We start from the raw sequence: 60,948 nt of genomic DNA, 5'->3' as shown, positions 1-60,948 counted from the left end.
TTGTGAAGGGAGTTGAACATCCTTGTTTCCCAGCAATAGCGCCAAAGCATCACAACTTTTGAGAAGATCTGCATGGTGGAATGGACCAAAATATCAGCAACAGTGCAAACCAGGTGAAGAACGACAAGAAACAATTGATGTCTGACAATGGCAACCAGAGTTACATTAAAAATATTAAGAAGGACTTTTATTAATGAACACGTTTTTATTTACTGCACCATTTTACAAATAAATTATTTAAAAATGATACATTGAAATTATCTGGATTCTTTGTAACATTCTATCTTGCAGTTAAAGTCTATCTATGATGATTATTACAGACCTTTCTCATCTTTCAAAGAGGGACAACTTGCAGAATCAGTGACTGCCAAAAACTTCTTTTTGCCACGTCTCTGGAAAACAAGGAACAAATGGCGGACCTCAAGGTCTGGGGTTGGCCCAAACAGCAATGGCTGAAAGGCGATTTTAATGAGGACTGCAGAAAAATATTTAGTAGTACTGCATAAAAAGATATTTTCACTTTGCTGTACATAAGTAACAAATGGACAAGTTTGCTGGAGAAAGTTAAAGCTAGCTTGGCCACGATACATTAATTCACTATCAAATTGCTTTTCCATGCTTGAATGGACATTGCCAAGATGGACAGGAAGGAAAAGAAATGTCTTCAACAGACAGTTATTTTGCCATTGTTAATTATGAGAAAAGTGTTTGGCTGTCAAAGCTTGCTGTCAGTTAAAGGTTATATAAAACTTTATCTTCCCAGTTTGCTCTATGCTTTTTCTTTTTGTGACAAATTCATTGAGCTGTGGGCCAATAAAGCTTGCTGGCATGTTCTTCCTCACTGTAAGTCTTTGGGAACATAATACATTTGTCGTTACACAAAAACAATCTATATGGCCGTGACCCAAACAGCCCCAAAGAGTCTCATGGATTTGTCTTTGGCCTGGAGGATTTTGAAAATAAAATATTCTCCAAAGAATTTAGAAAGCATGTTTTTACACCTCTTTTGTCCTAGTATGGCCTTGGCGCAACACAATTCCAATGGAATCCAGATAAAGGGCAAGAATGTACGACTGTGCAAGTATGTGTTTTGTCTGTCTTCCATTTGAATGTACTTTGCTATCTGCGTACATAGTCTGCTGTGCCGCAAAAGTGCATTTGGTCAAGGCCAGCCTCGGTCTGCCAAACAACTGAGCGGCGGCATCTATACATACCCTGTGGGTTAATACTCTCTGACCGCTGCGATCTTTATGAACTGACAGCAAACTAAATGACTTCTACTGTAATGGACGTTCAGTAAGAATTACTTATCACGTATAATGACCACAAGGCCAGTTCCCCATGTTAAAAAGAGAATTTAAAAAACTGCAGTCAAAGGTGGTAAAGGAATAATGATCAAAGCCCTTTTAACACGCCTATGTGGGAGTTCATGATATAATACTAAGAACATTTTACATAAAACAAAGTTGTTCTTTGCCCTATTATCTCTTCATGTAGCTGAACCCATTTAATGAGTTTGAATTGGTCTCAGTTTTGTGTAACATTGCTGAAACATAAAAGGTGAAAAGTCTACAAAGCGGATGGAAATATTCAGACAGCCTTTTATTTGGTGTTAGATTAAGCTAGATCAAGGAGAAATTTCCCATTATGAAAGGAGGAACTCGAATGGTCTTATAAAAAACCATACAGTTCGTTTCACCTTTTCAGTCAAAAACAAATGGCAGCTTCAGGTAACATCGATCCGCCTATCTGAAGGTCATTTGAAAGCATTTACTGAGATAAATGCGCAAACAGGTTACTGTTCTAAAATATTGTTGGTTAGAGATTTATTTTCTTATATTCCTGGGCAATCTGAGAGGACATTTTTGAAATACAGCATAAAGTATCAGAAAAGCACACTAAAACAGACTCTCTGGTGATCCTTTGCTGGAGATGTTATGTCAAAAAAGTGATTTCATTCAGGTGCATTCTTACACACTTTTTTTTGTACATTTTTTTTTAATAAAACGTAAAGTATCACAATGAAAAAAAAGGAGAAAGTATGTTGGCTCAGAACACCAATGGGGGACCTTTCTCTGTGGAGTTTGCATGTACTTGCTGTGCATGCATGGGTTCTCTCCGGTAACTCCCAAAAACATGCTTCATAGGTTAATCGCTTCCTCTAAATTGTCCATAGGTGTGAATGTAAGTGTGCATGGGTGTGTGATTGTGGCCCTGCGTCAGACTGGCGATCTGTCCAGGATGTCCCCTGCCTTCGCCCACAAGTGGCGGGGATAGGCTCCGGCAGCCAGAAATCCAAACAACCAAAACAGAATTCCAAAAACATGAAATGAAATTTATAAAAGACATTACGTAAAACAATAGTAGCTTATTTTCCAGAAATCAAATGTTAAAAATGACACACAATAAGAAACCGGAAAAGGTAGGTGTGATGAGACGTTACTGATTGGAGGATGATATCCAGTATTACTTTATGTCATCATTCAATCAGCAATATCCCAAAGTACCTAATTTTCCAGTTTCTTTCTGTCTTTAATTTTTTAACATTTCATGCGGGCTACCTGCATGCCCATTCTTCTCCCACAGACATCCAGTATCCACCTGTAAGGGCAGTTATGAAAAAGGCAGAAGACCCACCTGCAGAGACTTGACATGAGACTCGACCTCAATGACCTAAAACTTTAGACTTCAGGTCCCAGGCTTGTGCAGAGAGTTCATTTGTTTATTCTTTTCTTCTTCTTTTTTTCTTGAGGACATTGCTGTTAGGACCAAAAAATACAAGTTCTCTTTACAATGCTTTTGCATTAGAAAAACAGAAGTATAAACTGATTGATATTATGTCCCCGAAAGTTGCTTAAAAGTCGGTTATTGGCACTTTGTGACGATAACATATTCATATTAACTATAAGATTGTTTTTCTTTTTACTTCACTGATTTACAAAACAGGACTTGTGAACATATTTCGTTCAATTAGTCCCTTTTCACTCCATTTGAACAACAACAAGGAAAAAAAAAACTACCACAAACATGAGTTTTTGTAACACATTTATTTAAAAAAATGACCTGTTGAACTTTACAGTTAATAGATTTTTAAAATAAAAGTGATGGTTGTACGATTTCTTTAAAAAAGTGAGGTTGCTTCATTACCTTTAATGTTTTTTTAAAAAGCTAATGGGTCACTTAACATTAAGGAATAATTGCAGTCACCAGTTGTAAAGTTGTTGCTCCCATGAATAAAACCAACTGGCTGGATTTTTCTGACTTGTGGGTATCTAAGAACCACCCTCCACAAGCACTCACACGCTCCCTCATAAAGATACACAGAAGGCACAAGAGGTCAAAGTCTGTTGATAGTCCATCAGAATTGGAATGTCAGGTGTAGAAACGACAGATCAAACAGACCAGGCCGGGAGAGGTGTTGTTTGGTGTCCACGGGTTTGCTTTCCTCTCGTCTCAAATGCCAGCTCTGCTATGCATGCTTTAAAACTGCAAATGTTGGGAATGTCAAGGGGTTGAGGAGGCCAAAGGAGAAAGGAGGGGTAGGTATGCCTGCCTGCTCCCAGGAGGGGTTGTGAGGTCAGAGAGTTGGCTTCCCTCCCTTCTTGTCTGTTCTTTTCACTCTTTTCTCTGGAACTCTAGTCTGCAGTTCAAATTCATTGTCAAAATGAATGAAAGAATTAATGGGGGGTGGGGGAGGAGCATGAGAAAGTGTGGTAAATGGACATAATCCCTATTTCCTATCCATATTCCTCACACAGTGTCCTAAATGAGAGTAAATACATTTTTCAAGAAGTTGTAGTTTTTTTTTTTTTTTTTTTTTTAATTTAGCCACTACAATGACAGGGCAACTGTATGACTGTGATGTCTTTGTGACTTGCACTTCAAGGGTAGCTCTTTCTTCAAGTTGTGAGATTCTACATGGTAAAGAGAAAACTAAATCAGCACAAAGCTGCGGAAAAAAAGCAGATTTTTCAATGACTAGAAGAAGGAAAAGCTGCATTCAGTAACTGTACAACATGTGCTCTGACCTCCCAGTGTATGGACGACTACAGCACCAGCAGTTGATGCTCCAGGGTCATGGAGGGCCTCTCTCTGATCTCTGACCCCTAGAAAAAGAGGCCTCTCAGCCAGGCCAGACCAGTGGAAAATCCCAGGGGCCCGGGTTGTATAAAAGGATGTCCAAATGAGACACAGATTATCGATACATGTGTGAAAGCGTCTGAAGAAACATGCCGTTCTTGTGTAACCAAGTTCAGGACACACAATCTCCAGCACATACAAGGGTTGAGGAGGTTAATTGCAGCTGCACCGATGAGTGGGCTGGCTTAGCTTTGTCAGAATACCTGGAGTGTGTGTGTGTGTGTGTGTGTGTGTGTGTGAGACAGATATGGGACACTGTGTGAACTCAAGATGTACTGGGAAGAGATACTGACACACGTGGATGTGCGTTAGGTTGTTATGTCTAGAGTTTGTGAGCATAAACTTCAGTGTCTGTTCTCCGAGTCCATAAGCTTGTTCCAACACATTCACTCCCATTCTGCCTTTTAATCTCTTCCACCCTTTTTCCTGTGGCATGTTCATAAGTGAGTGTGTGAAAGGTCAAAGTTCAACCTGTGGGTTCAAGGCTGAGGTTTCAGATGACTAAACACCTTTGTTGCTGGCTGCAGGGGGAAGGCTAAATGTGATTGCGTGTGTGTGTGCGCAGTGAGGCAAAGGAGGTGTGTTTGGTATGTTGTGTCTAGTTGAGAGCCAGGGGGACTCACTATTGCCCAAAGCCCAGCGCCCCCCCCCCACACGCACACACAGACACTTTTAGGTCCCAGGTTTGATGTCTGCTGAATCTCATGTGATTGCACAGAAACGTGTGATCTCACACGGACACAGTTGATCTAAATTGCTTAGATTTAGCTGCACAGGGAATCTGTTGTTAAGTAATGCAGCAAAACTAGACTCATCTCCACTTATTGGACTTTTATAAAAAGAACGGCTCAAAAAGCTGTCGCAACTTGTACAAACGATGGCAATAACAGGCAACTTTATTTTTCCTTCAGGACTGCCTTAAGCCTTGGTAGCATAGATTCATCAAAGTATTGGAAACATGCCAATCTCCCGTTCCACTACATCAGAAAGGTGATCTTTTGGGTTGACATCTGGTGACTGCGGAGGCTGTTTAAGACCAGTGAACTCATTGTCATTTTCAAGAAACCAGTCTGAGATGTTTTCAGCCTTCTCACATGGCGACTTAACCTGCTGGAAGTAGCCATCAGAAGATGGATACGCTGTAGTCAGAAAAGGATGGACATGGTCAGCAACACCATTCAGGTAGGCTGTGGCATTGGAACCATGCTCAATTGATACTGAGGGATCCAATTCCCCTACCATTATACCACCACCACCAGCCTGAACCGTTGATACAAGGCAGGATGGATCCATGCTTTCATTTTATTGACGGCAAATCCTGACCCTACTATCCAAATGTCATAGCAGAAATGGAGACTCATCAGACCAGACAATGTATTTCCCAATCTTTTATTGTCCAGTTTTGGTGAGCCTGTGTGAATTATAGCCTCAGTTACCTGTTCTTAGTTGACAGGAGTGGCACCCGGTGTGGTTTTCTTCTGCTGCAGTAGCCCATCTGCCTCAAGGATGGACGTGTTGTGCATTCAGAGATGTTCTTCTGCAGACCTCGATTGTAACCAGTGATTAGTGATGAGTGATTAGATGGGCTACTGTTGCCTTTCTATCAGCTGGAACTAGTCTGACCATTCTCTTCTGACTTTTGGCATCAACTAGGCATTTCCACCCACAGAACTGCAGCTCATTGGATATTTTCTCTTTTTCACAACATTCTCTGTATACCCCAGAGATGGTTGTGGGTGAAAATCCCGGTAGATCAGCAGTTTCAGAAATACTCAGACCAGCCCTTCTAGCACCAACAACCATACCACGTTCCAAGTCCCTTCAATCACCTTTCTTCCCTAGTCTGATGGTTGGTTTGAATTGCAGCAGAACACCTTGCCCATGTCTACATGCCTAAATTTATTGAGTTGCTGCCATGTGATTGGCTGAATAGAAATTTGCGTCAATGAGCAGTTGGACATGTGTGCCTAATAAAGTGGCCAGTAAGTGTATGTTCTGTCCTCCATCCTGTTCGCAGGAGAAATGAGGCCAAACCAGCTCCTGAAAAGTACTAACCTTAAAGGGAGTTGCAGTGATTCTTCCTCTTGTACACACATGGTCCTTCCCTCTCAAACTATTTTTGACTTCCAGGTGGAGGGTGCACCTGATGAGGTGGCACTTTCCTTTTCTGGCTCACACAGGAGAAACATAAAAAATGGGGAGTGAGTTAGAAAGATGCACTCTGTTAAAAAGGTCATTCTTATTAAAACATTTGCAAGTTCAGATTTGTATTCTATTCTGAGTGTCCCTGCACACAAAACATCAATTAAATCACTGAAATATTTTGAACAGAACCTTAAATAGCGTTTTCAACATCTGCATATTTTTTTCCAGTTTCACTTCTCTATAAAGTGAGCCAAAAGTCTAAACTAAACTTATAGTCTGAGGTGACAGGAATTTCATTTCTTGTTTTAATACGAGAAAGCTGAAGTCTTTTAGGGCCACCTGTTAGTCGAACCTTAGTCTCAGTAGAAAGCCAGTAACAAGTGTGCATTTGTCCATTTTCTTTATTGTGTTCAGGATTGCTGGAGGGCTGGAGTCCACCCCAGCTGTCATTAGGCGAAAGGTCAGGTACACTCTGGACAGCACCTCCATCCATCACACTGATAGAGACAAAGTACACAAAGCTACATTCTCATAGAGCGATATAGTTCAGTTTGGGACAAAATGAATGATGAATGAACAATTTATTCTGAAATGATTTTTGCTCTGATATGTAGCAAAAATGAAGTTACACCTTGGTAACACTGACACTGATGAGTTAATAAAAAAAAGAAAAATGTAGGATACAGTGTTCCCTCGTCTTTTTCAGGGGTTACGTTCTAAAAATAACCCCCCATAGATGAAAACCCTAAAGATGTTTAAATTCTGTAAAACCCTTTACAACACATTTATACTCTTTTCTCAGACTTTCTTCAGACATGTTTTCTCTCTTACTAAAACTCTCAAATTTCAATCTATCATGGAAAACAAGTTAATTTAAGAGATTTATGTAGGTTGGTCACTGAACATATTCTGTCTAGGAGACACGTGACACAGAGGAGATTGATTGACAAATTTTCCAGCCAACCAGGACTCAGAACATAGTGGACTGTTAAAAAAAATAAAATCATAAAAAAGTGGAACATAGCAGGGAAACAATGTATACTATTTTGAAATATTTTAAATATTTTGCCTGTTGGTAGGACATATAGAAAAAAACTATTTTCTAAATTCTGAATCAGCCTCCAATCATAACGGTAATAGTCTTCAGCTACTTTCGCACCTCCCTCAGCAATGTGCATTCCATCGACCACTTCTATTGAAAATGTTAAGTCTATGTAAATGTGCATGAGTTTTGAATAAAACTCTGCACACGTTTTCAGGGGCTATGTACAAAATGCGTGGCTGGCCAATCGACATGTGCTGGAAGTTATACCAGGTTGAACTTTGACCAATCATGGAATTGGATTTGGTAGTGACGTATGGATGGCATCTTCCTTAATTCATTGAAGTACCAACAGTTGGAAATTTGATCTTAAAGGAGAAATTAATAATTGCAGTTTGTGCCCGAATTATATGGAATTATATGACACCATGCTTTTGATACTTTGGAATAAAGTTATAGAAATGCATGAAACATGTAGAGGTTGAATTGAGTTTTGATTAATCTGCTTATTTAGTTGTAGAAATAATAATTGTTTCTTTGAGCTTTTTTAAAACTCCTTTATCTGTTTTCCGAAATGTAGCTATTTATGTGACATAGACAGATGATCATTAAAGAGATTTCTTTCAGTCTCATGAACTTTCCATCCATTTGTCTGTCTGTCTGGATCCATCCATACATCCATCCATCCATCCATCCATCTTTTAAACCTACTTATTTCCCCTTTGGGGTCACGGCACAGTTGTAGCCTTAGTTACTGTTGGGTGAATGCGGGTAGTGGTACATCCTGGACAGGTTTCCAGTCTGTCACAGGGCCATTAAACCGCACACTCCCACCTAGGGAAAATTTAGAATCATCAATTAGCCCATGAAGCATGTTTTTGGACTTTAGGAGAAAGCCAGAGTTCCCAGAGAAAACCCACACATACACAAGGAGAGCGTGCAAACTGAGCAAAGAACCTAGCTGGGGATTCAAACCAGTGTTCTCTCACTGTGCACCCTTCCATAGACTTCTACTTGGAATAATAAATCTTAAATCAACTGTCATGATTTGTATGATGGGCAGACCCAGATGCTGGAACCCGGATGAAAACTCAAACGAAGAAAGAATATCAAAGTTTTTATTTTTCCGGCTGGAAAAATCAGTGGTCTTTGGAGTTCGTTTCCTTTCGGTTGGTGATCAGAAAAGGCAGTGACCTTGCTGTAGTTGAGTTCTCTTCGTGGCTGTGGCAAGAGTTGTGGCGTGGCTGGAGCGGAGCATGGCAGGAAACGAGGTAAGGCAGCGGTAGATCTTGGAGAGGATTGTTCCAGGTGGATACTTGTGGAGATGGACCTGAGAGCGAGACAACAAGGCGAGGTAAGTCACGAAAAAACGTAGCAGGCATGACAAGACTAGGTGACCAGACTAAGCACCGTGAAGGGCAATGAACTGGCAATGAATACTGGGCTGGATCTCCTTAAGAAGGTGGTGAGCAGATGAGGTGAGTGTCCACAGCAGCTTCAAATCATCAGAGAAGAGAAGGGAGGGGGAGGAGATACTGCCAGAGGCACCATGACATCAACAGCCTTATATAATGTTTAATCACAATACTCTCTGATGCCTTATAGAAATTTCCTCACAACCAAGCCAATAGGTCATTAGTATTTCCAGAAACGCAGAGATGTAATGTTGTGATCGAGTGTGATCGAATATTGGTATGACAAAAACTTTTTAACTTTAGAGAATTGAAATAGTTGCGTGTGATGACGTTAACAATAATAAAAAGACTGTACTAGTAAGAACTTTTGATCAAAACCAAGTATTTTCATACAGCAACAGCATGTTTGTTGTGCTTTGGAGCTCTGTGTTCCTTCAGACTGTCACAGGACACACAACAACACTAGCCCTGAGCGTTGGTTTTATGATTGACCAGTTCTACAAGCTTATGCCTTTGAACACACCATGTCACGTGGCTGTCATAAGCCATGCCCAATGAGGAGCAACAAGTCGAGTGAATCTGCAATAATACAGCAAACACACACATATACGCCACATAAATGAATCCTTTTAACATCCACAGCTCACCTCATCATTACAGTCAGTCAAGAGCATTCAGGCATTATTGTCATTCCTGCCTGTTGTAGTTAGCAGCTGCCATCAGGCTTCAAATGATTGATGGTTTTTAACACTGCTGAGGCTCCATGTATTGGAACTTATCATTAGCAAACTCATGACAGAATTGTTCAGTCTCACACATTTTCACTAGACATTGGTCAGCTTGATTTTTAACAAACAAACAACAAAAACAAAAAAAAACTAAAATTGCTTGAATACATAGTGACGGTAATTCACTGTAACTAATGCCCACCACTTAAGTGGGTAATGATTCAAATCGTATCATAAAATGTGGTTGACGGTCCGATTCATAGTCAAAACAGGCTCATTTTTGAACAATCTGATTCACTCTGATCTCATGACAAAAAATTGATCTAGGACATCTTTAGCAAAAATTTAAGGGATTTTATAATGGTACAGGTCAATCCGATTAACAATTTGTCTCAGACAGATTGATCTGGTTGGATCGTAGGAATATAAATTGATTCATCAATTAAGGTGGTTAATTGTTTAAACCCCTACAACTAAAGAGAGATGAAGATGAAGAACAGATTTTTCATTGATTCTTGTCCCACAAATGTTATGCAAAAGGTCAAAAATCTAAAGAGCTTTTTCTTTCACAGCTCCATTCCTTTAAATGAAAGACTTGGTATCGTTGTCATGAATTGGTGTTGAAGGACCCAAAATGCAAGAAACCTGGCTTGGTGGCAGAAACGTTCACATTTAATAAATGAACTTGAACAAGACAAAACCCATGGATAGACAAAAAGGTGACAACAGTACAAATGACCTGACATGATGATGATCTGAAAGTCAGATACTTATAGAGGCTGAGGGCAATTAACTGAAATGAAGACAGCTGTGGATCATGATTAACCTGAAACTGGTGAAACTGACGTAGGACAACTCAGAACATGACCAAAAGGAGCATATAGACTAAACAACAGAACCCCTACAGTCATATAATTCCAGCCGGGCACAAGTTGCAATTATTAATTTCACTTTCATGACCAATTTTGCAAATGGTTGGTACTTCTGTGAATTAAAAGCGGCGCCATCGAAAGTCCGAGTACCTGATTGCTTAAAGTTTTACCTGATTTAACTTTCAGAGCCAGTTCAGTGGTCCCACATGTGCACGTAGAAACTCACGTAGAGTTTTGTAAGCGGAAGCCCGAAACGCGCATTAACACTCGTTCACATAAACTTTTTATTGAAAGTGGTTGCTCAAACACCCGTTGCAGTGGGCTGTGTGAAGATAACCTTACGGGAAAGAAGAAAGTCATTTTTATTGGCAGCAACTTTAAAGCTACCATCTTTACTGTGCTGCAAGCTAACCAGTATTTGTGCCACAAACGATTAATTCCTTCAAAAACAATGTTTTTTAAAAATCTTTTATATTTTTTTTATGCTTGATTACGCAATCAATGCATTTCCTTTACAGTTTTTTGTTTTGCCCTTTAAGCACACAAGTAATGAAATGCAGGCAAGTGCCAGCTTTAGTAAATATATAGGTAAGTAAAAATGATAACATCTGAAGTCACCACCAGGTCACCTCTTCAGACCCTGAAATGTCACTCCATTTCAGAGGGTGCTGTCAGTAGACAAGCTGTCCTTGGAATTCTCCCAGTGATCAGTAAACTAAATTCCAGCTTTGTGAGAAAAGTTGATTAAAGCACTGACTAATCTTTTCCTGTTGACCAGAGATATTGGCTTTACAAGGCAACAATAAGCAATAAAAACATTTTTTTTTTTTTTGCTAACAAGCCTCTTTACTTCTGAAAGAAACATGCAAACAGGGTTTTAAAGGAGGTACAAGGAGGTGGAGGAAGATACTTCTGGACTCAGTTTGCACCACTTATCAATCATTTTGCTGGATTACAATTCCCCCCCCCCCCCCCCCCCCCATTAGCCTCTACTGCTGGTTTAAAAGGATCATCTGGAAGCGTCTTGGATGAGTTTGGAGACAGAACTTTGGACCAACTTAGAAATTCAGATAAAGGTTTGTGTGCACATGTGTGTATGTGTGACTGTCTGTCAGCAACAGAGTGGGGGAAGTGTGTATGTTCAGGCTTGGTCCCATGCATCCTTAGGGCTGGGGAAGCTTGAATGTCAGTTTCTCTAATAACGGGAATCGGTGAAAAGGTCAGTCCCAGTCGCCTGACCACACCGATGTGAGACTGTGTGTGCGCGGGTGCAAATTTGTGTGTGTGCGTTTGGGTGCCATTGTGGGATTCCTATTTGCGTTATGACAAAGTATGTGTCTGTGTATGTGTGTGTGGCAGTAAAACAAAGGGTGTGGACCATGCCCACGGCAGAAATTGATTCTCTGGCAAAGCGGAGGAAATGAAGAGAAAAAGAAAAATGGCAGAAGGTCATGTGGAGTGGGAAGAGCAGGAAAACGGAAAGAAATGGAGAAGTAAAGGAAAAAGTCGACATGAAGGTGAAAAAGGGGATCACAAGAGCATCATAAAAATGATGAAAGAGTGCTAAGAAAACCAAAAAGTGGCAGAAGAAAAAAGCAGGGAATTACAAACATGAGTTTGTTAGGAAGGAGAAAGGAAAAAGACATAGATAAAGGCAAAGAAATATTGTAATACAAGCAGGGATTACAAGGGTCAACTCAACTGAGAAGTAAAACTTGCATTTTAAAGGAATAGTTTATGATAACCTGATTTAGAGAAAATTGAAAGAAAATTTAAATTTTTACAGAGAAAAACTTCAATTTTAACTGTGTCGAGTCACATTTTTGGACTTCAGCAAATGACGATAAGTAAAAAGACCCTTGTTTCATGAAAACTTGTCTTATTTTCTGTCTTGCAAGAAAATTAATTTTATTTATTTATTTTTTTTTTTTAATTTTTTTTTTTTTTTTTTTTTTTAACTTGTCCTTTTCAACAGCTAGGCAGGCAGATGAGAGCTGAGGGCCTCTTGTGTTGGACATATTTTACTTTAACAAGACGGGTTATTAATCTTCAGACAAACCAAAGGTATGACTGAATAAACCCCTTTTGTAATTGAGGCCAAACTTTTATTCATTTCAACCATGATTGAAAATGTTTGGTGTTGGACCGGACGGAAAAGGAAAGAAGGGAAGAAGAGGGAGGGATGTCAGAAGGGGGGGGGGTGATAGTGAGAGGGGGGGTAAGACCATGAAGCAGCATAAAGCAGACAGGTTTACTGGTTGTTTATCATTACGGTACAGTTCAAATGTAGTACAAAAAGGGCGGGGCCTATTCACACACACTCAAATATTATCAACACACCTGCTAGCTGCAAAAAATGTTCACATGTCAACATGTACACAAAACAGATAGTGTTGACGAACGCATACCTATGCCTTTAAACCAACTAGTGTGTATTTCAGTCATTCAATCATGCAAACTCTAAGTGCAAAGTGAGCTAACACCTGTGCTCAGGTGAGTGTTTATGTTCTTCTAAAATGGATGGTGGAATGTGAAAAGAAGGAGGAGGAGCTCCCAGCCACCAAGAAAATTAATTTTAGCAAGAAAAGTTTTTCAATAGTAAAATAATTGTAAAATATGTCTTGGTGACTGGATTTTGTTCTTAAAATAAGAATTCTTGTCCCAATTCTTTTTGCTTATTTAAAGAAAATCTGCCAATAGGGTAAGAATTTTTTACTTATTTCTAAGCAGCCTGTTATTGAAGTGTATATACTGACAATAAACTGTTGAGCTGAAAAGCTATCCAGTTGTCAAACTGTGATGGTCCCTGGTTTGAATGGCTGACATGAAGGTGATAAAAGAAACCGGTTTGGTTTGTTTCCACACACAGTTGTCTCTAAAAAGCAGATGAAAGACCAAAGTGAACCATGCTTAAAAAAATGGCTCTTGGCTGCTCACCATGAGGCAGTATTTCCCCAAACAAGCTTTGACAAGAGAAGCAAAGGCTACAATAAGAAAATTGGTCTAATCCTGTTATCTTCACAATAGGAGCCTTCCACTCTTCAAAATTGTTATTATTTTGTACTTAGACATAAACCATCAATTTATTTTTATAGTAATCACAATAAGTAAGTACAGTGTTACCTGACTAGATTACGAGTCACCTTTTGCGGTCTCACCATTTTGCTGATTTTTTTTTTCAGTGTAAAATTGCACTTTTCTTTATTTATTAATTTTTTTAGACAGCGCACTGTGTTCTGCATCCTGATTGGCTGTAGACCTTGTCAATCAATCTCTTCCATGCTCACATAAATCTTCGATCATGATAACAAGTTACTTGTGAGATCATTGGCCTTACAAGTACTTGATGATACACTTACTACACGCAAGACAATCGTGAGTAGCAAAAACAACAAGCTTCAATGGAAATGCAAGACGCATCTCAGCTTCCCTTAAAATGTGCCTTAAACCAGTTGCTCCAGTCTATGAACCTCAGTGGTCCTGGACAACCCAGAAAATGGCAGCACCCATACAAGTCAACCAATTCATGTGTTTAAAAAAAAAAAAGGATTTTGTCATGGGAGAATGGTAATACCAAAAATGTCATGGGTTCTTTTGTCACATTGATAAACTCCAGGAAAAACTGGTGATAGATCTGGTGATCTTCACTTATCGCCAAATGGCTGTTTCACAATTTGTAGTGTCTGTGTTTTACAAGTTTTGTGAAATCCTCTGTTACAAGAGATAAATGTGTCACCACTCAGGATTGAAATTATGGAAAATTCAAAAATTGAATGAATCATCCAGTCCTTACTTGAAGTCATGGGGTTGACAGGCCGAACTGGTAGTTTGATTATTGCACCATTAAACATAAGAACACTTATTTTTAATGATCCAAATCAGGAGTGTCCCATCACTTAAAGAAGGAGCAAAAGAAAAGTTGTCAATAAAAAAGTGGGACAACACAGGGACTCGAGGTCAGGGATTCAACACCTCTGTTCTAATTGTAACAGTGATAGAATTGATGGCATTCCTAACACTATGTCGTTTAAGCTATAAGTACACACCTGGGATGTGATACACATTACAGAATGCGCTACACATTCCTAAATGCAGTTTTACCATATGGTATTCACACTGGAGTGTGATTACCCGATACTAGCACATATACTTAGAAGATGCTTGGAGTGAACTGTTAAATCTCTATTCTGAATCTCTATTCTGATATATGAAAGACTTGGTCTCAAAGAATTCCGGCCGGACACGAACCACAATTATTTATTTATTCTTCATTATCACTTTTTCCCCGGTTGTCACTTCAGTGTTTTGAAAATGACGCCATCCATATGTCACCACCAATTCCGAGCCCTTGACTGGTCAAAGTTCAGTTGGTTTAACTTTTAACACGCGCTCAATAGTCGCACGTGTTGAATATAGAGCACAAAAACTTCCTTAAAACACATGTAACAATGCGTGAAAGCAAAAGTTTTTAGTACAGAAGCCCGAAATGCACATTTACATAGACTTCTCAGTGGAAATGGTTGCTGAAAGCGCATTTCCTCACCCGGTATGAAAGTAGCATCAGGGCACCCATGATGGTGGCTTCATCTGTGATGTGCAGAATACTTAAAGGCAGGAAACTGAGTTAATATTTGAAATAATGAAGTCATGTGGTCATTAGGCTGGTCTCATCTGCTTCCATAGCAATACATTAAGCCAGGACAAGCGTCATGTATTTTACATGGTCCTGTCAGATGATGAGAAATGAATCCTGCAGTGTAATGCTGCTCTCTTAAAACATGCCTTACCCACTTCCCATGTGGGGAATATTTTTATAAAACCCTCTTCATGGCATGCTCAAAGATAAACTGGCAACTTTCAAAGAATTGTATGTGAAGGAGAATTTAAACGCTGAAATTCGACCCCAGGAAGAAGAGGCTACCAATGTGTCAAAAAAGGAAAAGAGGAGTAAAAAGGTCAGTGAGTTTGGGCACAAACGTGTACATGAATCAGGCACCTGGCCTGACCTGATTTGTTTTCTTAAAGGCTCAGAGTTATTCAACAAAGTGTCCATGCATTGTTCTCAACACACACACACCATTGGAGAGATTTTTGCCCAAATCCCCAAGAAGCATTTTCTCAGACTAAGCCATGTGTGAAAATAGGTCCATCCTGGATTGCTAACGCTATACAGAGTGTTAGTTTTATGTGACTGATGATGTACAGGGAGTTCAGGTTACCACCAGGTGTTCTACACAACGGCAACATACAGTATCTAGAGTGAAATAGCAGAGCAAGTAAATTTGGATAAAATTTTGCTAAATTGGAAAGATGGAATGTTCCCCTTTCATAACAGCTATATAATTTCTGTAAAATTGTCTGTTATAATCTATGACTGTTTATGAATATTGGACTGAGTGAATGTGACATCAACCATAGAAAATGGCTTGCTAACGGTTCCAACTATATGAGCTCAATTCAGTAGCCAATTTTTTTGCAATACAGACGCCACCAAGTTGGAACCAAAAAATTTCAGTGAACAGTAAGTAAGTTGGTCTGCATCATCATTTCAATGGCAACCACTCTCGCCAATCTGAGCTTGTTGGAAGACCACTCCCCTACTTGAAAGTGGGCCGTTGGAGAATCTGTCATTCAAACATTTCAACATCCATGGCAAATATGTCACACTAAACTGAAACGTATGAATGCAAAATAAAAGATAGAGGAAAAGCAAGATGAGACACAATGCATGTAAAAACATTTGAGTTAAAAAAGGAAAAAATGATTTTGAAAGCAAATGTTTAATATTGATATTTGCTACTTAGAATGTTTTGTTTGCAATGTGGAGGCATGAATATCACTTGATAAAATTTGTCTGTATTTTTGGTTAAATTCAATATTTATAATCATCAATTTTAGGCTTACCGATGACCTTGTGGGTTCTCTGTAATTAGAGAAGACTGGCTAAAAATTGTGGGGGGCGGGAATAAAATATATGATAGAGGATAAAAGAAAGGGCTTTGTTCTGTTTAAAAGAATAAGAAAACATTTTCAACCAAGCCTGGGCAATAATAATTTTCATGTTTAACAGTTGTGATGTCATAAATCCTTAGATTTATGATGTCACAAGTCCCATTTAACACTTTAAATCAATGAAATAAATGTAGCCCACTCTAAGATTGTAGTTGGACACATTGGTGTTTTGTTTGTCCTAGAGGGTTTTTCAGACAACAAACAAGAGTTGTTATCACTTTGGTGCAGCTTTAATGCATATCAGATAATAGCCGATGCATGTTTTATAGCCAAATCCCAGAATCAAAAATAAAGCATGGAGGAAAATTTGGCCAGATGGTAAAAGGAAAAGGAGATCATTAAGGCTTCTTGCAGCAGCCTTAAAACACGATTTACATGATTTGTGGGTGATGTGATCTTTTTGGTGAAGATGTTTCCCTTGATTTGTTTTTTTATTTTAAAAGAAAAAAAGTAATATCAGTTTGCTCAATGCATGCATCACAAAAACTGTGTAACATGCATAGACAGAGAAAGCCTGAAGTTTTCAAAAAAGCCCCAAAACACCTACATTGTTCTGGCAAATACTACCAGAAAGGCAGATAACTGTTCTTCGGTGTGTTTCTCAGACATAAACGTTTCTTTATAGTTGGTGTCAACTTTTTATTGTTCATATAATAATAATAATAATAATAATGGATTTGATTTATCTACGCTTTTTCTTGGTGCTCAAAGTGCTTACAATTTGTCCATTATTCATTCACTCCTCATTCATACTTGGTGATGGTAACTACTAATGTAGCCCCAGCTGCCTTGGGGCAGTCTGGTGTCAAGTGCCACCAAAGTCCCTAACATGGGAGACAGCTTTACACCTGAGATGCCAATAAAATCAATTTAGCTGATGTCAAAGCTACTTAGTTTTTACCAAAAACTAACAATTAATATACATGTTGTGACACAGCCACATAAATGTATCATATTTTCTGTTTTTTAACCCTGTGGGGTGAAGAGGTCCTATGTTTTCCTTTTATTTTAGTGTATGTGGGTAATTTGTGTACCGGGGATGCCGCTGACGTCACCCCTCACAGCTGATGCGAGCAGCTGTGGAGCGTTAACTCACGGCATGGCTTCGGGGTTAAAAAGGGACAGACAAGGTGGGCTGGAGCCCTAAGGAGAGTGACAAACTCTAACAAGAGCGAAAGGGAGACTAAGAGGGCCCTTCCAAGGAGCAAGCATGCACGGAATACCCCGGAAACCGACCATCGGGAGTTATTCATGGAGTGTGACTGGGTTAAATGAAATTATGATGGATAAAGAGCAGATCTTGATTTAATTGGTTGTTTATTTGTTCATTTGTGTTCAATAGTCAACCCACGACAATTATCGTAAGACTCTCAATGAACTGTTGAGTGTTACAATGTAAAGTAAAAGAAAAAACTGATGTAAAGAAAGGGGAGCATGCCATTAAATCTACCTCAGTTTGATTGTAATTTGAAAAGATTTTGTAGAAATTTACACAATTAACAAGAGTAAAATACAATCACAATTTCTTTCAGAACTTTAAAATTTTAGACTTTAAAACTCAAATTAATAACTATCCGACACAAACCATTCCATTGCTTTGATGACCAAACTCTTCTAATTTTCAGCCTGCCGCACAAACTTGGCCCGTTTCCATAAGAAAGGGCTTTGTTAATGGGATTGCTGTGGTTTAGGGCCTGTACTGATCTTCGCCTTGAGTAAAAATGAGGTCCGATTGTTGGGGCTACATCTTGAGTGGAGGTCGCACGGCTAGATAGACAGATGTACAGACTGGCAGACAGTGGTGAATGAGTGGCATTGTGCCAAACCCAATAAACGATGGGAGTTGTGGGGGATGGGGGACCCTCATGTTTTATTTATACTTATTTAAATGATCCCCGCACACTTGACTGTGATTACTGGGTGAGTACTTACAGAAAATAAAAAGTAATAGGTTGTGACTTTTCTTCCAAATGCAGGTTGTCAGAGCAAGTTAAAAGAAAATGATCAGAACAATTTTACCTTCAACAGGGTCTTCTGAAGCTTTCGGACCAAAAGTATTTTTTTTTTTTGCATTCTTTTTTGGATTTCAGATTAACAAGTTTTTTCATTAATACGCAAACCTAAATTTGTGTTAGAACATTATAGTTTGGAAAAAGCTTAAGGATGTAAAAAAATTTAAAGTGCTGATTTAACTCCTGAGTTATCAGACATGTTTTACATGGGTTGGTCATTTGCTCGACAGCACATGACCCTGAGAGTCCTTCTGAATCTTGCATCTTCTTGGCTCTCATGACACTCCAGCAGGAATGTGCCAGAATATAGGATAGTATTGAAATGTTCCTAATTTATTGTTCTTGGAAATGCAGACCATGGTCTCTATCACTCTGCAAATGCTGAATTTATGCAGGTCTCCTGGCCGTCACCATTGCTAGAGTTTAAGTACTTCTACCCCAAACAGTTGGAAAATGGAAGCGCAGTGGTCCAAATATCTGTCCAAAGTAGTCTACTGTAATGTGTCAAACCCAAACAAGACTGAATTCCTGTTTGAGCTTATGCTCTACAAACCATCAGGCAGGAATTAAAGTCCTTTTGAAAAAAAGACCTTTCTTCCTCAAATGAAACTAGGTTTCAACCTCAGCAGGCTGTCATGACCACATTTGCTTTTAAACCATTGTCAAAGAGAATTAACCCAAAGATTGATTGATACATTTAATTTTACAAGAATGTTAAATCTGCTGTGTCTATCTGTGTGGGTCTACGGGCATGTTTTAGTGTCTGTTCTCAATACGAGTGAGTGACCTTTAATAACTTAAGGGGATCCCAGAACGGCTTTCCCAGACACACTGACCTTTCAGCCCAGACAGGGCAGAGGGGAGGAGCTATTTTTCGTGTGTGAGTGCTCTTCTGTTGTGATTTTTCTTAAAGCTTAGAGCCAGATTGATTTATTAAGTTTTTTAAATTACCAATTGATTACTCTATATTGTGCTGTAAACAGTAGGAACTATGAACAGTTATTCTTTACCCACAGGATTGTCTACCAAAGTTCCCTGCTCTGTTCTTGACTGCACCCCAACTAACCACACTATCTTCTTCATCAAGTGTGAAGATGGTAGCACAGAAGTGGGGCTCTTTAAGCTTATAAGGGTGTTGGTGAATGAAGAATAACTTACTTGTACACACCTTAACATTTTAGGAAGCTGATAATAGACTACATGAAGAAAAAGTTAACTATTAAGGGGATTGTGTTAAGAGCTGTTGATTTTTTCTTTTACACAGTTTTTGTGTTTCCTTGAGAAGAACCCAACCTAAAGTGTTAAAGACCCACTTCAATCATCTTTTGATCTATTTTCAAAGGATTCCGAGTGGTCTTTTAATTATGATTATGCCGTTTTTAGCCAAAATCAAAAGTTGTGTCATATGACTTGCTCATCCTCTAAAAGAAGTCCTCTGTGTATGATACTTCAAAACACTCAGTTGATCCTCATATCTGTGCGAGTCAATACCAAATTTTTGGGACAGTCCATCATCTTTTTGAAAATATGGTAAATGGCGTCACAGGCCCATTTACACACTGATGGCAGCTCCGCTGCCGAACACTGGCACCAACGTCCCACCAGGTGCAAGGTGGTGTGCGGTGTCTTGCCCAAGGACCCAATGACACATGGGTGGGCAAGAAATGAACCTGCAATCTTCCAATCAGAGGTCGACTGCCCCAATATTTGTAATCCTTTCACACAACAGATCATGCACAGCTTCTAGTTGCAAGTTCTTAGGTATGTCTACTTGTGTATGAAAAGGGTTTTTCATGAGCTACATGAGCTAAACCACAAAGAAGGTGCTCCAAAGGGTCATTGATATGGCACAGGAGATCATCAGCTCCATCCTCTTTATTCTGATGATTACCCACTTCCTCCCATATCTAAAAAGTTCTGAACATTATGAAGGACATTTCAAAGGCTGGTCATCTCCTGCATGAACTTTTACCGCCAGGCAGATGGCACAGATCAATGAAAACAAGGACAGATTCAGACACAGCTTTTACTCTACAGCAAGCATAAAATAACACACTTTAATGACACAAGAGACTGTAGTGGAAAGAATGGATGGATTGGCTTGTTTTTCTTTTTTTGTACTTTTATACTTTAAGGTAGTTTTTTGCATTAACCATGTTGAACATTTTTTTTTATATTTATTTTATATGATGAGAGTGAAGGTAAAAAGTAGCCATATTGCCGAGAAAAAAAACAGAAACAAATGTCATGGTTATGTTTGCTCACATTTCAGCTCTGGAATATGATTTTGACAACACTGTTTAAAAACTCCAGCCAAAAGTTTTATAAAAGAGATGTTAACTTTGGGTCAGCCAATGCACATGCACTGAATACACAAGAGTGTATTCAGAATGGAAAAGGTCATAAGTCAGGACCAAGTTTCCCTAATTTGGTCTGGATCAAGCCCTGAACCTTTCGTGTGGTCTGTGTCACACTGCTGTCAACCAGACATTTATGTTTTGAACCAAAGCATGACTGAAGACCTTTTTAGTCGCCCAAAAATGTTTCTAACTCTTGCAATCAACTTTGGAATCAACTTTGGTTCACTTTTAGGCAACCAAATGTATCGAGTCTGAATGCACCCTGAGTGTTACATCAGACTCCTTCAACACTTTCAGCTGCTATAAAATTCAATTAAATAAATGTTTTCTTTGTCAAAATGTCATTTTTTTAAATCTACCTAGTCACATATTAATGAACTGTTAATGATAAAGCATCCTTGGCTCATGTACCTAAATGAGTTTAAATAAGTCTTTTGCAAAGTATTCAAAGCTAATCACTTGTTTTTACTGCATCTCATTTAATATTTGACTATACAGAGTCACTTAAGACACTATGGATCAAGACTTTTGACCGCTGAGAAAAAAGCCTTTTGGTGAATGCTGTCAATGCTCATATAAGGCACTGGTAGCTTCTGAGAAAATTTTTGCCCATATTTTCCGTACGATAAGACACACTTGAAAGTCTTCATTTTTTTACATTGGAAAAAAAGAAAAAAGAAAGTTATATTTTAAAAAGTCCTTTATCACATATTTTAGAAGTTTTTATGGAAAAGGATTTAGCAAATATTAGCTTTTAATGAACCTTGTAAATACTACTTTAATGATTCTGTCTGGGTAAAAATCCTAAAGTAGCTGTTTATAGCTGTAATGACAGTTCTACTACAATTCTGCAAAATAAAGTTACGATTCGAATGAGTAACTAATTATTATTTAGTAAAATCTTGGTCATTTTAATTTTCAGTGGGATATAAAAGCCTCTAAATAGCACCTACTGATTTGTTCATTATCTACTCACACCTCGTGCTGTCCTAGTCTGTCCTTTAGCTGACATGAAGCCAGAGGGTGCTCCCTGGGCAGTTTGCAGTCCATCACAGACCACTATGACATCAAATGTGATATCGATCTAGATATTCAAAAATAGGCATTGCATCACTGCCTAGTCGCTATGCATTCGCTTTGCAAGTCTAAATGCTTTTGGCCTCCACCCTCTTGTCTTAAAATGAGTTGGGAGAGGGCCAGCTTCTGCAATCAACCTCTCTGTCACCCTCCCTCCTCTGTCTCTTTTCTTCTTCTGTGAAACGCCTGCAGCATTCACGGTGCTGAACTGTCTCTAATCGATTTGTCTGTGAAGGCAAAAGCGTCACCCTCAGAGAACCACAATACAATTCTCTCTCTAAGTGAAATCACACCCCCCAACCCTGAAGACCATAGAAGTCCTGAATGATGTTCAAAGACTTTACTTCTGGTATTAAGAATATTGAGATACGTCTCAACTCTGCAACACCCACATGATTAGACTGTTAACTACAGATATTATTAAATACATTATCAATAGGGACAGTGTTGATATTTCATCTCTATTTTATCTTGTCAAAGACTGATGATTGGCAGATTTCTAAATGATAAATTGTATAATAATTAATATATAGTAAGCAGCAATTATCTGCATTTGCAGGCTTGTTTTTTAGACAATTACTTTGCATCTTTTGAAGTCTATGAAATGACACAATCCTAGTCTTATAAACTATAGAGATTGCTTACCAAGTTTTAGACCTACTAAAAAATATTTTTATTGCCTTGTGAGTAAATATTTAACTAATGGCCATATATGGAGATAATTTGATATCTTTATCAATTGACTCGCCACATTTTTTACATGAAATTACTCTACTTTAGTACCATAGTAAAATACTTACTTGAAATCAAAAAAAGAGTTGTATTCTAACACACATCCATTTGGTTATCCCGTACATTGTTAAAAAAAAAGTCTCAATTTGGAACCAAAAATGTCACAGTTCAACAAAACTGTGCACAAATGCATTTTATAGAATGTGCAAACACCAAAAGTAAACATCTGTAAATGCTGTTCAAGTGATCAATAGGTATTACGTGTGGACAACATTCTGCTTCCATGACACCAGGCATGTACACACATTGGGCCCTAAGGGTGATTGAGCACCTGGCCTTTTTCTCCCATATTAAAAAGTGCCCTAATGCCCTCTTTTTTTTGTTAAAATGAATGCATTTCTGTTTGAGATACAAGAAATAAAATGTGGCTACAGAATCCCCCAGTTTTCTCACAGAAACATAAATATCTAAAAAATAAACCGACAAAAATTGTAGAGAAAGAAAAAAGTAGATAAAACAGATGACCTGAAAAGATGCCAAACTAACCCACGGAATCCTCAAAGCAACAGTATGATATCATTAAATATTATTAAAAATTGTAGCATTCTGGTGTTTAAAGCATTATCATTTGTGTTAAACTTGATTCATGTCGATTATGCCTGCAGCAGATTGTGCCAATATAAATACCGTCCAGTGTTTTATCGCTTTGATGTCTTCTAAGTCTATGAAAAAGTGAACAAATTCATGTTGACAACAATTTGTTTTAAATAGAAAATAGCTAAAAAAAAAAAAAAAAAAGCACAAGAGACTTCAATTTTGGATAGTAGAAACTAAAAAAGTCAGTTGAGTTAAACAAAATGTAAAATCTTTTTGTTTTAGTTGTGTGTCCTTAAGAGTGGGTTAAGGTCAACGAGGAGGCACAATGCCCATGTGCTAGCAATTTTACAAAGTGTTGCCCTGACACACTGGTGCTAATCTATGTTGGTCCCATGCTGAGTTACACAAAGCTAACACTGACCCGCTGTGTACAGCCTGACCCAGCATCTGTACGATTGTGTTTGTGGCCACCTGCTGTGTGTGCATGTGGAAAAGCGCATGTGGGTTTTTTCTGAATGTCTCCAGCAAAGCGATGAGCTACACACCCTGTTTCTGGGACAGGGTTGAGCATGCATGCTCGCATTTGACCACATAACTGACTTATTTTACTAAAAGATTGACATATAGATGTTCTTGGAAAGGCTATCTTTCTTCAGAAACCGCATTTCAAGAAAATGAAAAGAGCTTTGTTTCAAGAAGAAAGTCGTACTTTCTGTCTTGCAAGAAAAACAATTTAGATAAGTTCATTTTTTCCCCCTTTGGCAGATTTTTTTTTATTGCCTATTTAAAGAAGATCTGCCATTGGACTAAGAATTTTTGACTAATTTCTAAGTCAAAGCATGGGTCAGACCCTGTTTTTTACTTAATAATAAAGTTGCAATATAGAAGAGGCTGAAAAGTCAAGTCTGTACCTTTTATAATGTAGCTATTTACGCACCTTCACTGCCAAAGCAGCTACTGCCCTCACTCTACCTTTCTGCCCCTTCCACCCTGATCAGAGCTGCATGTGACAAGTTAATAAAAAAAAACACTTTTTTTAAAAAGTGCTTTTTTAAAATCAGTTTTCTCTCCACAGCAGCCATTTCATGTTTTGGGGGTGACACACAGGTAACTTTTAAAGGAATTTGCAAAAGCAAATGAATATCCTTGGCAACTGAGGTTTTTTGTTAACCACGCCCACATTTCTAATATGTTCTTATGACATATTAGTTTGGTTCATCTTGAACCAAGGATTAATGTATTACATTTTCAGAAAAATCAGGTAAAAAAATGTGGAAGCAACAGATGAACCCAACTTTTGCAAGCTCGCCCTGCTAATGCCACTCAAAATCTACTAAATTAGAAACCAATGTTTTTTCCCAGCTTCCTAATGATATTCGAGGACTTAGGAAATCAAGATAGATCAAAACCCCTTGGAGTTTAAATTACTAGGTGGGCGTAAAGGTGACTTATATTTACCTAATTTCAACTTGGCACCCTCTTCCCGAGGTCAAAGGTCAATGAAACGTTGGTTGTAGACCTATAGGCTGGCAGAATGTGTGTACAATTTCATGAAAATAGTTCGAAAAAAAGTTTTCTTTTTCCACATTAAGCAAAAATGTGAAAAAAAAACAATTATGAACTTTGCCACAAAATGGCCACCAAGCTGCAGGTCCTGTGGCATAACATAAGACTTTCAAATCTTCCTTTGGATATTCCTGAATTTTTGGTTTTAACAGACAGTTTTAGATTTTTTATTTTTTTGAGCCCCCACAGAGATTTTGGCCCCATTCATTTTTTTGGACGTTTTCTGTGATGTCATCCTTTTAGGGGGGGAGCATTGACTTTGCCCAAAATTCATTTTTATCGGGTCCTAGGTACGTGCAAATTTTGGTGGGTTTTTGAGTAAGTGACATTTTCGATCAAACGCATGGTAAAAAAGAAGAATTGCAAAAACAAAGCGATCCAGGGCTGATGTTGGATGTAAAATGGGCTTCAAAGTGTGACAGATAAAATGGTCACTGGCCTTTGGAGGGGCAGTTGTTAAAGAAGAAGGAATAAAAGGGATGGGAGCGAGCAGGAGGGTCTTTAATTGCTTGGCAAAAGCATGACAATTGAGTGGGGAGGGAAGGAGGGAGGATCATCTTCAGTAGTATTGATCAGTCCAGGTCCTCTATTTCAGCTGAATCCAACCCCCCTCCTGTAACTACCCCCCTCCCCACCCAATTTGCACCTGTAATTCAGATTGGAATGTGTTTGCGTGGAAGTTGAGGTCATTTTGCGCAGTGTTTGTCCTTCACTGTGTGCCTACATCTCCTTTGTATTCATTTACCTGTTAAAGTGCCTGTCCATCAAGTGTCGACGCAGAGCAACAAAGAAGCAGCGAAAGAAACACTTGTTTTTCTATGCGGAGGAAGACGGCGTGTACATTAGAGGCAGAATTGTGATAAATTGTGTTAAATGATTGTGTGTGTATCAAGATGTTTGAGCATGTGTCAAAGTGATGAAGGGGATGTTTTTTTTGTTTTGTTTGTGTAGCAGGTGCTTGGAGCAGAGGAGGTGGCAGTTGGGGGTATCCTATCCTGTCCTCCCGGACCTAATGAGACACAGCTTTAAAGGACCGACACAAGAGACAACACACCAACAGAAACAGTATAAAAATGATAGAAAAAAAAGCATTGAATGCATTTTTCATCATATGAAAATATAAATCTCAGTCCTTTTTTAAACTCTGACTTGACTAATAAATAAGTTTCAAAGTAGACTTGCAGACAGGTTCACTTAAACAGCCAGTACCTCAGCTTGGGGAACATCGTCTAGGGTACGACCTCCCACCCCTTTCTAAGTCCCAGACTGAATCAATTCCTAACCAGACAGACTCTCACACCAGCCCACCACCATCACCCTCTCCCCAAACACTATGACTAAAGCCCTGCTGGTTCTTCAGACAAAAGGAGGGACCTCTACAAGAAAGAAGCTGAAGACTGTCAGTGACAAAAGTAAAATAAATAAAAATAACAATTGGTGAAAGGAAGTACAGCTGACAGTAAAACATTAGCCAGAGCAAACCCACCAGAGCTGTTTGGGCAAAGCTCCTGTGTTTAATTCTGGTCTACTCTTTAGGTTGGACAACATGTGGTTTGACACTCTTTTTTTTGCCGACAGGGCAGCATGAAAGCGTATATCTGTACAAAAGTAAAGTTCTCTTAAGTGGCAAAAGACATTTTCTTTCTCGCTGGAACCAAAATTACTGCTTTTTAAGTCCTGTTTTGTCACAATACTTGCCTAGTCACAGCACTGCACCCCATCCATGTCATTCTATAGCACATTTGACCCCAGCTACTTTTCATTTGGTCTGTGTAATCACTCTGTGTCTGTTTTCAGGTGCAAAACGCTTGGCCTGCTTGCTCAGGTGTGCCACACCTGGACTGGAACAGGACGTCTGTGCTGTTAATGCTTAATTTATTCCAGGTAGAGATGGTGTTTAAATGTAGCATGTCAATTGTGACACATTTGGACCAACACCTGGGACTGCTTTTAGTGAAGTAAAAACGTATAATGCCTTTCAAAAATATTAATCTACCATGGACAAAACAATTTTTAAAAAAATGAACTGTCATAGCAATTTGGAAAACAATTTCAGAACTTGAACTGCATTTAGTTTTTCTGTGCACTTTGGAGTTCTTTAACCCTTTAACACCAGAACTGAAGCTCCAGTGTTGTCATTATTTGATCACAGTTATTCTTTAACCATTGACGCAATGATCATAATTCCAGAAGATTCTGAATTGGAGAAAAGCGGTTTTTCGCTGTTATGCAACCCTTTACAATTCAATTCAATTCAATTCAATTTTATTTGTATAGCCCAAAATCACAACAACAGTCGTCTCGATGGGCTTCGAAGTAAAACATGAATTCAAAAGGATCATGAATACAAAGAGTTCAATAGGAAAATACTAAAATGAACTAACAAACTGACTAAGCTATACTGGCATCCCTGCCCTTAGACCCCCCTTCGCGGTAAGGAAAAACTCCCAAAAAAAACGGATTCCGGAAAAAACGAAGAAACCTCAGGGGTGCCCACATGAAGGAGGGATCCTCCCCCAGGACGGACAGGCGATTTACCAGAACTCTTAGAGAAGAATTAACTTATCTAAATCTACAACTACATATATAAAAGTCCAGCAGACGAGCTTCATCCAGCCGTGGTTGGGGGGACAGTCAAAGGCGCGAGTCGAGCCGGAGACAGGAACCACAGCCAGGTGTAGGAGCAGGAGCAGAGACTATGTTCTCGGTCAGGAACAGAGCAGAGACGAGCCAGAGATGAGCCAGAGGCAGGATCCACAGCCATGTGTAGGAGCGGGAGCAATGGCGAGGTAAACAGTCATGAACAGGAGCACGGATGAACCAACTGGAGTCTGGAAGCACTCCCACTCCCCAGGAGGGGAGAGGAAAAGAGGGACAATACATGAATCGCACTGTACCAAACAGAGGCATGGAGAACTAAATGATGAATTATGATCAAGAATAGAGGAGAGGAAGCGTAGAAGTAGAAAAGAAAAGAGGACAGAACCCCAGTGCACCATAGTTACCCCAGCTTCAACATCTAGCAGCCTTTTAAAAGAAATAGTTATTAAGTTTAATTTAAAAAAATTAACATTAAGTTAAATAATCTCTGAATACTAACTAGTCTGACAATAAGCCTGTCCAAAGAGGAATGTTTTAAGTCTAACTTTGAATGTAGAAACTGAGTCGGCCTCTCTTACATGAGCTGGGAGCTTATTCCATAAAACAGGGGGTTGGTGGCTAAACGCTCTACCTCCAATCGTACTTTTACTAATTCTAGGAACCACAAGCAGTCCTGCATTTTGCGAGCGAAGTGTTCTCATTGGATGGTAAGGGACTATGAGGTCCTTAATATAGGACGGGGCCATTCCATGTAAGGCCTTATAGGTTAACAGGAGGATCTTGAACTTGATTCTGGAATCAACTGGGAGCCAATGGAGCGAAACTAACACAGGAGTGATGTGATCTCTTCTGCTAGTTCCAGCTAACAATCTAGCTGCTGCGTTCTGAACAAGCTGGAGACTTCTTAAGGAACTCTTAGGACACGCTGCTAACAAGGAGTTACAGTAATCCAGCCTCGACGTAACAAATGCATGGATGAGTTTTTCAGCATCACTCTTAGAAAGTATATTTCTGATCTTAGCAATATTCCGCAGGTGAAAAAAGGCAGTTCTACACGCCTGAGATATGTGAGCCTTAAATGATAAATCCTGGTCAAATAAAACCCCAAGGTTTCTAACTGTGGAATTAGGGGCTATACTTATGCCATCCAGGGAGACTATCTGAGCAGACAGAGCATCTCTAAGGTTTTTAGGACCAAGTATAATGACCTCAGTTTTTTCTGGGTTCAAGAGGAGGTAATTAATTGTCATCCAGGTCTTTATGTCTCTGATGCAGGCGTTCAGTTTCTCTATCTGGTCATTCTGGTCAGGCTTCATGGATAAATACAACTGCATATCGTCGGCATAACAATGAAAATTAATGCTGTGTTTCCTGATTATGTTTCCTAGGGGTAGCATATAAAGCGTAAACAGGATCGGTCCCAAGACTGAGCCCTGTGGGACTCCATAGTTGACTCGAGTGCACTGAGAGGAATGGCCATTTACATTAACGAACTGATACCTATCGGACAGATAGGATTTAAACCACTGGAGAGCAGATCCTCTGATCCCTATAGTGTCAAAGGCTGCACTGAGGTCCAACAGGACCAGAATAGAAAGTAGTCCCTTTTCTGAGGCCAATAACAAGTCATTAGAGACTCTAACTAGTGCAGTTTCCGTACTGTGGTGAGGTCTAAACCCCGACAGAAAGTCTTCAAAGTGGCTGTTGTCCTGTAGGTGGCAGTAAAGCTGCTTAACTACAACTCTTTCTAGGATTTTAGAAATAAAGGGCAGGTTTGATATCGGTCTATAGTTGGCCAAGATGCTAGGATCCAAACTGGGCTTTTTCAGAAGAGGTTTAACAACTGCATATTTAAAAGACTGTGGCACGTAACCCGTTTCCAGAGAGGCATTTATCATTGTTAATATAGGATCATTAATTAGGGGAAAAGTTTCTTTAAAAAGTCTGGTGGGAATTGGGTCTAACAGACACGTTGAGGATTTTGAGGACGTAATAATTGATGTTATTTCCGCTTGATCCACAGTGAAGCAGTCTAATGTTACAGAGGTTTCTATGGATGCCTCCATTTCTACCGCTTCAGCCTGTTCTGGGCTGATAGTAGGAATAACTTGATTTAACTTATGTCTAATATTTGAGATTTTACTGTCGAAAAATGTAAGAAAATCATCAGAGCTGAGAGAAACAGGAACATGTGGTTCTACTGAGCTCTGACTGCGAGTTAATTTAGCAATAGTGCTAAAAAGAAATCTTGGATTGTTTCCATTCTCTGATATTAAGGTTGTATAGTACTGGCTTCTAGCTCTACGCAGAGCTTTTTTATAATTTAATAGGCTATGTTTCCAGATATCCAGAGACTGCTCTGAACCGGAGCGGCGCCATTCTCTTTCCAACTTACAGGTTTCTTGTTTAAGAGAATGAGTTTCAGCGTTAAACCACGGTGCTACTCGGTTTTGTCTGACCAACTTAGGTTTCAAGGGGGCAACAACATCGAGTGTACTCCTGAGGGCTTGTAAGGCATCATTAACAAAGTGGTCATTTATACTAGGACTGATGCTATGGGAGCTGGACAGAATATCACTAAGTACTGGCTGAACTGTGTGTTTAAACTCAGACACAGAACGGTCAGTTAAGGTTCTTCTAAGCTGTTTCTTATTCACTGGGGCAGAAGGATGTTCCAGTGTAAGCTGGAAGGTAATCATAAAGTGATCGGAAATGATGGGGTTAAGAGGAAGGACACTCAGCTGGCTGATCTCTATACCATGGGTTAGAACAAGATCCAGGGTGTGCTTATGACAGTGAGTGGGTTCATTCACACTTTGGGTGAAACCAACATCATCTAATAAAGCTGCAAAAGCCTTTCCTAGGCAGTCACTGGGGTCATCAACATGAATATTAAAATCCCCTAATATTATAATTTGATCAGAATGTAAGACAATAGTCGATAGGAAGTCGGAAAACTCAGTTAAAAATTCTGAATATGGGCCGGGGGGGCGATAAATAATTATGAGTAAAACAGGTTTTCGAGTTATCCTGTTTGGGTGACTTAAAGACAATATGATGCTTTCAAATGAATTATAAGCATTTTTAACTTTAGGGCTGAGAAGTAAGCTAGACTGTGATATTACTGCCAAACCACCTCCTTTCCCTGAAATCCTGGATTTCTGATAGTTAGCATAAGTGGGGGGGGGTTGCTTCATTCAATCTAACATAGTCATCCTGATGGAGCCAAGTTTCTGTTAAGGCTAAAAGACTAAGGTTGTTATCAGTAATTAACTCGTTGACTAAGAGGGACTTGGAGGAGATGGATCTAATGTTTAATAAACCGCATTTAATTACATCATAATTCTGCTTGTGAGTACTGCTGTCTGTCACTGTAGGGTTTCTATGACGCGCTCCTTTCATTTGTCTTTCAGCACATAAGCTAAAGCTCGGACCTGCTTGACTTTCCCTGCATGGGTTTTGCACCGGCACTAACCCTAAGGGAGGCTCAGAGGAGCGTTTTACACTGCTGCTCTGCGCCCGGGTCTCGTCTCTGGATTGTCAGGTTAACAGACTAAGGCTAGCAGAAATGTTTCTAGAAAGAAGAGCGGCACCGTCCCGGGTGGGATGGACGCCGTCTCTCCGCATGAGACCGGGCTTCCCCCAAAACGCGCTCCAGTTATCCACAAAACCAACGCCGTTTTCTGGGTACCATCTAGAAAGCCAGCGGTTAAATGATGAAAAGCGGCTGTACATTTCATCACTGACTAAGTTCGGCAGGGGACCAGAGAAAATTACAGTGTCGGACATCGTCTTAGCCAGTTTACACACCGAAGCTACGTTTAACTTAACCACCTCTGACTGTCTCCATCGGGCATCATTACCGCCTGCGTGAATCACGACTCGACGGAACCTGGACTTACTCTGAGCTAACATCCTAAGGTTCCCCTCGATGTCACCAACTCTGGCCCCCGGATAACACCTGACTGTAGCCGCTGGGAGCTCCACGTTTCTAACTTCAGAAGAGCCTATAACCAGAGTTGAGTGTTCAGCGGGTGTGTCGCTGAGGGGGGAGAACCTATTACTAACGTGGAGTCTCGGGTGCTCTAAGTTTTTGCGTTTAGCACTATGTTTCCTCCCAACCGGTGCAAACCCCTGACTGTCTCCCGGCTGTTGGGAGGGCGCTGGGGTGCTAGCTAAGTTAGCCCTGGTAGCGCGGCCCGCGCTACGAGTAACGACCTGGCTAGCCGGCTTAGCTTCAACTGTGCGGAGCCGCGCTTCTAACTGCTCCAGCCTGGCCTCCAAGTCTAACACAAGACTACACTTAACACACCTACCGCTATCTTCACTAAAGGAGGCAGGGTCATCACTACGTTTACGTTAGTAATGTGTAGCAGATCAGTGAAAAGTCATATCGAAAAGCTGCTTTTCTCCACATCAGAATTAGTTGATTGATGGCGATTGCGTGAACGGTTGAAGAGTTACTGTATGTCAAAGAGCGTGTGGTATTTAGGCATTGCCTGTGACAGCTCCAGTCTTAAAGGGTTAAACAAACACATTATAAGTGTCATTTAAATGATCTGGCCTCTTGGACCAATTTTTAGTGAGACTCCTTCAAAGTGAAGGAACCCAGCTGGCACATTGAATTTGAGCAACATTTCATAAATGAAATATTGTGTATTCCAGGTTTATTTTTTGTTTGTTTGTAGTAGATAAAGCTTACAAATCAAGAATCTGCTCTGGAGCCAGACATGGTGTGGTGATTATGTGATTGTTTGCTATCAGGTGTGTTTTCTTGGCTCTTGTCATGTTTAGTTTTTAGGTTTTGGATTTTTCCCTGTCACAGTCACACCAGGTTCAGGTGTCCAGAACTCAGTTAATCCTTCTAAGTGTCTGGTTTTCATTTCATTCTTGTCAGGTTGTCTGCTTTGTCACACTTTAGTTTTTCCCCCTTCTTTCTTACAGTTTGTTCATGTTGAAGTTTATTAATTAAAGACTTTAAGGTTTTGCCATCAACCCTGGTCTTCTGCATTAATTGTCCTACACCGTAATTTCGTAAAAGATCAACCTGACCATACTGGACCCAGCAAGAGATTCTTTGTCGGCATAGACTGCAATGGCAGAGTTCTTGCCACTGCAGTCTATGCCATGTGACAACATTCCATATGGTCTTCTTAAAGCCTTATTCATGTTAAGTCATGTCATGTCAAGGAATGCTCCTGCGTGCTCCTGAGGAAGATTTCCAGAGCAGCACATCTTCAAGTGTCTTGATCCTGACAGGGATTGCTGGGGTCATTGAGGAAGGTCACCAGGGCCACACCTCTTTATGTTCCCTGTGCCAGAGGACAGTTGCTGGGACTGCTCCCCTTGATGTTTTCTGTCCCTGGGGGGAGTGTCCTTCATATTCTGTTCCAGAGAAAGGGTTTGATACCGTTCACCTGCTTGGCTGCAGAGGACCTAGGCAACTTACATGTTTCGCTTTTGCTTTGGCCCTCATTTAGGTCCCTGCTGATGTGGTGTGTTGGGGCATCTGGTATCTGCCCTTTTAGGGAGGGATACTGTGAGGATTATGCTCTTTGGTTTGGTTGGTTTTCATTTATGTTTTAGTGGTTCTTGTCATCTTCAGTTTTCACAAATCTCAAAGTTCAGGTTTAGTTATCCAAAGCTTTCTTATTTAAGTTAATCATCCTCTGTTTATTTCAGTGTCTGCTTTTCAGTTCATCCTTGTCAGATCATCTCTTTTGTCACACTTTTTGTCTCACCGTTTGTCAGTTTCTAAGTTTATTTATTAAAGGTTTGAAGTTTATGCCATCAAGCCTGATCCCCTCCAATTTGGGTCCTACACCACCAATTCCTGACACGACTCTTAATTTTAGTAATTTTTTGCTCCTGCGTTTTATAGATATACAGTTTCAAAAATTTAAACAAACAAAACATATTTAAAAGTTATGTAATGAGAGTCAGCAATACTATTTTAAGATATAAAGGAAGGAGATATTGGTAAAGCAATACTGAGTGGAATTACTTTACAGTTGGTCTGTGAGAAAAGACTTCTACAAATACATCAAGCAGATCTTTTAAAAGTATTTAAATGTTGTGGTTGTGTAGATGTTTTTAAATGAAAAGCTTCTGAATGGACAGAGATGGATATTAATGCAGGGCTTCCTGACAGAAAATCTAGATGTAATGAACTTTTAGAACTCTTGCTGTCTCCAGAGGCAGCGTCTTTTATTAGATTTCTGGTCCAAGAAATCTATCAGTTGGTGTAGGAGGTGATTACATAACTGAAAAGAACAACAATAAAGTCTTACTCAATCTGTCTTAAAAATGCTAACATGTCTAGAACTCAGAAATGAAAATCACACCAAAAAAAATTAGTTAAAGTATATTTTTTTTAAAGTGCAAGATAACTTTTATATAAAAAGAAAATAAACTTTATTACAATTATGAAACGGATGGATCAACATAATCATTAGAAGGTGTTCCAATTTTTCTAATCAATAACTCATTGTGTGTGGGTAAATAAATAACTGAATGACTTTAACTCTAAACCACAGGTTTTCTGTTTATACAGTTACTGACAGTTGCAAACTATTTTGTTTTTCTCTTAAGAAAAAAAATTATATGAACCTTCAGAAAAATGTCTGTATTTCGTGTGAGCTTTCTCAAAAGATATAATAGAATCTCTTCTTCCACTTTCGGCTTCTCCCATCAGGGGTCGCCACAGCGAACGAGTCGCATGGTAAATTTGGCAATGTTTTATGCCGGATGCCCTTCCTGACGCAACCTTCTCAAACCGGGCTTGGAACCGGCAGAGGTATATCTTAACAAGACCACATATGATACCGTGTACAAGTAAAAACGGGAAATTTTCTTTGTTTATGTTCCCAAAAACAACTGTCGTCAAAATCAAAGATGCTTAGATTTCTGGTGTTGCTGTTTTTTCTTTTGCTTCTTATTAAAACGCTTTGTCGAGTTTTGTTTCTTTTTACGTTTGTTTTAACCACATTAAAGCTCCTGAAGGTTGACAACTTAGTTAAAGTTGAGATACATTTGGTTGAATCTACCCTGAATAGAAGCTGGTAACTTTAATCCTTTAATCCTTACTTTAAATAAAAAAAAGTAGTTTATTCCATAGCTTTTGGTCTAAAGCAGACTTTTATTGGTTGACAGCAATCAATGAAATCGATGTGGGGAAATGGTCTTTAAAAAGCAAGAATTGTCGGTCAAACAATTTATACAAAGGAAGCTTAAGTTATAAAATACCTTTAGTTTGATTCCATAGTTATTTTCTATGGGATTTTGAATTAAAAGATTCAAACAAATACATTCACAATGAAGCTGTGTTTAAGTCTGAGAGTTACGACTTTGTTGCCATCTTGTTGGTTTTGTGAGTTAAGGACTGCAAAGCATGATTTATTCCCAAAGGAGAAAAAAAAAATTAGTCCATTCCTTATGAAGCACATTTCACCAAACTCTTAAAAACTATTTGGGCCCTAGCAAAGCATGCAGAACCCAACCGCTCAGCTCATACTATTTATTTGACTCACAGCTGAGCACACTGCTGTGTGTGTGTTTTTTTGTCCATGAGGAGACACTGTGTGTGTGTCTGTGAGCTGTAATGAGTTTATGCGTGTGCAGTTAAGCCTGTGAAGTCATTCTGGTGTGTTCTCACTGGTGTTGGGCCTGGCTTCTTTCCTTCCTGTTCAAGGGTCTTTTACCCACAACACTTCACTCCTCTGGGATGGCCGTTTCAGCGCGGGTGTCAGGTCTCCGTGTGTGAACAGGGTGGTCCTCAAAGAGCAACATGTCCTTCTTGTTCCTTTTTAAGAGCTGCACACACACACACATATGTACTGTCATGGCAGCATCAAACAGTTCAAACGTGACCCAAAGCGTCTTGAACAGACAGGCTGACCTTCTCTTCCTTTCACACCAGGCACTTTTCTCTCAATTCTTGATTCTGTCATTCTTTTCTATATTTATTTGACCAAAGGTCCAACACTGAGTGATGAAGTCACCTCAGAGGGGCAGTGGGTTTCCTCTGGAGCACAGAGAGACTTTGGATATTCCATCATTGGGATGCAGAGCCTCTGTGTTTGGGGTCAGAGTGCTATCATGTTCCTAATCAGCAAGGCAGCTCAGAACTCTCATCAGCTTTTGATTGCATTTAGAATGACTAATTAAATAAAATATGATATTATGTAAATGTTTTCACCATATGGCCGAAGGTGACGACATTTGCTGTGCGTTTGTGTGTCATTAAGACTTCGACTGACCAGTCATGACTTGTTGTGTCTTCCTGAAATGGTCTCACAACTCGACTTTCGTATTAGTAACCCTTTTTCTTTTTTGTGTTTTACAATTTTTACTGTGAGGGGACTGCAATAAAAGTGTGGTTGGACACAAAAATACTACATTTAAAGAGACCTTATGGTTCAGGGTACAGGAAAAACCTTAAGGGACTGACATGGGGCAGCTCAGAAGCCCCCTGCTCATTAAGTTAGTGGGAATCTGGGATGTTGATGTTTCCATAGGCAAGGCTCTTCTGCATTAGGAAGACATACAAATATAAACCAGATTTAGAAGTACTGCAACTATATTATGAACAGATAAATGTGTATTGTGGTGTAAACTGGCTAAACTAGAAGAGCCCTTTATAAATGCATTCAAAATGTATGGGTCTTGTTTTCACGCATTAGCATGTTCAAATTCTTCTATTTTTTTTCCTACAGTTCTTGATTTTGTATCCGTCACTCTGCTCCTAATTCACAATTTTTTGAAATATTTTGAAATATTCAGAAATGCAATGTTAAACTTATTTTCTTCACATATGAGAACAATGCTACAAGACACAATTTTCATAGAAATGAGCTTTTAACTGAGATGTGTGTAGATTTGGAACTATGTATTTAGTGTACAACGGAAAAAATAAAAAACAAAACAAGTAAAATATCTAAAACTATTTTTTCTTCTTAAGGGAAAGCATTTTATTATCATTCTTTTTTATCAGGACCGTATGAACACTTCTTGGTGCTGCATTATGACAAATTTCAGCCTTTCTTCAAAACAAACAAAAAAAAACAATTGGCAACATTTGAGTTTACAGTTTTTCCTGGTGTGTGAACTCAAGACACCTCTGAAGAGTTGGAGTTTCCCACCACTTACTGTGTACATTATACGCTCAGATACAGTGTGTGTCAGGAGTCAAGTGGGGGGTTGGTACCTGCCCCAGCGATAAGGTGCATGGAGCAGACCCAGCGCTACCAGGCCAGTCACACGCAGAGATAAGAACAGATAACATTCAGGGGAAGAACTGCTGCAGGCTCAACAGCTCTCCCTACAAAACATGCCGTGCAGTGCTGTGACTGTCCTCTACAGTGTTTACATGTCGATAGAAAAACCTATAAATGGTGTCTGGGAGCAATCTTCTGCACATGGGCCTCTCCATTGAAGACCTTGAAGGCTTATTTTTGGAAGATTTTAAAAGCGGACATAATCACTGTTGGTCAGTTCACACTTGCACAGAGCTTTTTTGCATGTTGGACATTTTTAGACTCTCCTAAATCTTCACACTAGACACCAACTCCATGGAAGTGAATGAGCCATTGTGTCATGAATGGTGGAGAACCAAAGTGCAGGGATAGACGAGGGGGCAGGAACTTGAAAGACTTGAATAAATGTATACTCAAAGATGGCAAACAAACCTGTGATAAAGCTGAAATCAGGAAAGACTAAAGGGTGACAAAACAGAAAACCAGACTCTAACTGACTTAAATGTTGAGGCATAATTAGCTAAAACAGAAGCAGCTGTGCGCGGTTAAAGCTGAAACCTGATGTGATGGAGTGCAAAGTAAAAGCCTGGAAATAAAACCTGAGTAAAATACATAGCATGACTTGAACCATGTTGAACTAAACCAAAAGAAGCACCATATTTAGCTTGGTTTTATATCTGACAGAGAACCTTTTTTGTTTCTTTGAATCGAAAATCTAGACGGCTTTTTTTCAGTGGCGTTTAAGTTCATTTTTGAGCGCTGTAACGTAAATAGCACATACTATATTTTCAGCACTATGAGGTGCACTTATTGTCTTACTTTAAAAAACAACAACAACAGTGCGCCTTATAACTTGGAGTGCCATATACATGGATTCATTCTAGTTGTATTTACTGATGTTGAAGCGATTTTGAGAGCTACATAACGTTCTGTGAAAATGTTTGTTCTGGTGTTATAAGTATGGTGTCGGCCTGTGTTTTTCTTTTTTTTGTCACTAACAAAGTAAGAACTTAGCGTAGTCACAGTAAGATTTATTTTAGTGGTATTTCACCTGTTGCAAAAGGTCGGAAGTTACAGGTATTGTGAATACACTAACGTAGATAAAGCTTCTAAGGTGGCTAATGTGTTAAAAACAAGTTTAGAGTTACTGTGAACGCAGTTGATAAAGTTGGATTAACTGATGAGCTATTGCTGACTCATTTGACTGACTTATTGACCCTTTTACATTAGGGCACCCTACAGTGCAGAAAAAAAGGCTACTTCTATAGCAATTTTCTACATTGCTTTTCAGTAGTCAGAGTCCCATTCCCCCCATGCAAACACAAACTCACAGAGGCTCCACTGCCATCAGCCTCAACCACCAGGAGCAATGAGGGAGTCAGTGTCTTGCCCAAAGACACGTCAATAAATGGTGAACATGGTGAGGACCTAATCTGCAGTTCTCTGATCATTGGCTGCTATATCTCTGCAGCTGCCAAGTCTGTTTTTTTAAAAGATGAGACAAGACTAAAGTAAAACGAAAAAGTGATCCCACTGTATACTTTTTGGAGCCTATCTTGGCTACTGTTGGGCGAAGGCAATGAAGTTGTTAGAACCTATCTCTCTCTATCTTTCCATGCTGATTTTATTTTTCCCTTTTTTTTTAACAAAGATAGGTGTTTTAAGAATTTCCAGAAAATGTTTAAAAGATAAAGCAAAATCAAATGTCTCTTTTTCTCTCCCTTCTCTGTCTGCACACCCTTAGCAGAAAATGGGCAGCTTCTAATCGGTGGAGGTTAGGGTTAGCATTCATAAGCCCAGAAAAGACCAGGCCAGTCAGCTCAGTAGCTCTACATCTGGAACCTCCCGCTGGGCCAGCAACTTCCCTCCATCCCTCCCCCTCCACCACTACTGCTGCTGTCCCCCCCACCCCGGAGAGATCAGAACATGCATTGCCCACGTGTAGACTCAGACAGAAAGACGAACACGCGCATACATATTTGTACATTTCAACACCTCGCTTCCACGCACGAACAAATTTCCCCAAACACACGCATGCTCACACTGAACCACATGTATGAACACCCACTTAAACACATGCTCAGAGGCAAACACATTAAACCCTAAAACATTATGCAAATCCAGCGCCAGCGGCAGTGGATAGCACTGTTCAGCCTCACGCCAAAACCCTTTTCATTTTTATGAGATTAACAGTGAGGAAGACATTTGATGTTGCTGCTTGAGAAGTTCGCTGGACAACATCTATACCGGCTCGCTCGGATGCCTCAGAACAAATTGAAACATCAACTGATGCAATTACAAAGCACAATAGCAGGTTAAACAACCAGGTTAGACTTTATTCCAGCATCCGCAAACACGTCAAATATATGTAAGGACGATTTTTGGTCAAAGTAGTGCTTTCTGAAGGCAAGACGCAAAATATATTGGTGCAGCTTTCATTTTTGCTCCATCTTTTGTGTTTATTCTGATGATATCACTTTAAAGACTGATTTAAATGTGCCTATGTGAAATGTATGACCTTTAATTGAAATTTAAAAAAAATGAAGATTTTTTTTTAATGGAAAAACTGTGGCACCTTTTTTACCTCATGACACACAATGTCTTCCTCTGAATCTGTGTCAGATGCCATGATTTGCTTCATTGACTTTAGCATATTTACAGAATGTCACTTTTACTGTAACAGTTGCTCAAAATGGAATTAAACTCAATAACAATAGCAAACAATGGAAGACGAGGAAAACACCAAATTTTAAATGGCAGCCTGCTTGGCTTCACAGTCCTAAATTATAGGATAAAACGGTTGACAATATTTGACTGAGTGTGGCTCTGTTCTGTGCAACTGGATGTTCCCCTGAGATCTTCTGTTTACTGTGTGAGATAACCTTCACAGCTGTTTTGTTGACAAGGAGGATCTTTGCCGTGTCGGCTGGGGGTTGGACTGTTGGAAAGTCGTTAAAGACCCACTCCAATAAAAATAGTGTTTCTTTTTAATTTAATGACGATGGAAGACAAATATTAAGAATGTTAAGCTTACAATTGCATTTCTTAATATGTATTTATTTCAATCATTGTGAATCAAGAGCCGACGAAAAACGCTGTTGGAAAAAGCTTGTAGCCGTGACGTAGGTGCTACAGTGGGCGGGCCACAAGCTCCTCTCTATTCTGATGCATCCACTTGGAGACAAATAGATCCATGTAAGTCTTTGTTTTCCTCGCCCAAGCTGGAATCTGGCTCAAAACTGCATGGCTGGATAGCTCGAATATTGCTTGCCAATTTTGTTGCATTGGTAATATTAGCTTGTGGTTGTGAAGGGCTGTAATCTAGCAGGAAATAGTGTAAACACAGGCATGATGGGAAATGAAGGAAGGCTAACTCCAATAGTTAGACCCGAAGCTCAGAGGTGAATTTCTGATGAACCAGTGCTGCTCTGCAGAAACTATGTTCTAGAAAATGACAGGTTTTAAACTTTTGTATAGTATAATCATGGTTAAAAATCGCCAGGAGCATTCTTTAAATAGATCAAAAGACTATTGGAGTTCGACTTTATATTACAAACAATAACATTTTGCAAGAGATGGCAGTTTGATTGAGATCCCAGTAATATTCAGTTAGACGGACTTGGCTGCAAAACTCCCAATGAATGTTTGTACATGCACCTAAGTGATCATGTTTAACTGTCTATCTTCAGTGACCTGTATTTTTTTTTAAAGTCATGTAAACCAGAAACCTGGTTTCCATTTCCACAGGGGGATTAATGAAACCTGGTTTCCCAAAGTAGATTTCTGACATTTACATTTCAGAAGCACTCAGTACCAAACTTTCACACCCCTGCAGAGGCTGGTATGGAGATGACAGTGACTGATCCCAGGTCCATCAGACAATGACTAGATAGATCCTATTCAATCCACAACAGAAACCAACAAATTTGGAAATATAGTTCCTTAAGGTTTTTGTTGCCACAGTGGTGGCAACAAAAACCTTAAGGAATTAAGGAATTAAATTCTGTTCAAAAGCGGCTTTTCACATCAGCTTGGCACTGATTACTGATGTAAAGTGTTGCACAACGGCTCAAAGCTGCTTTTCTCTGCAACAGAATCAACTGATTTACTTTGATTACGTAAAAACGTCACTATAAAGTGTTGGATATCTGTGAAAATCTGGTTTTCTCTGCTTCAAAACCCGCTGGAATTACACTAATTGTGTAAATGGTTGAAAAAGTTACGGTAGTTAAAAGAATGAAAACAATGGAGCTAAAACTCTGGAGTACAAACCACACAGTCACAAAGTTACCCTTAACTGGTGGTGCAATTTAATTCAGTTTTATATATATAGTTCAATATTACAACAAGTTGTCTCAACTGGCTTCACAGAGGTAGAGCAGACAACCTTTTATCGTAAGAATACAGATTTGTGTCCCACCTTGGCCGTCCATGTCCCAAAGTGCTCTTGGGCAAGACACTTGACCCCACAATGCCTCTAGTCACAGTTTGGCGCCAATGTGCAGCGGAGCCACCATCAGTGTGTGACTGTGTGTGAATGTGACTGTAAAGCGCTTTGGATCTTCTAAGAAGGTAGTAAAGTGTAGTATATGTCATTTACCATTTAGACCAGCATGGTGCTATGTTGCCTAATTCTTACAAGTGGTAACATGTGTGAACATCCAAATAGTTTGGGGACCACAGCATGATCTTAAAAAAACTTTTATTGCTACCCATTAATCTAAAGGCCCGTACACACCGGGACGAATATTCGCCAGGCATTATTCGCCAGCGTTTTTCGCCACGTTTTTTGTGTTCACACCCAGGCGATTTTCGCTGACGGTGAGCCGAGCGAACATGCAATTTCATTCCCTGACATTAGATGGCACTTAATGTAAAGAGAAATACTCCTGTACACAAGGTGGCGCTGCGCAACTTTACGATTCTTAAAGTCGCTTTTCACTCAGAAGAAGAGAGCAAGTATTTACGCGCTTGTCAGAATAATACAAAGAAAACATGAATATTTCAAGCACCAGTAGCTCCAACTGGTACTTGGTAAGGGGATATTTTAGAATGTCCGTCATTATTTCTTTGCGGCAGTGTAGACGCTACTTGGCGTCTATCTTCTTCGCTGGTATGTGTGCTCAGCAAGGCAGTTTTGTGTTTGAGCGCCCCCAAGTTGTGTTTTACTGTAACTTCAGAAGCTCCAGACACGTGTGCAAAAGCGCCATTCTCATTGGTCGAATAGATTTCGACGCGACGCGTCGGAAAAAAAAAACGAACCCGAGGCGTTTTTTTTTTTTTTGACGCTTTGGCGCGTGCCGTTTTTTCGCGTCGGTGTGCACACTCACATTGGTGCCCTTTGTTTAGTCACGAGGCGTTAAACGTCGGCGAAAATCGCCGGCGAAATTCGTCCCGGTGTGAACAGGCCTTAAGATGGACTATAAAATCCTTATCCAACTATTTACATTATGCTTCAATGAGAAAGATTTTCAGGACATGCATGATTTTATTTGGAGATGACATTAGGAAGTGTAGCTCTCCTCCAAGATATTAATCATGTGCCCTGCTGTAGTGTCTCTGAGGACAAAAAGAAAAGGACAAGAGAAGAAATCTGCTCCCTTCACTCACTGCCTCCTGGTTCCAAAGAAAACTGTTGGTAGTTTTAAGACTTTGTCTCATCTCCAGCCAGCTCCCTGCTGTGGAAACTCAGTGATATTCTCATAAGGTTTGTCATGTTGTCTGGAAAGGCTAGGCCACAGTCCACGTTTGGCACTGAAATTCTGCAGACTTTTCATGAAAAAAAACCTCATTAATGTTGTTTAGAGGATCTGGATTTGTTTTGCAAACACGTAATCTGGGCAATATTTGTCTATCATTGTGCTACATGAAATCAGTTAAAGCAAAAAAACAATGATCTGTGTTTTATCTCCAAGAGAACAGCTGTAAAGAACAGCTACCCCAAAACCTGCACACTGTGCATGGCTTGTCGGGGTTGTCTAAGTCACACACCTCCTGGAAGCAGCTTGACCGTTACATTAACATTGGGCTTGGAAATTTGTGTTAAGGTGGTCACTTCCAAGGAAAAGCCGGTGTAATTTACATTTTGGGCTTCCACATTCAAAACTGTTGCGTCCACCAGTTGCTACACAAAACTTTCAGTCCGTTTTCAGGCTGTACGTGCAAAACATACATCCATTGAAGACATATTAAAAAAAATCGAACCAGTTCAACTGTGACTAATCAGGAACTCGGATTTGGTACTAACATAACAAGTCTCCTTCTAAATTCATGGAAGTGCCAAGTGTTTGGAAATTGATCATGAAGCAGGAATTAATGAGCGACCTTTCAGGCAGATTACTCAGCGGTGTTTTACTTGGTTACTCCCCTAGGGCGGTTCTGTTAATCAACTCACCTGTTCAGCGTCCTATTTAAGTCCAGGTGAGGAGTTCACTCTCTTTCTTTACCACAAGCACTGCGTTCGTCACCGGTTCTCCATGCTCGTTGTTCTCCTTCTCGCTTCAGCGTCATATGTCTTCCCCCCGTTCTTTTCGGACTCATTGGTCCCCCCTTCTTCTGATGTGGGGGCGTCCGTCTTCGTCTTCTCGAACGGGAGCGGCCCTACGGTCAAAGGTGCCGGGTCACACATAGCAGTCATACTTGTAAGTCTGAATATGGAATGCAGCCAAAACACACCTCATCTTATTACACACTGATTGTACATTTACATTTCTTTCATCTTGATGATCTTTGGTGTTGGGGGTAGTTATTACCCAAAAGTTTTATGGAAATCTTATTTCATGGAATTGTACGGAGCCTTATGCGAAACGAGAAGAATGTGAATGCCAAAACTAAAAGAATGTGTAAATAAATGATTTTTACTGCATGACTTGTCTGACTGAAATGTGTTTTGTGCCAAGACAGAATTATATGACAAGACAGAATTATATGACCCCAAGTCTTTCATATATCGGAATAGAGCTGTGAGAGAAAAAGCTTGGAGCAAGATTTGCAACGTTTGCACCGCTTTAGCATTTCGCAACAAGCCTCTGATGACTGTGAGCAGATGTACTAGGATCGGGTAGTGACAGTCCAGTGTGAACCCGTACGCTATAAGCACTCAAGAATGCCCTTTTAGCCCATTTTTGAATGCACATCACATTACCGTTGTGTACATGGCTGAACAAATGAGGTAATGTGGTTTATGCAGCCATCCTTCAGGTGCCCTACAGGCACTTGCGTATTACCTTCACACCCCAGCATTTGCTCATGGTCAGTAAGGAGTTTACCTAGATGACTAAAGTGCGGCGTTAGGTGACTGTACATCATAAACATTAGTATCCTCACAATACGCTTACCACATGCAAGACAGTTGGACATTCTTGACGTCCTTAAATGTTGCCATAAGAGCCTCAAGGGAACTGCAAGACAAATCTGCCACTCTTGTAATATGTGGCTGCTTGAATAACCCAGAAACCCACAGCACCTGTGCAGGTCAACCCCCGAACGGGTGCATGTGACTAAAGCAAAAATGAGTCGAAGTTTACATGTAGCCAAATGAGAATTAAACCCTGACCTTCCCACAAAAATAAAGGTGGTCTTAAAGTAATCATGGTTTGCAGTTTTTTCTTCGCTTAATGCTTCACCATTTGGATCACAAAACAACAAAGCCATGTTATTCGGTTGGAGTTAACTAATTTTAAACAGCTGTTGTCAGAGTTTTTGCATCATTCTTTGATATGCAAGGCCTTGGGGTGTACTATCTCTTTTATGTGACTGCAGAACAATCAATAATGCAGGTAATGTTGGCTGAGGCTTCGTTCTTTATGGTACATGAAGAGAAGACAGAGTCAGCTGAGGGCCAAAGCAAACTAACTCATTGCCAGTCAGTGTGGCATTGTGTGATGATAATAAGGATAACTTCCTCCAGGATAATGGAGCCCGAGCATATTCAGCCCTCACTGTGTGCTGTCCCCGAGGATGGCCCTGTCTGCTGTGAATATTCTGCATTTAAATGGTCCATTAGAAGCCAAACAAACACAGACAGCCTCCATACTAATGACCGGCGGGGTCCAGGGGTGAGGCAGGGCACCCGCCATGTCTCAGTGCGTGTCTGATGTGTGGATGCATGGCAGAGATACACACACACACAATGTGCACTGGGGGCGTATATGGTGAGTTGAGAACCGAAAAGGCGACTCTAAGTGTGGGTGTGTTGGACTGGGAGGCTGATTCTGTGTGACATGGGTCAGGCGGGTGGGGTGGAGGGTGATGGAGAGTATGGGCTCTCTGGCCAGAGGGGAATCCATCTTTCAGTCCCAATGGGTCCCATTTGCATGTCTGTCCCATTTGTGTGTGTGTCTGCTTGCTCTCACATGATCCGTCTTTTGAATAATATGTCTTTGTTGGCTTGAATGCATTTGCATGTGCATATATGTGCACATTGCCCATCATAATGTCATGTGCATGAGTTCCAGTGGATTTTCAATTGAGTGTGTGTCAGAGAGTTCCAGGGGTTATTCTAATAAGGAGAAGGTGCTTGTGGGCCCCAGGCCCTGGTCAGCCCTTTGCTCATCATTATTATTATTATTAATATTTGAGAAGAAGCCTGTGCAGCGAGAATAGATGCCCTCATCTCTCAGCACATGTCTTCCTATGAAATGTGACGTATTGTGTCCTTACCACTTTTTCTGTTTATGAAATTATGAAGACTGTGGTGTTTAGCCCAGGGATAGAAAAATTCAAGCTAACATTTGTACTGCATTATATAAAGTATGTAGAATATGGTAAATAGTGTATACTTATAAAACACTTTTCTAGCTTCCAAAGAGCTTTATAGTTACAGTACCATTCACACATTCACACATTCACATACAGATGGTGGCTGGCACACACTGGCAACGTCCGGTTCCGGGTTACACGGCAGGCACGTGGCGTGCCTCTCTGCGAATACAACTATCTTCAAATTACTTAAAAGGTTGATTTTCAAAAAAGAGAGCTGACCATGCCCCCGAAGAAACCCCAGGAATATGAAGATCTCAAAAAGACTCTTGACATTATTCAAGAAACGCTGAAAAGTTTTATGGAACAAGTGTCGGCTAAGCTAACGCCCCTTTGGGATATGATGGAAGAGTTCCGAAGATTTCGGGCTCAAAACGAGCAGCGAGAAAACCAGGTCGAGATTCTGGAGAAAACACTGGACGATGTGGAACAGCAAGTAAGGATGAATAATGTCATTCTCACTGGAGTACCAATCAAGCCTCGAGCTGGCACTGCTAATGCTAGCGCTAGCGTAGCTAGCAGTGCCAATACGGAGATCGGTGCTGTGTCTCTGGAGCAGCAAATACATTCATTTCTCACATCTAAAGGGATTTCCCTGGATCTCAATACCATCGAGACCTGCCACCTGCTCCCCAGGAGAAAGGAGACGGATAAACCAGCGATCCTCATCAGGTTTGTGAATCACAAACACAAGCTAGCTTTGATGAATCAAAGGAAACACCTGAAAGGTTCGGCTGCTTATCTGAACGACCATCTTACCAGAAGGAATGCTGAAATCTCAAAACATGCACGGCTTCTCGGGAAGCGTAAGCAGATTGAGAACACTTGGGTTAAAGGCTGCAGGATTTATGTCAAACCGCTCGGTCCAGAGGACCGGTCCAAGGTTGTGGTTGTGAGCACCATGAAAGACTTTGAAAAGTGTTTGATCACGGTCGTCTGAAACAACGTGGAGTAATAAACCGAAGAGCCAAATAATTTCAAGAAATATGACACGTGGATTCATCACTTTAACGTAACCTGAATAACAGCAGAGTTCTGACCTGCACACAACTTGACCTCAACTTTCACCGTCGCTGATATCAGCTGAAGAAGGATATGGACCTGAATCTAATGTCTGCAGACATAACATCGAAGAGAACTATAAACTCTGTTTTGAACCCAGGAGATCAGCTGTTATCAGTAAAAGAAGAAATACCAACCTTGGACAATCGACAGTTATGGACCCTTTTTACTCTTCCCCTACAGCATTTCTTTATTATAAAAAAAAAAAAAAAAAAAAAAAAAAAAAAAAAAAATACAAAAAAAGATTTAAAAAAAAGTAAAGTAAAACAAATGATTAATCACTTATTGAAAATTGTTAAATTGATTGACTTTTAATGATATTACTACACTTTCTCCAAAACTTGATAAATTGATTCAAAAATCTTTCCTAATGTAGCATAATTTTGCACATGTTTTTAACTTTTGATACTTGATGAAATTTTTGCTATGAAAATTCCTGAAGTAGTGTTGTCTGCTTTAATAATATAGTATTATGTTTTATTCATATGAATGGCTTTTATAAGTAACATAAGCTGCATATATTTCAGATGACTGATCTGCATTTGCCATGTTGATTTCTAAAATAGTTATTTTTGACGTAATACTTAAGTAATTCATCTTTGTCATGTGCTTTATCGATATCTTGTGATTTTTAATTCTGTCTGATAAAAACTGGGAACCGGATATTGATAAATCATGTAATAAAATGGTTACAGTATAATCGGGGTGGGATTATATAAGTTCGCTTCCTCCCACTCCCTTTCAAGCAATATTTATTAATATGTCTAATTATCCTAAGTTTGATTAGTTACTGTATGAATGTATAACTGATGTTTATATTGCTGTTGTGTATTATTTCTACTTAATTTGCTTGAAATAAACAATTTCAAATCAAATCAAATCAAATCAAACCTATAACCACAAGAGGCAATGTAGAATCTTGCCCAAGGACACTTCAATACATGGGTGGGAAAGACAGGAATCGAACTTGCAACATTCCGATCGGAGGTCGACCGCCCTATCTGTGCACCATATCTGCCCATGAACCATGCACGATTATTGCAGTGTTTATATGCAATTCAATAGTGATCCGTGCGTCAATATGTGCGCCGTATACACGATATAAACGTTGTTCATCCGCGGAACATGCATGAAAAGTCTGTGAGACATAAGTGGAATCATCGTAGAAAGCCACAAATTTGCATATGTATTCTGCAAAAATCACATGAAATTGTGTAAGATTATTGTAATAATCGTGTATAAGCTACATAAAATACGCACAAACTGTGTAATTCTCAACAGACCAAAAATTTGGAACAGCTCAAAACCAATTTCACGTAAAGACTTGTCGGCAGAAACCCTGAAATCTGCGCACATCGATGAATGACAAAGTATATCATGCATGTATCACAAAAGACCACAATGTCATGCGTGGAAAATGGGAAAAATGCACATATAGTGGCTGTGTGACACGGCCTGAAGATCAACCATTAAAAACTGGAATCTGTAAAAATCTTTTAGGTTCGTCCAACACTTGTTTCCATTTGTTTGCACCTTTACACAATCAGCAATGCAGACTCTAGCACACACATACAATCCAACTGCCACTGGAAACACAGATGCAAAGGAATTACAAAAGACAGGCAAAGTAAGACAGAGAAGTAACAAAACGCAGGAGCAGCAGAAAAAGCAGGCAACAAAGCAGAGGAGTGTTATTAATGAAGCATTGTCAAGTGAGGTGTTTTTTTTTCTCAACACGTGTGCTAGTTAACGAAAACAAACGCACCCTGTGTTATACACGGGGCCAAAACAACACGCCTGGGGACTTAACTGAACCAAACAAATGATGTCTTTTTTTAGTTAATTGTATATTTACTGCCAACGAAGACAGGAAAAAATGCAGGAAGGGTGCAGGAGAGGTGTGTAATGTTAAAATACGGAAAGAGAGACGTTGAAAAAGTATAATGGATAACATCAGTTACAGGGGTTGTTTTTTTCTGCAGGATAATTTAGGAAATGGGAGCAGTCCTTTTTTTGTGTGTGTGTGTGTGTGTGTGTGTGGGTGGGGGGGTGTTAAATAAACCATCGTGTTTTTACAGTGAGCATCTTTGAAAGTTGATTAGTTTCAGTTGTTACTGTAGAACACATGCAGGAAATGAAACACAACAGGAGCTGTATGATCTACAATTTACAGTTCTGCAGAACAAAGTAGACCAAACAGGCTTTAAATAAACTGTTTTCACCAGCTTTGTAGTGTTTCACATGTTACTGCTTACGCTTTCTGTAATCTCATTTAGAATGATCTTCATTTTTACCCTTGTGTTGATTTTTATTTATTTATTTATTTATCTTCATGTGCAATCCAATTTACCAACAAAGTGAACACTAAGAAAGCTTGTATGCCACTCTTTTCTACTAGAGCAGAAAACACACAACATGGTGCAACCCAACACTAAACGGAATTTACTAATATTTTATGTAGATTATGCAGTTATTACATAAATCTTTCACATTTTTGTGTGATGTTTGTGAGATGCATATGCAAATTTGTGGCTTTCCTCGATTGTTCCATGCATGTCTAACTGACTTTTCATGCAAGTTCCACCGATGCATAACTTTTCTAGCGCAAATACGGCACACATATAATGTTCAAATTATAATTAAAATTAAAATTAAAAATTAAAATTATAAAAGTAATTGACGCGCACATTTTAAGCAAGATTTGGCTTTAATGTTGCGTTATGTCACGTCGTCTGGTTCCAACATGGCGTCATTTGTATTGCAAATTTATTCCCGGAAGGAAAGCAATCTAGTTCTCATAAAGAGTCAATGGTTTATACTTTGATTAATACTTTTTTATTTACAACTCAAAGCAGGACATAAATGAATGACAGTTTGACCAAAAAAAGAGAATTGAGATGCAGAAGAAAATCTTCATTAGTACAAAACAGCTTAACCCTTTTACACCAGAGCTTTAGCTCCAGTTTGGACATTCTTTTGATCACTGTAACTCTAGAATCGTTTATGCAAATAACGTAACGTGGCTTCTGAAAGGGAGAAAAGCAACTTTGCACTGATATTCAACACTGCACAATCATGACATGTTAAATCAGCTGGTTCTGTTATGAAGAAACTCAACTACCAAGTATTGTGTTGCGTATCGGTGCAAAGTCGACATTAAAAACTGTTTTTCTCCTTGTCAGAATCACGTTGATCGCGTCAACGGTCATAGAATTATAGTATGCCAAAAAAGTGTGTTATTTAGGTGTCGCCGGCAAAAGCTACTGTGTTAAAAGGCATGACATCCCCAAAACAAAAACAAAAAAACTTACAAACTTATATTTTCCTTTTATAGGATCGTATATATTCTTGAATATTATGTAGTGGTTTGAGTGAAATTATGAAATGACTTGTTTTGTAGCAATAGAAATACGTGTACATTGTTAAACAGTTTATTTCAACTGTAGTTTTTATTCAAAACTGTTGATGAAAATGCCCAACAGTGATCCCAAAAGAAGATGCAGCAACATCAGTCGAAAACAACCGGGAAGCTGCCACTCTACAAACGTCAATGACAAAGAAAATCGCCCAAATTAGTTGCTAAGAGAGCTTGGGGAAAAAGCAGGATAAGTTAGATAACAGTTTTTGCATGTCAGAAACATGTCAGAATGGTGAACCTTGAGGCAGATGGCCTATAAATGCAGAGGACCACGTCCTGCTCCTGTCAGCCTAAAAAAAGAAACACAGGGCTGCAGAGCACAGACTCACCAAACTGGACAATTACAGAATGGAAAAAGCGGGCCTGCAGTCACACACACAGCCGACAGTCCTCAAGAGTGGTGGCGTAATGGTGTGGGGAATATATTCCAGCACACCTTTGGCCCCTTAATAGCAATCAATCACAGTGTGCCATCCATCTGAATGTTGTTGCTGATCATGCTCATCAATTCCTGACTGCAATTCTTCTGTGGTTGCTTCCAACAGGACAATAAAATGGAAACTTGCTTCAAGAATTTAGCTTCATGACTTTAGTTGCTTCCCTAATTGGCAAGAACGCCTCTGATACATTTTTAAACAAAATTTGCATTCCTGCCCCAACAATTTATTTATAGATATGACCTGTAAATGATGGAGTTTTAGTCTTATCATTGCTGAAGCTCAGATTCTCACACCACAGGGCCAAAGCTCCAGCCGTTTAAACAGGGACCCCCCCCCCCGTGGCTGTGAGATCCAGCCTCCCACCCTGTCAATCTCCCCTCTGCCCCAGGGCCAGACAGAGGCTGCTTGGGGGTGGGGATGTATTGCCCAAACCTTTTTCCAGCCAAACGCTGTCTATTTCCCTTTGAGCTGACGTTTTAATGCACCACTGTTACTGCTCTGATCATTTGCCAAACAAAAATAAATGAAATGAATTCATCTGACTGTCAGCTGGAGGGGAAAAAGCCTAATTTGAGGTTTGACAAAACATTCAAACACAATGATCACTAGCATCTGGATTCCTGTGCATTTGGGTGTGTTTGGAGGCTACGTGGGTTTTCACCAATGGAGAGACCATTACTTGCACTTTTGTGTTTTGTATTCATTAGAAAGTTTTTACATATCTTTATGTTACTTCATACACTGGAAAATATTTGATCCTTGCTAAGCTATAAAACCTGGTTTTTGGACATTCCAGATTTTGACTATAGGTTTGCAGTTAACTTCTCTGCTCTTCAGCTTTTGAAACTTTTTTTCAGAATAAATACAATTAGATTTTATTTTGTTAAGAGGGATTGACTAGAAATAAGGAAAGTTTTGTTAAAATGAGTTCAAATCTTTGAGCTCCATACTTAGAGACAATATCACACAGCCACTATGAACATTTTGCACATTTTCCACATATGCAATTGTGTGTGATTTTTGCAAGAAATATATGCACATTCATGGCTTTCCATAACCGTTCCACGTATGTCTAACAGAGCTTTTATGCATGTTCCACCAATGTGTAACTTTTATATTGCATATCCGGCGCACATATTCAAATTGCATAATTGATGCACAAATCACTAATGAATTGTAAATAAAAAGATCAATAATCACGCACAGTTTTTGCACAATTGGTGCATTGTGTGACGAATATATAAATCAGCTGATCTTTCACCCCTCCAGCAGTCTATACCAAGCGGGGGTCTCCTACTCCCCTTGTCTGGGTTGTTTGGGCAGGGGTTCAAGATTTTCGTGGGGCGATGGAAGGCGGGTCAAAGGAAGGGTCTGGGTACGCTGGGCGCAGATGCTACTCTGAACATGCGTCGATCCCTTCTTGCGGATCTCCCCAGCTGGAAGGTCCCCCGTTCGGTCCCTGTTCGCGCTCTAAAATCCTCCTCTGGAGTGTCAATGCATGACGTAAAACCAGAGCAGTAATAACCCACAATCGAAACAAATTGTTTACATGCAACACGATCGGATCAATCGGCATAACCCACCTATCTTGATCGGAAAGAAATTTTGATCCGGATGAGTCTGATCGGGGCAGAGTATTACGAACGGTGTGTTTACACGACGCATTTTAATTCTGATCAGGCCTTTATTTCGACTATTTTTGTCCATGTAAACGCAGCTACTGTCTAATTAAAATGATTACCGGTAGCTTTAATCAATCAGTGAAAGGCTTATGGAGCTTTTTCTGTGACAAAATCTCACCCGATTCTCGCTACAAAAAGGCTGTGGAGAATATCCACCTCCCACTTGACTTTTTTGTTCCTTAACCCCTGCATACAGTGATTTCCTATTTTGATGAATTTATGTACTATAGATTTTGGCAACAAATTCACAACTCAGAGAAAAGTACATGTAAGATGTTCACACACATGTTTATTTATGATACCACAGACTAAAAGATACTTCATTCAGCGTGACCATCAACCCTGGGATGCAGAGGCTTTCACTGTCACTCTATTTCATTTTTTTTAAATATACTTGCTTTCCCTGTAGCTTGACCGAGTTTGGTATACGCCCGTAGACCTATTTTTTTTACTCTTCTTAATCTTTTTCTCTATCTTCTCGTGTCTCTTTCTCCTCATTTGGTTTACATCTCTTCTATTCCCCATTCCCTAATCTTTTTTTTGTCACTGCCCTCTCTTTTTTTTCAGTCGTGTTCTCTCTTCACCCACTCCCTCTAAAGCCCTCCCGCTTTTACTTTCTGCATGGTATTTAGTGGGGGAGCCATGGGGCAAAGAAATAATTCAAAGTCTTTGCATATTGCAGGCGCCGTGGTCAGCGGCGGAGCCCCTATGCACTGACACATTAGTTTATCTGGACTGACCCAGCAAACAGCCTACGCCATGACAAATAGCCCGGGTGCTGCACAGCGCACGCGAATACACACACACCCACGGCTAGAGTGTGAAGGAACACACACTTGTCTGTGAGGCGGGAAGCATGTGTGCCCACGGAGCACACAGCTTTAAAGAAATCTCCACCACCCCCAAAAGAAGAAGGGGAAAAAAACAGCAAATGAAAGCAGCAAAGGCAGGAGGGAATAAAGATAAAGATAAAAAACAAGAGATATACTTTAGCATCCCTTAAGGTAACGGAGTGATTTTCTACATTGTTTAAATTTTAATCAGTTTGCCTTCCCTAGCACTCCTCCACTCTATTTTTACATATTCCAAATATAAATATATAATTAATGTCTGAGGGGCAGATAAAAGAGAAAAAGGCCTCACCAGTATCTAAGAACCATTTGTTGTTCTCAAGAACAAATTAATGCTTACAAGTTAAAATAGAGGTCTGCGGAGGCTTGTTTTTTTTATTTTATCTTTTTTTTAATGACTTCTTGCACATCAAATGTTCTTTTGTTCCAGTAAAGCATTGATGGTCATTCTGTTGCATTTTTAGGAATGAAATGTGTCTGGAGGTGCAGAATGAGGTTCACTTGAAACCACTGATATGACTGACGGCACTGTGAGCTTGTATTGGAGCTATGCTATCACTACCACCATCAATGAAAGGTCTATTTTTGAAATTATATCACACACAAAGGCCGTGTCACATGGCCAAAACTTACATTTTTCGCATACTGCATGAAAGAAAAAAGGTCAGACGTGAATATATGTGGAAAAAGGGGAAAAAGTAGTGGCATCGGGCATGTCACTGAAATGCACCAACTAGAGCAGCTAGAGGACTGTCCATTTGGTACTGCTTGCCTTAAGTAATCAAGTGGAGTTTTATTTGAAAAACTAACTGGGATCTCCTTAAATGAATGCATTTGACTTTCTTTCTCCCTTGAAGAATGTCTGAATGAAAACAAATTCCTGATATGGTCGCACCAATAGTTAAGAATTGGCTGTCTATTTTTTAAGGAAGTGTTCTGACTCTAAAACCCCTGACTAACTGAGTCATTTTGACAGTAACATATGCTGAGCTATGCAACCTCACTGCTTTAGTCTTAGTCACAACTGCTCTAAGGATGGATTATAGGCACGAAAGTTGCCTCGCACAAAATGTCAAGGTCGTAGACCGCACCGCTAGCCTGTAGAGTGAAAATCTTTACTGTGGGCATGCTGCAAGCGACAGGTCACAGAGACACATAAGGGTAAGTAGGGGTAAAGTAGGTGAGATGCAGGAATGTCAAATGAGCTTTTCATGTTTTTTAACTCCTCCAAAACCTGCGTACTGCACAAGGACCCTGTTAGTGCTTTTCATGTGATAATTGTGTACACCTTGCAAGCAGTCAGACTGTCAGAAATTAGGAAATTAGATTGTAGCTAGGGTGGGTGACCAACGGGCTCTTACCTGCACACCACTACTATATTACTATACACTCACCACACCCGTAACACCCAGACGTTCCGTTTTTGTGACTAGTGTCTGAAGGAGACTTAACGGAACCGCGTGACTGCGATCCCCTTTAAATGCAGCCACTCATATTTACAACCCTTTACGGGCCTGGAAACCCAAAAACCTGCAGCACAGGTCAACCCCTGTACAGCTGCATGTTATTATAGCTTTATATACCTGCTTATCTTTTGGCTTTACCTTGTATTTGTCTAGATAGAATTGATTGAGCAAAAATGTACATGCCACTAATATCCCCTAATGCTTTTGGTTTTAACCCATAGTGTAACTTGAGAAAATAAAAACGACGGAAAATAATCCTACTGTGCTCCAACACGCGCCCCCAACAGCAAGATGAAGGGCAAATAATAACTCAGAAGAAGGTTAAAGACAAGAAGGACAAAGGATGCAAACTTGGCACCAGGAACAATCTGGTGATTGATTGGGCACGAGGATGAGCGCTAATACACAAGACTTAATTTCACAGATGCTGCCAAAAAAGGTGAGGATGGGAATACTCTTTAAATTCCAAGAACATGTGAAACATTACATTCAACTCAAGAGCAAAACGTGTGCAGATCCACATTTGGCAACACAGCCTGGAGCAAACCACTATAGAGTATCCAGGTGTTTATTGTGTTGCAGCTGATTCCATTCAAGACAGCTTTTAAAAAAGCCAATACGCACAATACCATGACCTTGTGTCCCCTATGCAATATGTTACTTAGACATTGTCTCAAATAGTCAAATGATGTGCTGCATATACCGCACATGTACAGTGAATGTGCTAAGTAACGCTCCTCCTAGCATTCCTCTTATCTTCCTCTCCTTCTTTGAACTGTTCAAGCTGCGAGGCTCAGGGTGTTAGCGGGGAATTTGTCCAGCTTTGACAGGGCCGAGCCGTTTTTCCTCAGTGCTCTTTGAAGAGCGACCGCTTATCGACACCAGGGCTAAGCGCCGGCCCTCTGAGCTCGGGTTCCAGCTCCACTGGGAGCGGGGTGAGGCTTGCCTGCATCCCCATCTGGTCATACACACATACCGAGCTCACACATTAAAGCCGTGGTAAAGTCACTACACACGTACATACAAACAAAAACTCCAAGTCCAAAAAGTAACCGCCTACATTTGTGAACGTAAAAGAGGCACGCATGCATTCACACATCACGAACACTGGAAGACATTTGCAAGAAAGATGTAGTGACATTTGGATATGTGCTGAAGGAGATAATGGGGATGATGGAGATGGCCACAAGCATATGCACTCACACACGTGCACACTAACCTTTTCCCTTTGGCATACAAGAGAGGAAAACAGTAATGCTTGTGCGAGGAAGATCAATGAAGCTTTGCGGCCTCATGGTGTGAAAAGGGTGAGCTGAGGAAGGTAGGATTTCTTATTGGGATCTAACATCTATTGTGGAAATTTGACCACGGCCTCAGTCAGCAACTGAACAGACGGAGCACATATTCTCCGCTTTGACTGTGAACCTCAAACTGCAGAATTCTCTTTTAACCAAAGAAAAGTTTGAGTTCAGCAGAGTTTTTAGTCACTAAATAATATAACAATAACTACACCCAGATCACACATTGTCTTTTAGCAACGAAACATTCTTCTGAGAGAGGAATGCCCTTCCAACTAAAGAACAAATACAGGTACTGAGTCAAAAAGCCAGTTTTTTTTTCAGTAGTCCTTCACTAGGCCAAATGTTTCTAAAAGACCAATTTAAACTCTGATGGTTGAATAAAGTCGACCACTTTATGCATGTACAGACAAAGAATGCCGTTTATAATTGCAGATTCAAGGTCTTAAGACACAAGTGAGCTCTGAAGTGAGGATAAGAAGCTGGCACAACCTCATTTACATCAATGAAGCAAAGAAAAATTGCAAATAACTGCAAAAATAATACTGTTTCTTTTTGAAGTGAATATTAGAACTTTAACCAATGTGGAAGAAATCCATCTGCATTCCCTTTTCAAAGACCTGTTAGCTGCTAGATTTTGATATATATATAAATATAAAGATTAGATTATTAGTAGCTGAGCCAGAAAGCTAAGCTTTCTTCAATCCAATACTCATGAGGTTGTCATGAGCTCTGGGTCATGGCCGAAGGAATGAGGTCCTGAATACAATATGGCTCAAATGAGCTTCATCTGTAGGGTGGCTGGGTGCCCCCCCCCCCCCCCCCCCCTCAGAGATAGGGTGAGATGCGTAGTCACCCAGAGAAAGCTTGGAGTAGAGCCGCTGCTTCTCCACATTGAGGTGGCTCAGGCATCTGGTCCGGATGCCTCTGGACACTTCCCTGGGGAGGTGTTCTGGGCATGTCCCACTGGGCGGACGGATGCTGGAGAGACTTCTTCTCTCAACTGGCATTGGGGTCCCCCAAGAGGAGCTGGAGGAAGTGGCCAGGGAGAGGGTGGTCTTGGCATCTTTGCATAGAGTGCTGCCCCACGACCCAGTCAGAACAGGGTAAGGTCTGCTAGCGCAGTAGCCACTAGGGGCCTGTTACATAAGTTACTTATCTTTAATTTAAAACAACCCAGCTTTTAAAAAACAATCAATATTTTTACATTGTAATTCCACAAAATTGTACATTTTGACCGATATCAAACCTGCCCTTTATTTCTAAAATCCTAGAAAGAGTTGTAGTTAAGCAGCTTTACTGCCACCTACAGGACAACAGCCACTTTGAAGACTTTCAGTCGGGGTTTAGACCTCACCACAGTACGGAAACTGCACTAGTTAGAGTCTCTAATGACTTGTTATTGGCCTCAGAAAAGGGACTACTTTCTATTCTGGTCCTGTTGGACCTCAGTGCTGCCTTTGACACTATCGACCACGGTATTTTACTCCATAGATTAGAGCAGGACATAGGGATCAGAGGATCTGCTCTCCAGTGGTTTAAATCCTATCTGTCTGATAGGTATCAGTTCGTTAATGTAAATGGCCATTCCTCTCAGTGCACTCGAGTCAACTATGGAGTCCCACAGGGCTCAGTCTTGGGACCGATCCTGTTTACGCTTTATATGTTACCCCTAGGAAACATAATCAGGAAACACAGCATTAATTTTCATTGTTATGCCGACGATACGCAGTTGTATTTATCCATTAAGCCTGACCAGAATGACCAGATAGAGAAACTGAACGCCTGCATCAGTGACATCAAGACCTGGATGACAATTAATTACCTCCTCTTGAACCCAGAAAAAACTGAGGTCATTATACTTGGTCCTAAAAACCTCAGAGATGCTCTGTCTGCTCAGATAGTCTCCCTGGATGGTATAAGTATAGCCCCCAATTCCACAGTTAGAAACCTTGGGGTTTTACTTGACCAGGATTTATCATTTAAGGCTCATATATCTCAGGCGTGTAGAACTGCCTTTTTTCACTTGCGGAATATTGCTAAGATCAGAAATATACTTTCTAAGAGTGATGCTGAAAAACTCATCCATGCATTTGTTACGTCGAGGCTGGATTACTGTAACTCCTTGTTAGCAGCGTGTCCTAAGAGTTCCTTAAGAAGTCTCCAGCTTGTTCAGAACGCAGCTGCTAGATTGTTAGCTGGAACTAGCAGAAGAGATCACATCACTCCTGTGTTAGTTTCGCTCCATTGGCTCCCAGTTGATTCTAGAATTAAGTTCAAGATCCTCCTGTTAACCTATAAGGCCTTACATGGAATGGCCCCGTCCTATATTAAGGACCTCATAGTCCCTTACCAACCAATCAGAACACTTCGCTCGCAAAATGCAGGACTGCTTGTGGTTCCTAGAATTGGTAAAAGTACGGTTGGAGGTAGAGCGTTTAGCCACCAAGCCCCTGTCTTATGGAATAAACTCCCAGCTCATATAAGAGAGGCCGACTCAGTTTCTACATTCAAAGCTAGACTGAAAACATTCCTCTTTGGACAGGCTTATTGTCAGACTAGTTAGTATTCAGAGATTATTTAACTTAATGTTAGTTTGTTTAAATTAAACTTAATAATAACTATTTCTTTTAAAAGGCTGCTAGAAGTTGAAGCTGGGGTAACTATGGTACACTGGGGTTCTGTCCTCTTTCCTTTTTTACTTCTACCCTTCCTCTCCTCTATTCTTGATCATAATTTATCATTTAGTTCTCCATGCCTCTGTTTGGTGCAGTGCGATTCATGTATTGTCCCTCTTTTCCTCTCCCCTCCTGGGGAGTGGGAGTGCTTCCAGACTCCAGTTGGCTCATCCGTGCTCCAGTTCCTGACCGTTTACCTCGCCTTTGCTCCTGCTCCTACACCTGGCTGTGGATCCTGCCTCTGGCTCATCTCTGGCTCGTCTCTGCTCTGTACCTGACCGAGTACCTCGCCTCTGCTCCTGCTCCTACACCTGGCTGTGGTTCCTGTCTCCGGCTCGACTCGCGCCTTTGACTGTCCCGATAACCACGGCTGGATGAAGCTCGTCTGCTGGACTTTTATATATGTAGTTGTAGATTTAGATAAGTTAATTCTTCTCTAAGATTTCTGGTAAATCGCCTGTCCGTCCTGGGGGAGGATCCCTCCTTCATGTGGGCACCCCTGAGGTTTCTTCGTTTTTTCCGGAATCCGGTTTTTTTGGGAGTTTTTCCTTACCGCGAAGGGGGGTCTAAGGGCAGGGATGCCAGTATAGCTTAGTCAGTTTGTTAGTTCATTTTAGTATTTTTCTATTGAACTCTTTGTATTCGTGATCCTTTTGATTTCATGTTTTACTTCGAAGCCCATCGAGACGACTGTTGTTGTGATTTTGGGCTGTACAAATAAAATTGAATTGAATTGAATTGAATTGAAATTGAAATAAGTTAATTGCAGCATTAGACTTGTTTATTCAAAAACAAATTAATGCTAAAAGATCCACTCTAATGAAAATTATGTTTTTGTCATTTTCTTGAGGCAGTTTTTTTTTCATGATGGAAATTTATAAAGAAAATTAGGCTAAAAGTTGCATTTCTGAATGTTTCTTTATTCAAATCACGTGAAGAAATTGCTGCAAGAAAACATTTAATTTTCCCTCTCTTTACTATGTCTTTCACAAGCCATTCACAAAACTGGTGAATGTTACCTAAATGTATGATTCTTTACATCCAACCACATCCGTAAAGCTATGGAGACACTGGGCATGTGACGGACGTTCAAGAACGCACTAAACGCAATGCAAAGCTCACACACCTTGCTCCAGGCTTTTTCTTTCACAGCTCTATTCCGATATCTCAAAGACTTGGTGTCAAATAACCCTGGGCACAAACTGCAATGATTATTTTTGTTCTTTTATAATACATTTTCAAACGGTTGGCACTTCCATGAATTAAAAGGGATGTCAGCCATACATCACTACCAAATCTAAGTTCCTGATTGGTCAAAATTTGACCTGGTGTATTCGATGGAACGCGTTTGGTACGTAGAGCCCACAAACAGTCACTTCCCAGCCAGCAAGGCCAGGTGGGCCCCGTACAGTTTAAAAGTATGCAGAAAATGTGGGCCCTGCATGGGTTTGTCCGCAGTTTCTGCTACACAGTTTTTTGTGTAGCTAAGCGAGAATGCACATTTGCACACGTTTACATAAATTTTAAATCATATGTGGCTGCTTGGATGCGCATAGCTTTACACTAGCGCAGAGCTTACCAATCACCAAGCCAGGCCAGTCATTTTATTTTTTGTGAATCTGTTCATGCTTACTTCTGAACTTCTGTACATGTTGCACCTTGGCCAATCGTAAGCAGTCAAACATGACTCATTTTTTCGCAGTCATATCACGCTAAGTCGCGCTCAAAGTGGTCGGCAAAATCAAAGATAGGACAAAAGCGAGATTTGCCAGAACGCACGCAAAAACGTGTTTTGCATACGCAAAAAACGTTTTCGAAAGCAAAAAAAAGTTTTTGAAAGCAAAGAAAAAATTGAAAGCAAAAAAATATATATATCAAAGCAGAATAAGAAATTATTGAAAAGCAAATATTTAACATTTTCACCTGCAACTTAGAAAGTTTTGTGTGCAACGTGGTGGCAGAAATATCACTCCATATAAAGCCGCCAACCGATTTTATCCGACCAAAAAGCTTTCTTTGGTCTCTTTCTAGACATTTTGTCATTCAAGTTTCAACGTTTTTCTTATCTAAAATAAATTTTGTTCATTCCGTTCCAATATCCCCTGATTATTATAATGTTTATGAGGAAAGAAGTTAAGAAATCATGTGATGTAGAGTTGCAGAATGATAACTAGTACAGGCTAAGTGCACAATAGTGAAGTAAAATCTGAATCTGAATGGGGGCTTTTCCAAGCAATAATTCTGATGTACCAACTTAAGAAGGAGACAGTCTGTGTCAAGATGATCAAGCTGGCCTTCACTGTAAAATGCTAATAATGGAATGGCTTAGACTATCACTTGGCGGAAGATTAGAGTCCAAGGCTAAAGCCAGAGGGAGGGCTCATAATATATGATAAAGACAAATTGGAGAACGGCAAGGTAACTCATGGAGAAGGTAACAGTGGAATATCGCAGGATTGCAAGGAATGATAAAAAGCCAGGGATTGTTGTAATAGAAAGACTACAATAGTCTTATCACTGATAAGGAATTTTAGGGCTTTGAGCATTTGTGGACCAAGCCACATTGGAAACATGTTCATGGCTGTTGACAACTTTTAAAAGTAACTTTCAACTTCTAATTGCAGCTTGTCTGACTGGAATGATACTTTGAAGATAATGACAGCCTAAAATGAATATCTCTTTCATTATCTGAAATCTCTTCCCGTGCCTAAAATGCCAGTTCAGTTCCAGCTAAATCTGG

General features: G+C 40.0%; 1 long non-coding RNA gene across 1 annotated transcript; it reads right to left on the bottom strand.

The window, feature by feature from the left end:
• Window positions 1–5,518: 5,518 nt before the first annotated feature.
• Window positions 5,519–43,155, bottom strand: LOC144984110 (uncharacterized). The gene is made up of 2 exons (XR_013647771.1): window positions 42,948–43,155; window positions 5,519–8,657 (listed from the first exon to the last, which is right to left on the bottom strand). It is a non-coding gene; the product is annotated as an uncharacterized LOC144984110 (long non-coding RNA).
• Between the last annotated feature and the right edge of the window lie 17,793 nt (window positions 43,156–60,948).

This window comes from Oryzias latipes, chromosome 15 (genome assembly GCF_053564925.1).
Source record: "Oryzias latipes strain Hd-rR chromosome 15, Olatipes_Hd-rR_3.1".
In the NCBI taxonomy this organism is placed as follows: Eukaryota; Metazoa; Chordata; class Actinopteri; order Beloniformes; family Adrianichthyidae; genus Oryzias; species Oryzias latipes.
This window is presented reverse-complemented; position numbering and strand designations above follow the sequence as displayed.